This window comes from Acomys minous (genome assembly GCF_964271855.1).
Source record: "Acomys minous genome assembly, chromosome: 5".
NCBI classification, from domain to species: Eukaryota; Metazoa; Chordata; class Mammalia; order Rodentia; family Muridae; genus Acomys; species Acomys minous.
Window position 1 is genome coordinate 104,259,501 of NC_140494.1, and position 69,420 is coordinate 104,328,920.

General features: G+C 51.7%; 2 protein-coding genes and 1 long non-coding RNA gene across 11 annotated transcripts; 2 read left to right on the forward strand and 1 right to left on the reverse strand.

The window, feature by feature from the left end:
- The first annotated feature begins 21,752 nt into the window (after window positions 1-21,752).
- Window positions 21,753-25,081, forward strand: LOC311598333. The gene is made up of 2 exons (XR_014779534.1): window positions 21,753-22,202; window positions 24,856-25,081. It is a non-coding gene; the product is annotated as an uncharacterized lncRNA (long non-coding RNA).
- Window positions 25,082-25,770: 689 nt separating this feature from the next.
- BCL9L (BCL9 like) lies at window positions 25,771-57,871 on the forward strand. Of its 9 annotated transcripts, none has more exons than XM_084783358.1 (10): window positions 25,771-26,574; window positions 32,440-32,485; window positions 43,595-43,697; window positions 44,925-45,310; window positions 46,164-46,283; window positions 50,833-51,043; window positions 51,175-51,259; window positions 51,344-53,630; window positions 54,125-54,406; window positions 54,688-57,871. In XM_084783358.1, exons 3-10 carry the CDS (start codon window positions 43,672-43,674, stop codon window positions 55,779-55,781), a joined length of 4,491 nt encoding a protein of 1,496 aa, XP_084639484.1. In that variant the 5' UTR covers window positions 25,771-26,574; window positions 32,440-32,485; window positions 43,595-43,671; the 3' UTR covers window positions 55,782-57,871. The 9 variants fall into 9 exon arrangements, with proteins under 9 accessions (XP_084639484.1, XP_084639485.1, XP_084639489.1 ...); XM_084783359.1 differs by having other exon boundaries at window positions 25,771-26,567; XM_084783363.1 differs by lacking the exon at window positions 43,595-43,697.
- A 10,623-nt stretch (window positions 57,872-68,494) lies between these two features.
- On the reverse strand, window positions 68,495-68,815 carry LOC311597664 (NADH dehydrogenase [ubiquinone] 1 alpha subcomplex subunit 3-like). The gene has a single exon (XM_084781908.1). The coding sequence runs from the start codon at window positions 68,797-68,799 to the stop codon at window positions 68,545-68,547; it is 255 nt and encodes an 84-aa protein (XP_084638034.1). The 5' UTR covers window positions 68,800-68,815; the 3' UTR covers window positions 68,495-68,544.
- Window positions 68,816-69,420: the final 605 nt, after the last annotated feature.

Consider the following 69,420-nt stretch of genomic DNA (forward strand, 5'->3'; position numbering starts at 1 on the left):
GTGTGCCACAGGGCACATGCAGAGGTCAGAGGACAATTTGTGGGAGTTGGTTCTCTCCTTTCACAATGTGCCTTCTGGGGATCCGAACTCTTGATGTCAGGCTTGGTGGCAAGAGCCTTTACCTGTTGAGCCCGCTCAGTGTTTGCTAAAACTGCATTTCTAAGACGCTTACAGGTTACAGAGAGAGACTGACTCACACTTGGAATTAGCAGGTGCTGTGTTGGGGTATTCTCTCTCTCTCTCTCTCTCTCTCTCTCTCTCTCTCTCTCTCTGCCTCCCTCCCTTCCTCCCCCCCAACCCCCCCATGCAAAGTGGGACAGAAGTTTTTCTCAAGCTGCTAGGACCAGCTGCCTTCGGGTGGAGAACTGATTTCTGCATTTCCTGCTCCTTGCCTTTTGTCCCCTTTAGATGAGATCTTATCCTCACTCTACACACTGGAGGAAGATCTCACAAGAAGGAGAACTTGAGGTGCGGAAGAGGGCTGGCTACACGGTGAAATGTCAGGGAGGGAGGATCCTCCTGGCGCCATCTCAAACCTCGACATAGCAGGCTGTTTACATATGGGCTTGGGAGCTGTCTCTTCCCCTTTGGGCTAAGGAGGAAGCAGGAAGAGGATGGGTTTACAGCAGAGCAGATTGTATTGGTCCACTCTTAAGCCCCATTTGAAATTAGGTGTGAGACAGTGAAATAGGAAAGAGCAGATCCCTGGTCACATTTTAAAGGGATATGAGGGTCCTGTGCCTTTAAGCCTTTCCATATCCCTCTAACCGCCCCCCCTCACCTTCCCCACCCTAACCCTCCCCAGGTTTCTGGAGGAGCAGAGTTGCGTCTTCTCCCTGCCCTGCCGAGCTGCTCACTGGCTGCTCTGGAGGCTGTGCTTTGCAGTCTCCATGGAAACCATTAGTTGCTAAGCAACTGGAGCATCATCTGTGCTGAGCTCTCGCATCTAATTATCCCATCACAGTGGCTGAGAAGGGTTTGGGGAGCTGAGAGGAGGGGGGAGGCCCAGCTCAGGAGCAAGAGGATAACTCCTTCAGTGGGGCAGCTTCACTGACAGTGCTGAAAGCATTTAAAGGCACAGCACCCTGTTCCTTGGGAGGATTTTCGGATGGCCGAGTAAGGGAACCAGGGCCACAAATTTGAAGTCTTTCCCCCAAAACCCTGTCTTCCCTGCTGTCCTCTCCTTGATTCTTGAATCTAAATTGCCTCCCTCCCTACAAATACCCTCTTCGTGCCAGCAGGCATTTACTGAGCACCATATGCCCCTGGGACAAACAAGGCAGTAAAGATATAAAAGCAGGATAAGTTCTTGCCCTCAAGTAGCTCCTCACTTCAACTCTTCTGCCCAGTCAGCTCTTAAAACAGACCCCTTCCTGAGACTGTAGTTCTTTCGTCCCCTTCTTAAGCTACAGTCGTTCTGCAGACTGAAGAATTAGCCTCAGAACCCAGCTCTGCCTGACAGCCCCACAGTCCCACCTCAATAGGGCCACTCCTCTACCTCCCAGCCAACTAGAAAAACATGTCCACCTGTCTCCCGGGGCATGCCGGACACTGGTGGTTAGGGTTGCCTTATAACTTGAAAACCGGAAGGAGCTAGGGGCGGCACACGCCTTTAATCCCAGCGCTTTAGAGGCAGAGGCAGGTGGATCTCTGTGGGTTCGAGGCCAATCTGGTCTACATAGTGATTCCAGGACAGGTAAGCTACACAGAGAAACCCTGTCTCAAAACAAACAAACAAACAAAATGGGAAGGCTTTTTCCTCGTGAACCCAGATCTAGCAAGATACAACAAGTGCAAAAACGATGATGGCGCAGAGCCATCGTGTTCCACAATGTAGGGGCACAGTGGACACCCTGAGGGCCTGGGGCTGGGGGTCAGAAGTGGTGCCCACCAAGTACTGGGTTCTTGGAAAATTAGACATGATTCCCTGGAGATTAAAGGCTGGAAGATGCTGCTGTGGCCAAAAGGAAAACTCCATCATTCAGGCTTGGAAAAGACTTCCGGTAATTTCTCTGTCTCCGTCCGTCTCTCTCTGTCTCTCGGGCTGACACAACCATTTACCCCAAACTTTTTAGCTTTGTGACATTGGCTAAGTTACCTACCTTATTGCTTCAAGTTGTAGCTTCCACTTCAGGGGGATTTATTTATTTATTTTGTTTTTTTTTTACTAGACAGGGTTTCTCTGTGTAGCCTTGCCTGTCCTGAACTCACTTTGTAGACCAGGCTGGCCTGGACCACAGGCCTGTCTCTGCCTCCAGAGTGCTGGGATTACAGGCCTGCACCACCACACCCAGCCACAGGATTTTTTTTTTTCAGTTTATTTATGAGCAGTTTTGACTGCATGTATGTCTGTGCACCCCATTTTCTGCAGGTGTCCTGAGAGGTCAGAAGAGGGCATCTGATCCCTGGAAACTGGGGTTATGGATGGTTGTCAGCTGCCATGTGGGTGTTGGGATCGGAACCTGGAGCCTCTGTAGGAGCAACAAGTGCCCTTAACTGCTGAGCTGTCTCTCCTGCCACTGTGCTTTTGACTTCTGTAAGAAAGAAATAAAAGAGCTGGGCGGTGGTGGCGCAAGCCTTTAATCCCAGCACTTGGGAGGCAGAGCAGGCGGATCGCTGTGAGTTCGAGGCCAGCCTGGTCTACAAAGTGAGTCCAGGACAGCCAAGGCTACACAGAGAAACCCTGTCTCGAAAAACCATAGTTCAATACATACTGATTTAAGTAATCCAACTTGTTCTCTCCTGTGTATTAACCCTCAGTGCGGATGAGGGATGAGGGGGCTGAAGGGATTTCCTGATGTCCCCAACGTCACAGAGCAAACAGTGAAGGAAGTGGCCTAAAGGACTCAGCATTCTGCTCTGTCACTGATACAGAGATGTTTAGGTCTGAAAACCTAATCCAAGGGTGGCATCGGAAAAGCTTGTCTCATTCTTTCACTCATTAAACATTGGTAGAGAAGTCCCCGTGTGGTGGTGCCAGGCCAGATGTTGAGATACAGAGATGAGGAGGTTCAATCCCTGCTTTCAGCTTGTCTGCTTGGAGTAAGTAGAAGATGAGAGCCTAGGAAAAGGGGCTACATCACTGGATGCGGTGGCTCACACCTTAATCCCAATACTCATGAGGTAGAATCAGGCACATCTCTGAGGTAGCTCCAGGCCAGCCTGGTCACAGAGCAAGTTTAGAGACAGCCAGGGCTACCTAGAGAAACCTGTGTCAAAAAACAAGAAGGTCCCAGCACCCGGGAGGCAGAGGCAGGTGGATCGCTGTGAGTTCAAAGCCAGCCTGGTCTATAAAGTGAGTCTAGGACAGCCAAGGCTACACAGAGAAACCCTGTCTCGAAAAACAAACACACACACACACAAACAACAACAACAACAACAAAAAAAACAAGGATCTGTTTTCGGGAAGGAAGGCTGAGGAACATGATTTATGCTCACACCTACAAACTGTAAACAAGAACCTTCCCTAAAAAGGAGGATTCAAAGGTGGGGCCTGCTGGGAGCTATAGCTACTGGCTGGGACACCAGTGACTTTACATCCTTTGCCAAGGGTTTTAATTTTGTTTTGTTTTGTTTTTTTTTAGAAAGAGTTTCTCTGTGTAGCCTTGGCTGTCCTGGACTCGATTTGTAGACCAGGCTGGCCTCGAACTCACAGCGATCTGCCTGCCTCTGCCTCCGGAGTACTGGGATTAAAGGTGTGCGCCACCACGCCCGGCTTGAATCAGGGTCTCCTTCTTGACAGCCTCTGTTTTTGTTTGTTTGTTTGTTTTGAGGTGTTTTGTTTTGGTGAAATAAAAACTCAGTGGAGAGAAGAGCTTGGAAGCCAGAGAAAATTGAAATGGCCTTTAGGGATTTTGGGTGCAAAGCTCTCAAGACTCCTGAGAAAGACTGGTGACAACTCCACTTTTCCTAAGGTCTATTGTTTTCATTGGCACCGACCATACTAGACCCTCCAAAACTGAACTAACAGGATGGATAATCTCAATATAAATATTATATATATTTAAATTTATTATGTATACAGTGTTTACCTGCATGTACACCTGCATGCCAGAAGAAGGCACCAGATCTCATTATAGATGGTTGTGAGCCACCATTCAGTGGCTGGGAATTGAACTCAGGACCTTTGGAAGAGCCGCCAGAGCTCTTAACTTATAAGCCATCTCTCCAGGCCCTAAATATTATATTTTAAAAGGGGAGTTCTAGCTGGGCGGTGGTGGCTACACAGAGAAACCCTGTCTCAAAAAAACAAAGAAAAAAAAGGGGGGGGCTTAATCCCAGCACTTAGGAGGCAGAGGCAGGTGGATTGCTGTGAGTTTGAGGCCAGCCTGGTCTACAAAGTGAGTTCAGGATAGCCAAGGGTACACAGAGAAACCCTGTCTCGAAAAACCAAAAAAAAAGGGGGGGTGGTTAGGAGTTTTAGCTGGGCATGATGGCGCATACCTTTAATCTCAGGAAGCAGAGGCAGGCAGATTGCTATGGGTTTGAGGACAGCCTGGTCTACAGAGTGGGTCCAGGACAGCCAAGGCTACAGAGAGAAACCCTGTCTCAAAAAGCCAAAAAACAACTTTAAAATGTGGGGGAGTTCTTCTAGCCTCAGGCTTTAGGGGGGCCCGGGCTGTAGATGTGCTACACAGTATCTAGGAATGGGAAGCCACATAGCTAGGAACTGTCCTTGTTTTCATATTAAGGACACTAAGGCTGCACTGCTTTTTTTGTTTTTCGAGACAGGGTTTCTCTTGTAATCCTGGCTGTCCTGGACTCCCTTTGTAGACCAGGCCGGCCTCGAACTCACAGAGATCCACCTGCCTCTGCCTCCCAAGTGCTGGGATTAAAGGTGTGCACCACCACATCCAGTTCTTGGCTGCACTTCTTTGAAGGAATTTTGCCAAGTAGGAGTTTTGCTTTAACCAAATATAATTTGCAAAGAGGATTTTTTTTTTAAGACAGTCTCCCTGTGTTAGCCTTGGCTGTTCTGGACTTGCTTTGTAGACTAGGCTGGCCTCGAACTCACAGAGATCCACCTGCCTCTGCCTCCGGAGTGCTGGGATTAAAGGTGTCAGCTCTTTAATGCCTGGCCCAAGGAAGAAATTTAAATGAACTGGGGTGTGGGTGTCTAGAAGGACTTTCTGGAGGAAAACAGGGAAGAAGCAGAGTGCTGAAGGTGTAGGAATTAGCAGGGTGATGTTGCGGGGAGGAGTGAAGAAAGCTTGTTGTAGGCTGAGAAAAGGGCAAAGATTCAAAGTCCGAGAATGGAATCTGGGCAAATCCCTGAAGAAGCAGCTGAGCCTGGATGGGTTTTTATTTTATTTTATTTTTAAATTTTAAAAATATATTTATTTATTTATTTATTATGTATACAGTGCTCTGTCTGCATGTCCACCTGCATGCCAGAAGAGGGCACTAGATCACATTATATATGGTTGTGAGCCACTATGTGGTTGCTGGGAATTGAACTCAGGGCTTCTGGAAGAGCAGTCGGTGCTCTTAACTGCTGAACCATTTCTCCAGGCCCCGGATGGTTTTTTTTTTTTCCTTTTTAAATATTTTTTTTTTACCTTTATTTTATGTGCATTAGTGTTTTGCTTGCAAGTATGTCTATGTGAGTGCGTCAGATCTTGGAGTTACAGACAGTTCTGAGCTGCTATGTGGGTGCTGGCATTTGAACTTGGGTCCACTGGAAGAGCAGTCAGTGCCCTTAACCACTGAGCCATCTCTCCAGGCCCCCCTGCTTTTTGCTTTTTTTCTTTTCTTTCTTTTTTTCTTTTTCTTTTCTCCCCCCCCCCCCCCCCCCAGAGCTGAGGACTAAGCCCAGGGCCTTATGCTTGCTAGACAAGCACTCTACCACTGAGCTAAATCCCCCAACCCCCTGGATGGGTTTTTAAAGACTGTCCAAGAATAGTTGTTGTTCTCTTTCTCTTCCTCTTCCTCTTCCTCTTCCTCTTCCTCTCCCACCTTCTCCTTCCCCTTCTCCTCTGTCTACTCCTCCCTCCCCCATCTCCAGATCTGGGCATTGAACCTGGGGGCTTCTCCACACATGTTGAGCAAGCACCCTACTGCTAGGGACACTCCAGCCCATGAGTGTTCATTTCTACCCCGAGGATAAAGGGACAACCCTCTGAAGATTTTTTAAATGGAGAGTGTGTTGATCAGAGCTGTGCTTTACAAAGATGACTCTCGGTAGTACAGCACTTAAGTTGGATGAGCAGCTAGGAGACATTTTAGAAGCTGCTGAGATCACATTCTAGATAGAAGACGGTAGAAAAAGGGTTTGGGTGGGGGGAGGGGGCAAATGACAGGGCCTGGAGTCAGGAGGCTTAGCACAGCTATGGAAGATGAACAGGCTTAGGGGTGTCTTCCAGTCCTGGCTCTGGCAACTGCACCAAATCCAGACAAGCAGAGGCGAATGTTCTGTTTTAAACTTGTTAACTGAACGCCTGGCAGTGGTGGCGCATGCCTTTCATCCGAGCACTTGGGAGGCAGAGGCAGGCGGATTGCTGTGAGTTTGAGGCCAGCCTGGTCTTCTACAAAGCAAGCCCAGGACAGCCAAGGCTACACAGAGAAACCCTGTCTCAATAAAACAAAACAAAACAAAACAAAAATTGCTAATTGAGGGTCTTGAAGATACCGAGGCATGTGGCAGGTGAGCGGATGTGTGGGCTACGGTGAAGGCAGCGGGGTGGTCAGTCACAGGGGTGGCCAGAGGAAGCCTGGAAGGAGGGTGGGTGCCAGTAAGAGGAGCCCCTGGAACCTTGACATCTGTGGACAAAGGAAGAGTGAGGCTTGCAAAGGAGGTTGAGAAGCTTGCTTAGGAGAAAAAAGAGCAGGAGGGATTGCTCTCCACAGTGCTCAAAGAAGACAGCCTGCAGAGAAAACTAGCAGCCGCCACAACAGCAGGACAAGCAGAGAGGGCGGAAATCTGCTCCTCGCTTTGGCAAGGAGAAGCCACTGGGGATCTCTTCAGACTGTTGATGCTAGGGCTGAGGATGTGGCTCAATCATAAGGCATTTACCTAACATGCACGTTGTCCCAGGTTCGATCCCTGGTAGTGCAAGACAGCAACAGCTCGCACTGGGAGACACGTGAATGAAAAGGACTAGCATAGGCAAGAGGATGCTGAAGATGAAGCGTCTGTATGCAGATGGGCCTAGGGCTCCCTAAGAGGCCAAGAGGCCAGACAGCTTGAGAAGAACAGGATCAGAGGAAGGTCGGAGAAGCGTTTTCCCTCCTAAGCCTTGTCATAGAGAGTCTAAAACCTTCTCGGCTCCATCTGAGGCTCTGCGGTGATTTAAAAATGAGAATGATCCCCAAACACACACATATTCAAATGCTTGGTCCTTGGTTGGTGAAATTGTTTGGGAACTATTAGGAGGTGTGGCCTTACTGGAGAGGGCGTGGCCTTGCTGGAAGAGGTGTGTCCCTGGGAATGGGCTTTTAAGTTTCAAAGCCAGACCCAGTCTCTCTCTCTCTCTCTCTCTCTCTCTCTCTCTCTCTGCTCTTTCCCTCCCTCCCTCCCTCCCTCCCTCCCTCCCTCCCTCTCTCTCTCTCTCTCTCTTCTCCTGCCTATGGATCAGATGTAATTTAAAAAATTTTTTTTTCATTGACAGGATTTCTCTGTTAACAGCCCTTCTGGACTCCCTTTTTGTAGACCAGGCTGGCCTCGAACACACAGAGATCCGTCTGCCTCTGTTTCCCTAGTACTGGAATTAAAGGCCCGTGCCACCACGCCTGGCCCACAAAGCCCTAATTTAATGCTTGCTTTTATTACTCGCATTGGTCATGGTGTTTCTTCACAGCAATAGAAAAGTAACCAAATCAGCCCCATATGGTCCATATGCAGGCATCTCTGATGGGCACAGGGCAGGAGATTCAGGAGCCTTCCTGGGATGCGGGTGGAGTATGGAGAAGGCCTGCATGTGACAGTAGAAGAAAACAGATCCGAAGCCGGGCGTGGTGGCGCATGCGATTAATCCCAGCACTCGGGAGGCAGAGGCAGACGGATCACTGTGAGTTCGAGGCCAGCGTGGTCTACAAAGTGAATCCAGAATAGCCAAGGCTACACAGACCTTGTCTCGAAAAACCAAAAAAGAAAGAAAAAAGGAAGAAAGAAAGCAGATCTGAGAGATCACAGCCAGAGAAGTATAGGACTCCAACTCTATCTAGCCAAGTAGCAAGGGACCCAAGAACTGCCTTTTATTTATTTAGGTTTATTTTTTGGTTTTTCGAGACAGGGTTTCTCTGCGTAACAGCTTTGGCTGTCCTGGAACTCGCTGTGTAGACCAGGCTGGACTCGAACTCACAGAGATCCAAGGAACTGCCTTTTTAAACAATGTTTTGAATCTTTTCGGATCCTCCTGAAGCGGGTTACCCTGAAGCAGGTTTTGGCACGGTTGCCCAGGCCACAAACCCAACGCTGGCCTCCCACCTCCCAGGCCCTGCTTGATATGCACATCAGATACTGGTGCCCTTTGCAAAGCTGTTATTTATCCAGAAGCCCAAGGGATGGGACAGAAGGGAAGCCATCCTCTCCTCTTCTTGCATTCCTGCCACTGTTCCTACTTGCAGGGATCTGCAGGCACACACCACACCCCAGTCACCCTGACTGCTGTCTGGACGGGCACACTGGAGATGCTGCTTCCCCCAGTTGCCCAGTTCAGGCTCTGAGTTCTCACGACTGCTAGAAACAGCCTGGCCTCTGAGCTTCCCACTACCCTCTTCCTGCTCCAGGAGTTTCTCAACTCAAGCCCTTCCCCTCCACCTCCCCAGGCCGGCTGTCAGAGCACCGCTCAGCCTCACTGTCTAAGTCACACAAGAATGGAGACAGACCGTGCAAACTAGTGTGCCCTCGGATCAGCTTCCGAGTGTGTGGCCTGCCTTAAAGGTACAGGAAATGCTGGGGGGGGGGGGCGGGGGGGACGGGAGCAGATTCCCAAGGCACACAGGAGGGCTGGGAAGAGAACAAATGAGCCCAGAGCAGAGGGTCCAGCCCTACCTTCCAGCTGTGACCTTGAACTCAGGTGACTTCCTATGAATGGTGGCTGTCATCTCTAGTTCACAGATTCCCCAACATGGTGTTTGGCAAATGGTAGGAGGAGCGGGAAAACAAGTTTGTCTCCTGTCTCCTCTTTGGGGCTCTGAAGGAAGGAGGGAGTGGTTCAAGAGGCAAGAGGCCAGGGATGGCTAGAGGTAAGACTGCAGGTGCTGTCTGTCACCCCCGCCATGCCAGAGCTCAGGGCCTCTCCACAGCTGCTGCTTGTCTGGCCTGGGAATGACTCCTGGGAAAGGCAGTCCTCGTGGGCTGAAGGAAGTCTAGTAGAGAGGCCCTGATAAGGTGCGGGGGGGGGGGGGGGGGAGAGGGTTGTCTCTGGGGTTTCAGCCCCCACCCCAGCTCTTACGAGATCCCCTAAAATTCATAATCCGATTTATATTCCTATTCCCTCCTCTGGACCTGTCACCATGGCAACAGTTTTCTCAGTTGCACTTCATCAGCTTCTCAGCAAATCTTTTTTTCTGCGCCCCCCCCCCCCCCCCGCTGCCGCCAATCCAATCTCTCTCCTCTTATCCTCTATTGGTCGGCTCTTTTTAAGGGTACAGGCTACTCCCCTGTTCCCCTGTCTCTCCTCTCTGCATCTCCTGGCTCTTCTTCTGCAGATCTCTTTCTAGGGTCTCTCTCCCAACCTCTCCCTTCTCAAGGATGAAACTATAGCAGCCAGCTGGGGTCTTTGGTTAGACAAGAACTCATGTCCCTTCTGGGGTCAGGACAGAGAAGAGAGTCTCAGAGGGACAGGTTTGGATCCCACTGGGTTCTGGGCAGAGGCCTGCTGCAGTGGCGTGTGGGTGGACCGCTGTCCCCTTAAGCTGATCTGCACTCTGACCAGAAGGAATGGAATGTGGTCAGGGCAGCAGCACTGGACAGTTTCTGCTACTGCGCTGGGTTAAGCCAAGTTTTTTGTTTTGTTTTATTTGTTTTTCCTGAGACAGGGTTTCTCTGTGTAGCCTTGGCTGCCCTGGACTCACTTTGTAGACCAGGCTGGTCTTGAACTCACAGAGATCTGCCTGCCTCCTCTCCTAAGTGCTGGGATTAAAGGCGTGTGCCACCAGTCCCAGCTCAAACCAACTTCTTTTGAGGGTGTCCTGCAGGATATTCTTCCTGGTTCACCCTTGGAGACATTCAGAAGTGCCCTTCAGCTAACACAGAAAAGTTCAATTAAGTTTCTTTATTCCTTCACTGGTTATTTTTAGGGGGTGGGGGCATCCTATTACCTTTTTTGGGGGGGGGTTGGGTTTGTTTGTTGTTTTTTTTTTTTTGAGACAGGGTTTCTCTGTGTAGCCTTGGCTGGCCTGGACTTGCTTGGTAGACCAGGCTGGCTCCAAATTCACAGAAATCTACCTGCCTCTGCCTCCTGAGTGCTGGGATTACAGGCGTGCGCCACCACCCCCTGGCGTTAGTAACGATTTTTGAACAGGCATGATGGTGCACACTTATAATCCTGGCATCTGGAGGTGGAGATAGGAGGACAAGAATTTTTATTTTTTTATTTTTTATTTTTTGAGGACAAGAATTTAAAGTCATTCTCCAAACATAACTTTGAGGACAGCTTGGGCTATGTGAGACCGTGGCTCAGGAGAGATACAGAATTTCATTTCTCAGCTGGGCGGTGGTAAAAAAAAAAACCAAAACAAAAAACAAAAAAAAACAAAAAACAAAACCACAGCCTGGAGCAGTGGTGCACACCTGTAATTCCAGCACTAAGGAAGGCAGAGGCAGAGGCAGGAGGATCTCTGTGAGTTTGAGGTTAGCCTGCTCTACAAGGGAGTCCAAGGGAGCCAAGGCTACACAAAGAAACCCTATCTTGAAAAACCAAACCAAACCAAAACCAAAAAAACCCAAACCCCACAACTGAGTAGGTGACAGACAGTCTCTAATCCCAGGACTAAAATGTCAGGGCAGTATGACTAGAGTTTACAGTCGGGTCACAGAAGTGGCTCACCATCAGTCAGTGAAGCACACGGCTCTCACATCCAATGAACTGAATCCAATTCCTGGAAGCCAAGGAAAGGTGGAAGGAGAGAAGAAAGTCTACAGAGTAGTCCTCTGACTCTCACACATCATACACAGAGCAATGAAAAATACTTTTAAGAGCCGGGCGTGGTGGCGCACGCCTTTAATCCCAGCACTAGGGAGGCAGAGGCAGGCGGATAGCTGTGAGTTCGAGGCCAGCCTAGTCTACAAAGTGAAAAAAAAATACTTTTAAGTTCAAGGTCTTGGGTAGAAGCCAGGCGGCAGTGGTGGCCAGTGCTGGTGGCACAAGCCTTTAATCCCCAGCATTCTGGAGGCAGATGCTGGTGAATCTCTGAGTTCAAGGCCAGCCTTGTCTACAGGGCAAGCTCCAGGACAGCTAGGGCTACACATAGAAACCCTGTCTGGAAAAACCTAAACAACAACAACAACAACAACAACGTAGGTACAGTCTTTAATCCCAGCATTCGGGAGGCAGAGGCAGGTGGATCTCTGTGAATCTGAGGCCAGCCTGGTTTACAACGTTAGTCCACGCCAGTCAAGGGTACACAGAGAAACCTTGTCTCGAAAACCAAAACAAAACAAAATAAATAAATAAATAAATAAATAAAACAAAACAAAACAGCTAGGCCTGGTAGTGCACAACGTTAATCCCAGCACTCTGGGAGGCAGAGGCAGGCAGATCTCTGTGAGTTCGAGGTCAGCCTGGTCTACAGAGTGAGTCCAGGACAGCCAAGATAACACAGAGAAACCCTGTCTCAAAAAACTAAAACAAAACAAAAACAGGGCCTGGAGAGATAGCTCAGAGGTTAATAGCACTGTCTGCTCTTCCAGAGGTCCTGAGTTCAATCCCCAGTAACCACATGGTGGCTCACAACCATCTATAATGTGACCTGATGCCCTCTTCTGTCATGCAGGTGTACACGCAAATAGAGGATTCTTTAAACAAACAAACAAACAAACAAAAACAGAAAATGGGTCTTGGGTACAAACTGTTTTAAGCCAGTCTTCGCTCACCTTTGCAGGCGGGTGGTGGTGGTGGTGGTGGTGGTAGTGGAAGCTCAGGAGTTCCAAAGCCAGCAGTGATGCTGCAGTTTTTACAGCCCTGCAGTTTGCAGTTAGCCTGTGCTAACTGCAAATGGTGTGGGCAAAACGTGCCTGGTCAGTTCCACAACCAGAAGGAAGATCAAGCAATTGCTCCTGAGTGGCTCCCATCGGCGGTGGCAGTCCAGAGAGCTTCAGTGGCAACCGGAGGCACCTATGACTGCCTGGCCTCAGGCCAAACCCAGGGGTCCAGCTTCAAATCCTTCAGGGAGGAGGGGAGCCCTTCCTTCCCCAGAATAAATGAGGAGTCTCAGATGACCTTTGGCGAAATAAATGGCAGCGGCCTCCCTTTATAAACCTTGGGCAAGCCAGATGCACTGGCACACGCCTATAATCCCAGCACTCAGGGAGGCAGAGGCAGGCGGATCTGGTGAGTTTGAGGCCAGCCAGGACTACAGAGTGAGTTCCAGGACAGCCAAGGCTACACAGAGAAACCCTGTCTTGGAAAAAATAAATATAATTTAATAATAATAATAATAATAATAATAATAATAATAATAATCAACCTTACGTTGCTATTGGTGGTGTACAACTGTAATCTCAGCACTTGGGGAGGCAGGGGCAAGCAGATCTCTGTGAGCTGAAGACCAGGATAGCCAAGGCTACACAGAGAAACCCTGTTTTGAAACAAAACGAAATGAACCTTGGGGAGTTGGGGGCGGGGTTTAGAGGGGATTTCAGAGTTATTGTGTTTGATTTGCTGGGGCTGGGAGTGCTGTTTATATTTGATTTACATGCAGCAGCACAGTCCTATCATAAGAAAGGGACCCAGGGGCTGGAGAGATGGTTTAGAGGTTAAGAGCACTGGCTGTTGGTCCAGAGGACTGGGGCTCAATTCCTAGCACCCACATGGCAGGACACACTGTCTCTCCAGTTCTAGGGAATATGACACCCTCATATAGACGTACATACAGGCAAACACCAATGTACATAAAATAAAATAAATTATTACTATTATTTTTTTTTAACTTGGTTTTTTGAGACAGGGTTTCTCTGTGTAGCCTTAACTATCCTGGACTCACTTTGTAGACCAAGCTGGTCTCAAACTCACAGCAATCTGTTTGTCTCTGCCTCCCAAGTGCTGGGGTTAAAGGCGTGCGCCACCACCACCTGGCAAAATATATTATTTTTTAAAAAAAGAAGAAGGAAGCCGGGCGTGGTGGCGCAAGCCTTTAATCCCAGCACTCGGGAGGCAGAGGCAGGCGGATCGCTGTGAGTTCGAGGCCAGCTTGGTCTACAAAGTGAGTCCAGGACGGCCAAGGCTACACAGAGAGACCCTGTCTCGAAAAACAAACAAACAAACAAAAAAAAAAAAAAAAAAAAAAGAAGAAGGGAAGGGACTGGAAAGATGGCTCAGCAGTTAAAGGCACTGACTGCTCTCCCAAAGGACCAGGTTCAAATTCCAGCACTGGCTTGGGGGTGGCTGCGCACGCCTTTAATCCCAGCACTCTGGAGGCAGAGGCAGGCGGATCACTGTAAGTTCGAGGCCAGCCTGGTCTACAAAGTGAGTCTAAGACAGCCAAGGCTACACGGAGAAACCTGTCTTGGAAAAACAAAGCAAAAGAAAACAAAAATTCCAGCACTCAACATGGCAGCTCACAACTGTGTGTAACTTCAAGATCTGACACTCTCACATAGACCTACATGCAGGCAAAACCCCAATGCACATAAAATAAAGGTAAATTTAAAAGGGGGTGGGGGTGAGGAAATGAAGTACTTAGTTATCTTATGGAGAGCGGGGAGGAGGGGCCTGTAGACGGGAGAAGGTCATTGGTTGAAAGCTAAGGTACCCAGACATCTCATTAGCATGGGGGAGGGTATTCCAGGAATCCCCAGGTGCACACTGAACCGGTTTCTTAGGTTTCTTATCGGGAAAGGGTTGGGACTGTAATCTCCCTAAGGGCTATGTGACTCTCCTTAGAGAATCTGGGATTTCGAGAGGAGGCAACCCAGTTGAGGAAGGCACAGGGGCTATCTGGTAATGCCAGACTTCAACCTTAACAGCAGGGTCCAACATCTGTCCTGGACTTGCTTTGTAGACCAGGCTGGCCTCAAAGTCACAGTAACCTGCCTGCCTCTACCTCTTTGAGTGCTGGGATTAAAAATGTGTGCCACCATGCCAGGCTTCAAAGTAGATTTAAAAAAAATTTTTTTTTAATAGTATAGGACTCTAAAGACTCTTTAATAAGGCTGGGCATGGTGGCGCATGTCTTTAATCCCAGCATTCAGGAGGCAGAGGCAAGTGGATCTCTTGAGTTTGAGGCCAGTCTGTTCTGCAGAGTGAGTCCAGGACAGCCAAGGCTACAGAGAGAGAGGGGGTGGGGGGTAGGGGGTGGGGGGGGGGAGGGAGGGGGCCTCTTTTATAAGCATGAATATCAGATCTGGATCTCCAGAACTCATCTTTTAAAAAACATGCTTTGAGGGGCTAGAGAGATGGCTCAGCGGTTAAGAGCACTGTCTGTTTTTCCAGAGGTCCTGAGTTCAATTCTCAGCAACCACATGGTAGCTCACAACCATCTATAGTGAGATCTGGTGTCCTCTTCTGGCATGCAGATGTACATGCAAATAGAGTACTCATATGTAAAATAAATACTTTTTTTAAAAAAAGCATGCTGTGAGCTGAACATGGTGGCAGATGGATCGCTGTGAGTTCAAGGCCAGCCTGGTCTACAAAGTGAGCCCAGGACAGCCAAGGCTACACAGAGAAACCATGTCTCAAAAAATATATATATTAAAATTATTTAAAAAAAAAAAACAACTTTTACTCTTGTAGAGGACCTGGGTTTTGTCCCCAGCACTCACACAGTGCCTCACAACCACTTGTAAGTCAAGTTCAAGGGGATCTAACACCCTTTTCTGACCTCTCTGGACATTTTGATTACAGGTGGTGCACATACATGCATGTAGGCAAACATTCCTATGCATCAAAGAAAAATAAATCTAAAAATCTTTGTATAGAAAGTTCCAGGCAGCCAGGCGTGGTGGTGCACACCTTTAATCCCAGCACTCGGGAGGCAGAGGCAGGCGGATCGCTGTGAGTTCGAGGCCAGCCTGGTCTACAAAGTGAGTCCAGGATGGCTAAGGCTACACAGAGAAACCCTGTCTCGAAAAACAAAAACAAAAAAACAAAAAACAAAAAACAAAAAACAAAAAAAAAAAAAAAGAAAGTTCCAGGCAAGCCAGGGCTACATAGAGAGATCCTATCTGGGAAAAAAAACAAACAAAAAAAGCCCATTTGGGCTGGTATGGGCTTTTAGTGCCAGGGCTGGAAACAGCCAGCTGTTGGTCTCACTGGCCATCCAGCCCGGCCAATGAGAGGTTCTTTCTCCAAAAACAAGGCAAGGGGTTGGGGAGATGGTTCAGTGGGTAAGAGCTCTTGTTGCTCTTGCACAGGACCAGGGTTCAGTTTTCAGTATACACATGGTGGCTCACAACTGTCTAACTCAAGTCTCATGGGATCTGATGCCTCTTTTGGTCTCTGAGGGCTCTAGGCACACATGGACACATAGGCAAACACTCATGCATTTAAATAACTTTTCTCTTTTTTTGTTTTTGTTTTTTGTTTTGTTTTGTTTTGTTTTGTTTTTTTGAGACAGGGTCTCTCTGTGTTAGCCTTGGCTGTCCTGGACTCACTTTGTAGACCAGGTTGGCCTTGAACTCACAGTGATCCGCCTTCCTCTGCCTCCCTGAGTTCTGGGAATAAAGGTGTAAGTTACCATGCCTGGCTAAAAAAGCATTTTTCCTTTTTTAAAAATTTATTATTTTGTTTGTTTGTTTTATATTTTCCAAGACAAGTTTTCTCAAAAAAACCTTTAAAAAAAGAAAAAGAAAAAAGATTTCAGCCAGGCATGGTGGCACATGCCTTTAATCCCAGCACTCAGGGGAGGCAGAGGCAGATGGACCGATGTGAGTTCAAGGCCAGCCTGGTCTACAAAGTGAGTCTAGGACAGCCAAGGCTACAAAGAAAAACCCTGTCTCAAAAAACAAAAACAAAACTACAGCAACCAAAGGCAGGTGTGATGGCACAAGACTCTCAGCACTCCAGAAGCAGGTGGATCTCTGAATTTGAGGCCCCTCTGGTCTTTGCTGAGTGACCCAGGACACAGAGGGACTCTGTCTCAAATACCAAAAAAAAAAAAAAAAAAAAAAAAAAAAACGTTGCTAGTCTCTGATGCTCCCAGCCTGCCTGCTTCTCTCCCTACCAAGATAATTTTATCCCCCATCTGTTGGAGGAACTCCTGTCTTGGCTTGCTCTTCAGGTCTCTTGTAATACAGAAATGAGAGGGCAGGAGGTAAGAGTTTGGACGAGGTAGGCAGAGGAAAATAACTTTGTCTTGGAATATGGGGGAAGAAAAAACTAAAAAAGCAAAGTAGAAAACTGAGGGGCACCCCCAGTCCACATAGTAAGGAGTTGTGGGTGGCTTACCGTTTGCCGTGTGCTGGTAATGGCTCCAAGGCGGAAGAGAGAAAATGGACTTGTGTAAGTGGGGCTGTGAGTTGTGAAGAGATGGCCACGCAGTCATTCATAGCAAGTGGAATTCTCTTTCAATTTTTTTTTTTTGTTTATTTTGTCCATATGGGTATTTTGCCTGCATGTACGTATGAGTACCACTTTATGTGCAGTGCCCCAACACACCAGGAGAGGGCGTCAGATCCCCAGGACTGCAGTTATAGGCGATTGTGCGGGGGGGGGGGGGGGGGGGGGCAGGGGGGCCCATCTGATTGCTGAGAATCTAACCAGGGTCCTCTGGAACAGGCAGCACTCATAATCACTCAGTCTTCTCTCCCGCCCCTGAAACTGGAATTCTTTTCTGCAATGATCAATATTAGAGTTATGGGGACCCCACATATATTCAGCTCATGTCTCATAATTCTCACAGGACCAAGCACTGGGGCCAAAGTGTAGGTGCCTCAGTAAATAGTGCCCTAACCCCGAAGATACTATAGGTATTGCACATATGGTCCTGAGGGTACAGGGTGCTGAAGAAATACAGAAACGTCATCCCTTTGCCTCGTGCTATATATTTTTGATGTTGTTGTTATAGACATGGTGTCATGCCAGGAACTAGTGGGGCCATGCCTTTAATCCCAGCACTCTGGAGGCAGAGGTAGGAGGATCTCTTTGAGTTCGAGGCCAGCCTGGTCCAAAGAGAGAGCCTTGGCTCCAGGACAGTCAAGGCTACATAGAGAAACCTTGTCTCAAAAAACAAAACCACATGGTGTTACATAACCCAGGCTGGCCTTGATTGGGGTTGAGGTTGGCCTTGAACTCCTGATCCTGAGTGCTGGGATTACAGGCCTTTTAGAACTGTAGGTTACAATGCCCCAGGAGTTACACCAGTTAGCACCAGTCTTGACAGATCTTCAGGAGGCCTGGGGAGATGTGTTTGTGTGAAGCCACATAGCTGTTTAGGAATGGCTGGCACTCAAGTCTCTGACTGGCCCAGCTAGGGCTTTCTCTATAATCCAGTGATGTCTTAAAATGAACTAGAGAGCTACAGGAATATAAATAGGGACATGACAGCAGGGAGCTGGGAGCCCTGAGCACCCCATACTCTGGGAAAGATCCAGATAAAGAGGTCAAGGCTGCCATTCCAACTCTGAAGGCCCCATGAGGAAAGGAAGCAGGCACAGGAAGCCATCCAATGGAAAGTTGGAAGCAAGTGCCACCATGGTGTCGCGGAAAGACTCTGGACCAGAAGCTAGAAGGCCTGGGTCACCTCCCAGCTGTCACTTGCCAGCCACGTGATTTTGCGTAAGTCTGTCGGCACCCCTGTGCACCCTCTCTCTTCAAAATGACAGTTCTACAGTGCAAGGCAGAAAAGCAAATTAAGCAGTAAGCAAGCATATTCTTCGAGGGCTCCGGGCTCCCAACACAACCTTAGGAAGGCTCTCCAGCCTTTAACACAAGGATTAAATAGCAGGGGTTATGTATCTAAGACAGAGTGCTGGCAGAAGAGTTGGGCAGCAGGCCAGGAGAGGAGCAAAGTGGCTACAGTTTTTTTTTTCTGGGGCTCTGTTCTGCCAGCCTCTCCTAGGTTTATCTGTTTATTTTATTCATTTAGCTATGCTGGAGACTGAACTCAAAACCCTGACTATGCTACTCTTGCATAGCCATTCCCTTGGGTTTAAGAATGTCCTAGGGCGCCGGGCGGTGGTGGCACACGCCTTTAATCCCAGCACTCGGGAGGCAGAGGCAGGTGGATCGCTGTGAGTTCGAAGCCAGCCTGGTCTACAAAGTGACTCCGGGACAGCCAAAGCTATCACAGAGAAACCCTGTCTCGAAAAACCAAAAAAAAAAAAAAGAAGAATGTCCTAGGGCGTGGTGGCCTACGCCTTTAATCCCAGCACTCGGGAGGTAGAGGCAGGTGGATCACTGTGAGTTCGAGGCCAGCCTGGTCTACAAAGCTACACAGAGAAACCCTGTCTGGAAAAACCAAAAGAAAGGAAAGAAAGAAGAAAGAGGCAGTGCTGGGAGTGATGGTGGCACATGCCTTTAATCCTAGTATTTGGGAGGCAGAGGCAGGGGGATCTCTGCGTTTGAGGCCAGGCTCATCTACAGAGTGAGTTCTAGGACAGCCAGGGCTACACAGAGGAACCCTGTCTGGGGGTGGGGGTGTCCTGGTAGCCTGTTGGGAGGCTGAGTAGGGAAACTGCTTGATTCCCGAGAGTTTGATATTAGCCTGAATAACACAATAAGACCCTCTCTCAAAACAGCCAGATGTGATGGGGCACAGCTGCAGCACTTTGGAGGCTGAGGCTGAGGCATAGTAGAAAGCTCAAGGCCAGCCTGGGCTATGTAGTGAGCACCAGCTCAGTCAGGCCTGCATAACAAGGCCTCTTCTTTCCAAAACAGCAGATGAAACCAACCAACCAAGAGACAAGTCAACCCAAGCCTGCTACTGAGTTGCTTTCCTCAGGGTGATGAAGCACCTAAGGGCCTGGACGGGAGGCTGAGTACTTAAAATGACTGGCTGCTTCCCAGCACTCGGGAGGCAGAGGCAGGCAGATCGCTGTGAGTTCAAAGCCAGCCTGGTCAACAAAGAGTGTCTAGGACAGCCAAGGCTACACAGAGAAACCTTGTCTCAAAAACAACAACAACAACAACAAACAATCGAAAAAGCAAAAAATGACTGGCTGCTCTTCCAGAGGACCTGGGTTCAATTCCTAGCACTTACATGGAAAGTTACACTGTCTGGAACTCCAGTACCAGGAGATCTGACAACCTCTTATGGTGTCTATGGCACTGCTCACTAAGTGGTGCACAGACACACATGTAGGCAAAACACACATAGAAATATAAGAACAGCCGGGCGTGGTGGCGCACGCCTTTAATCCCAGCACTCGGGAGGTAGAGGTAGGCGGATCGCTGTGAGTTTGAGGCCAGCCTGGTCTACAAAGTGAGTCCAGAGCAGCCAAGGCTACACAGAGAGACCCTGTCTCAAAAAACCAAAAAAAAAAAAAAAAAAAAAAAAAAAAAAAAAAAAAAAAAAGAAATATAAGAACAAATACAAAGCCAGGCATGGTGGCATATGCCTTTAAGCCCAACACTCAAGGAGGAAGAGGCAGGTGGATGGCTGTGAGTTTAAGGCCAGCCTGGTCTATAAAAAGACAGTTCAGGACATCCAAGGCTACACAGAGAAACCCTGTCTTGAAAAACAAAACAAAACCAGCCAAACAAAAAATACAAGCTCAAAATATATATAAACAATAATAAAGAGATACACTTGCTTTCCCCCGCCCCCAGACAGGGTTTCTCTGTGTAATCTTGACTGTCCTGGACTCACTTTGTAGACCAGGTTAGCCTCGAACTCACAACAATCCGCCTACCTCTGCCTCCCAAGTGTTGGGATCAAAGGCGTGCACCAACACCACCCGGCACGAGATACACTTGCAATTAAATTCATCCCCTTTTTTTGGTTTTTGTTTTCCTTTGAGACTGGGTTTCTCTGTGTAGCCTTGGCTGTCCTAGACTTTGCAGACTAGGCTGACCTCGACCTCGACCTCAGAGCGATCCACTTGCCTCTGCCTCCCTGCTGGGATTAAAGCCTTGCACCACCATGCCCGGCCCTGCCAGCCGGTCGAAATCATTAGCTTTGCGGACCCGGGAGCCTTCCGCTTAGAGAGTCTCAACCTTGCCCAGGTAGCGGGTAGTGACTGTGAGCTGCTACAATCCTTCAAAGTGCAGAGGTCCAGGAGACAGAGGACTTGGCTAGAGGGGAGAAAAGGTGAAGGGAAGTTGAGGAGCCTTGCGCTAAATTTGCATTTGAATGTTAAGCCTGGGATGTCTAGGAAGGCTCTGGGGCACAAACCAGGAAGCAGCAAAGAGTTTTCCTACTGACCACCTCTATTGGGTGGAGAACTTGGGAAGAGAGGCCTCCGGCTTCTGCTCCGTAGCGCTACAATTGAGTATTACTAGGCGAATCCTACCACGCAGATCTGGAGGCGGCAGAAACCGCAGGCTGAGTCGGGGAGGGCAGGGCAAAGATCGTGGTGACTCTGTCCACACCTTAGAGGCGCTCTCTAGCCCAGACTACAACATCCCCTGTGAGGATACGGTTTGCCAGTGGATGTTAAGCCAGATTTAACCACTAGGGGGCAGATAAAAGCAACCTTTAAGGTCACCATCCCTCCAGCTCCCTACCAGCTCTCACCTGAAGCCAAGATGGGTGGTGCCTCACCTGGCTCTCACTTCGCGCTCCGTTAACCCCTTCCAGCCTAGTCTGAAGCACCTCCCACCCCCCACCTCCCTAACCTCCGACAGAGTAATTCTTAGTGAAACTGGGGCCAATTCTGATCGGAGGTAGGGTGTCCAGCCCCGAAGTGGAGATGAAGTCGGGGTTTCCAGCAACTCAGACCATTGTTCTTGTCCTAGCTGGAGCCTGGAGTTCTCTGCTTCAGATGGGTTGGTGACCTCTCAGAACTCACAAGGCCTGCAGGTAGCAAGAAGGAGCAAAAGGGGGTGGTCACCTGCGCTGGAGCCCTTGGGGACAGGGTTTAGTAGAGACTGCTCAAGTAGCTAAAGAATCCAGACTTCCGCCTCTCTGCAGCCGTCTATCAGTCTAAGGACTTCAGCTAGAGGGAGGGAGGGAGGGAGGGAGGGAGAGGATGGCCCACGAGTGAAGGAAAGACAACAGAGGATAGGGGGGTGGCGGGGGCTAGGCAGTTAAGACGGGGTTCGAGAGCGGATGGCATTCCGCAACTCTTAGGGCACGTGCTGACTTTGCGTGTAGTTCCTCCTGTTACTAGCACCCTTTCTGGGCTCAGATCAGCCGAAGTTCCGGGATTGGGATCCGGGCCTTAACGTGTTAAACTGTGGGAGTGGGGTCGGGAGTCCCTCCCTACCTCCTTCGCGAATCAAGTGTCACCACCTCCAAGTCCACCGGGCTGGCACGCTAAGAGTTAAGTCTGCCCGCAATCTGCAAGATTGGAGCCGGAGAGGGGGAGGCGGGAGGGGGGAAACAAGAGGGGGGGGGGAACCGAGCAAGGAGATGGGGGGGGGGGAAGCAGACTGCCTGGAACCCCCTCCCCAGGGACCTGGCCCCTGGGCCCCCAGCCCCAAAAGGGGCCCTGCCCTCCCCGGGGTCGCGCTCTCTTCCCCCGCCCTGCCCCCGCCCTTCAGCTTTGTGTCCCCAGGAGGGTGGGCTGTAGGATTTCCAGCCAAGCCTTGGCTGCCTGCTCAGTTTTTCCAAACCCTCCTGTCGGAGAAGGCGGGAGCGCTGTCAGGATAAGAGTCCCTCCCCCTGCCCCTGCCGGCCCCCTCGCCCAGCCAGGAGTTTCCGGCCCTCGCAGCTTTTCCAAACTCCTTTCCCTTTCCGACCCTGGACCTCAGCGTCCCTAGTTCTATTGGTTCCCAAGTTCCAAGTTCAGGTTGAGGGGTCCAGGTGGACTCCACAATCTTAGAGAGGAGTTGGTAAAGCCAGGCTCTACAGGCCGACCCAGAGATCTGCGGGGTGCCGGCCTGAGCCAGGGTCCGCCCCATCCAAGGACTCGGCCTCTGACAGCCAGAGAAGGTGGCTCTTGGGGGTCTCCCGCTCCCGGAAGGAGACGGTGCTGGGGACCTCGGCACAGCTGGGCGGTAAGGTCGGTGCGGCTGATGCCAGGCCCTGAGGCATGCTTCGAGGAGGGGCAGCGTTCCCAGCGCTGGCAAGGCTCTGTCCAGAAAGTCTATTATATAATAATCACCATCTATCAGGAAGCCAGGCGGCTGGAGGGAGTTGGGGAAGCCAGGATGCCCGGATCCGCGCCTCATCCAGGGCCCAGAAAGGTGTCTCTACCAAGATAGGCACAGTGTGGGCACGGCTCAGCGGTCAGATGATGGGGTGTGGGGGGTAATTCCAGGGGCTAGTGAGGGGCGCTGGGCAATCTGACTGCAGCCTCGAAAACCCCACCCTCAGAACTTTGACGGGCAGTGCCCCGAGCCAATGATTGAAGTCACTGTGGGACTTGAAGTTAACCCTTTCTTAGGTCTTTAGTTGCTTCAGGGTAGAGTCCCTCCCACAGAACTTCTCCTGACTGGCGCCCACCTACTCAGGCTAGTGCAAACTGGAGAGGCGAGCCAGCATTATTTGTGCATTCTGATCACTCCAGAAACAGGAAGATGATTAATCTCAGAAAACCAGTAGTCCAGGGCGCTCCCTCCCTACCATCCAAAAGTAAATTTTTTTACAGCAAGATGCTGTTGTGGGTACAGTTTCCAGAAACAGTTTCGAGCGGCGCTGGCGCAGAGATATCGAGTCAGGAACGGGCACCTTCATACACTTATGCCCAAGCCGCACTTTTACTGGCAAAAGCCGACATGAACATCGCTGGCACACCTGTGACATCCCTTGTCATGCGGTGACGCACCGAAGCTCGGTAGCTCCCTAATTGGCCAGTAGAGGGAGCCGCTGGATTCCAGCAAAGGGCCACCAGCTCTCTGCTTCCCTGCTCTCTGGCTCCAGGGTTCCACCCAATAACTTGTGGCTGCCCAAAGCTCTGCTCTGAGTCCAGACCTGGAACCTACATTAGGGGAATGAGTCACAGCCACACCCAGGGGAGCGCTCCACAAGGCTGCTTCTCGGGACATACTAAACACTCTTAGATTTTATTATGTACTACATTAGCGACCCCTGCAACCTATACACCACTACAAATACTGATTTCTGGACCTACTGTGAACAGGACTTATGCCAAAAGGAATCGTTAAGAAGGGACTGGAGTCAGCGGTGCATGCCTGGGAGGCAAAGGCAGGTGAACCTGTGAGTTCGAGCCTAACCTGCTCTACATAGAGAGTCCTGGGCTAGCCAGTGCTATATAGTGAGACCCTGTCACAAACAAACAAGCCCCAAGTGTCTTGTCATTTATGTGGTGGGAGGCTGATCCCCATAAGTAACTGCAAGGGTCCATTCGGTGAGCTGGTCCTCTGCCTGTGGTCAGTAGTATATCCTAGGGACCCTAGAGAGAGGAGATTAGACCCAACTTCATGGATCTGCAGGGATCACAGAGGTCAGCTTCTCTGAGCTTCAGTTTCTTTTCCTTTAAATGAAGTTAGGACCTACGTCATAGAACTGCGGTGCTGGACCCCTTAACCTAGCACAGTGCTTGGCACAGTGCTTGGCAATCCTGTGTTGATTGGATTAAAAGGAGGTGTTGGGGAAATGGCTCCGTAGTTAGGAGCATTTGCTGCTCTTGCAGAGGACCCAGGTTCAGTTCTAGAACCCACATGGTGGCTCACAACTGTGCCGAATTCCTGGTCCAAGACTTTTAATTTCTCAGCTGGGTCGTGATGGTGGGGGCAGCAGCAGACACTCATGCCTTTAATCCCAGCACTCAGGAGGGAGCAGAGGCAGGTGGATCTCTGGGTTCAAGGCCAGCCTGGTCTACAGAGTGAGTTCCAGAACAGCCGAGGCTACACAGAAAAAAATCCTGCCAAAAAAAGAGGAGAATAATAATAATTATTTAATAATTTAATTTCTGGAGCTGTAGAGATCACTCAGTGGTTAAGAGCACTGTCTGCTCTTCCAGAGGTCCCGAGTTCAATTCTCATCAACCACATGGTGGCTCACAACCATCTGTACTTGGAACTGATCCTCTCTTTTGGCATGTAGGTGTACATGAAGACAGAACACTCATGCATAAAACAAATAAATCTTTAAAAATGCTTTCAAATTTCTCTTCTGGACTCTGGATACAAGGCACTCATGTAGATGCATACATAAATGCATAAAGGCACACATATATTTAAAATAAAAACAGTATTTCTATTTAAAAAAAAAACCCACATAGTCTCTGGGTATAATGGTCCATTTTTTTCATCCCAGCATTCAGGAGGCAGAGGCAGGCAGATCTCTGCATTCAAGGCCATTCTGAGGTCAGGCGTAGTGGCACACGGCTTTAATCCCAGCACTCAGGAGGCAGAGGCGGGTGGATGTGAGTTTGGGCCAGCCTGGTCTACAAAGGGAGTCCAGCCACCAGCTCCAGCCAATATTCACTGAAGCCCTACTGTGAGCCTGGCCGACACCTGAGTCATCTGAGCGAGGAACAGAGACTAGAAGTTATGATCTGGGTCCTCCTCGGGAGTCTTGTGCCAGCCAGATGTACAGACAGGAGAAACAAGACAAAATCTGGGAGTCGGTCCTCTGGCAGGTGGCGTTGATGGGACAGGTGAGAGGGGAACAGAAGAAACAGTTTGCTAGTGTCATTTCTTCCTGAAGCAGTCAGTGCTTGTCACTGGTTGATATTCATTCTAGGTGGAGGGACATCATGACAGAAGGAAAGTGTCCTGGCATAGGACTTGATTGAGGGGCTGGAGAGATGGCTCAGTGGTTAAGAGCACCGCCTGCTCATCCAAAGGTCCTGAGTTCAATTCCCAGCAACCACACGGTGGTTCACAACCATCTATAATGTAACCTGGTGCCCTCTTCTGGCCTGCAGGTAAACAAGCAGACAACACTGTATACATAATAATAAAATAAATCTTAAAAAAAAAAAAAAAAAGACTTGATTGAATTCTAGTCTGAGGTTCAGTACTCTCTAGTTGTAAGCCCTTAAGTCAAACACATCTCAGTTTCCTCCTTTGTGTAAAGGGGCCATCACACCTACCTGGTAGGTTTGTGGTGACCATTGAGATAACATATGAAATGCTTTTGAAAAACTGCTTAGAATTTTTTTTCTTCCTTGGGCCTACTGTCCCATAGGATGGTGTTTATGTGTGCTGTGAATGTCTGTGCGAAGTTTTCGGAGGTAAAGGAGAGTTTGAGAAGACAAAGGTTTCACTTCCTCAAACATTTTCTTAGCATCCAATTTGCACTGCTTGAAGGCTTAGCTGAAAAAATTCAGTCGATGTCCTCAGAGGGAGGGGGGGATGCTCTTAGTGCATAATGGATGTGGGTGGGTACAATAAAGAGGGGTTCTAGGGGTGTGTGTGTGTGTGTGTGTGTGTGTGTGTGTGTGTCCAGGCAACTCCCACTCTTTCCAATCCGTGCAGATAGGAGGGTGGGTTTGTCAGAACTCTAACTAGCCTTGGATGCTGTGGGTCCTCCCTAGTCCTCAGGAACGGGGTGGGGGTGGGGAGACAGGAGTGGTGGCTTGAAGGCCCCTTCTCAGTCTAGGGCCAACTGCCTCCTGCTAGCCGGTCGGGCGCCTTACCGAGTCAGACCACTGGGAGGCTGGGGGAGCCGGGTTGGGCGAGGAGTCGAGAGAGAGATGGGGGAGCTCTTATTTTGACAGGGGCCTCTCCCGGCTCTGGTATGAAGGCAGAAGGAGGCAGCCAGAGAGCCCCGATGCTTATTCAGGCTGGGGAGAGGAGCCGAGTGGAGGGGCGAGCGAGGCTCCGGCAGCGCAGGGGAGCCCGGGGAGGCGGCGGCGCGCGGCGGAGCCAGTGGCTGGACATGCCCCGGATCCGGGGCCGCTGCAGCACTGCCGCCGCCCGGAGCCAGCCGGCCGGACGCCCGCACGCCTGGGTCCCCTGGCGCCGCGCCGCCCGGGGACTGCGACCTGGACCCTCGGCATCCGACCAACAATAAGCGCCTAGACAGCCCCCTCCCCGCTCCGCGCCCGCCGTCCCCGCCGGCCTCGGGGAAAGTGAAAGGAGGAGGCGAAGGAAGGAAGGAAGGAAGGGAGGGAGGAGGAGGAGCAGGAGCGGCAGCAGCCAGAGCGGTGAGGTTTGGGCCGAGACCCCAGCCCGGAGCCCCGGCCCGGCGGTGCGCTAGCTCTCCCGCCGCTGCCGGCGCCCAGAACCATGCACCCCGGTTAGGAGGCAGGAACCCAGGCAACCAGCGCCTCCGGGCTACCTGCTCGCCGGCCGGGCTGGTATTGAGATCAAGGCGTCCAGGATCAAAAAGATCACCGCCTGCCCGCCTTCTCCGCGTCTCCACTGTCCTGCTGGAGGATCCCAGTCCACCCAACGACCCTGACCTGGTTATGGCGACCAGCTCCGGCCTGGCGTGAGGACCCCCGACTGGTGCGAGGTGAGGGCTGGTTGGGTTGGGGCAGAGGGCTAAAGTCATGCCAGGCCAGCAGGAGCGCGCCAAGAGAGATCCAGTTTAAATTGGGGAGGGGAAGCGCAGTCTGAATGTCTCTCACGTTCTAGCACGCACCCTAGGCTATTTAGGAAGCGGGGGACTCCTTTAGGGTCATTAGAGGATATTCTTAGGTCTTCAACCAAGCTGGCACTCCCGGAACACCGGGGGAAGGGCTTAGGGGCAACCAGGGGACCCTACCACCTTAGCGCAGAGAACAAGGCCGGCCTTGGGCCAGCTGGAGCAGGGAAATCTGCCCTGGGGGCTTCTGGGAGATGTAGTCCCCCTTCCAGGCTCACTAACTCTGTGGGTCCCAGCACCCCTGTACTCGTCCCCTGGCTCGTGGGAGCCTCCTGAAGGAGAAGGGTTGGGGCACGAGTGAGAGTTTGGGTCTTCTGCCCCCAGGCACTGCCTCTGAGCCATAGGAGCCTGGGAGAGCCTTCTCTGCCAAAGATTCTGTGTGGTGTGTGCTTGGCTGGGGGTGGGGCAGTCACACAGTTCCTTGGAGGTTTCCCTGCACTGCCAAGGGAAGGTGGCTCCTGCCTTGATCCAAAGGAAGCTCCGTGGGGTAGATATGAGGAGGAGAAGTAAGACTTGGGCCTCCTGCATAGCTGGAGTAAGGTCCTACTCCGAGGGCCGCTGGAATTTGGTTTGAGAAGATACGGAGGTCAGGCCTCCGTTTTTTCCCTCTTGGAGGGAGAGAAATAGAACATTTCTCAAAGCCTGGGAGTCTAGAGTGTGTCTCTCTGGAGCAATGAAGCAAAGATTAGCTTCTGTCTGTCTGTCTGTCTGTCCAGCTTCCTTCCTTCCGGGTTTTTCTGATGACAACCCCCTCCCTCCCTCCCTCTCTCCGTCCCTCCCTCCCTCCCTCTCATTCTGTCTGCTGCTTGGGGTGTGTATGTTCGTGTCTTGTCTGGAGGACCTCTGCTTTAGGAGAAAAAGTGTTGTTTCTGAGAAAGGGGTGCTTGGTGTGTGTCTGAGCCCTGGAAAAGGCGGGTGGGGGGGGTGTCGGGGGAGGGCTCTGCGGCCCCTTGATCTTTTGCTCCACCTCTCTCCCTCCCACTGAATTGCTTGGTGTTCTGTTGTCTGTATCATAGCTGCTACACCACTACCTATGCAGAGACCTACACACTGCCACCCCCTCACCCCCCACCCCAGCCTCTCCAGGGGTCAGTCTCCTCCCTAGGGCAGAAGTTCCTATGCTGCTCCCCAGCATGGGCTTGGCTGCCGTCTTGGGTCAAGGCCATGACTTCATGGCCCCAAGGGAAGAAAAGTCAGCTGGGGAGGGGGCGTGGTGACAGGGGAGTGAGGGGGGGCGCCATTGGAAGCCTCAGGATAGGGTGAGCATGGCAGGAGGAGGTGGGAAACAGGGAGGGATGCCGGACTCTGCTACCAGGAAGGGAAACACTTTCTCTCAAGTGATCTGCCTACCCGGCCTTGAAGGATCAGAGTTCTGGCTACATCCCTGTAGGGATTTCTTTGACGGGCCCTGTTGCTCATACTTGGGGGGTGGGGTGGAGGGTTCCTGAAGGGTGGAATGAAGACTAGAGAAGGCCTGGTAGTTCCCAGAAATCTGGGGTTAAAGCATCAGTGCTAATTGGAGCTTAGTGATCTTGCTTGTTCAAAGTACACAGAGCACTCATGACTCTGGTTAGCAAGTTCCTGGTACCTGGATTCAGCAGAAGCCTTAGGCAGGCTGGTGTGTGTGTGTGTGTGTGTGTGTGTGTGTGTGTGTGTGTGTGTTCGGCTTCAACAACCATGCAGGCCAGTAGCCTGCTGGGCAGAGACCTAGTGGGTGGCAGAGTGGCCTTGTCAGCAAGGGCCAGAATGCCTGGCACCTGTTTTAGATGAAAAGAAACGTGCTACAAAGAAAGGAGGAGGAGGAGGAGGTGGTGGTGGTGGTGGTGGTGGTGGTGGTTCCCTTTAGCAGGAGCTGGTGAGTCCTGGAGTGAAGTGGGGGGTGGGGGGGTGAGAGCCCCAGCACTGCAGGCAGCAAGAGCTCTGGCATAAGTGGAGGGAGCCAACAGTCGTCCTGCAGCCTCTCCTCCAGAGAAGCTTAGATGAGTTGCTGAGGGCACCCTCACCCTGCCTCTGGCGCTGCCTCGGGCTGAGGTTCTGTCCGAGCGCCCTGGGGGCAGCTCTAGGGAGCCAGAGTGTCTGTGTCCAGCCTTCCAGGGATCAAAGGGAGCCTGGTAGGGGGTGGGGGTGGGGAGGGGACTGATGTGGCCCTGATGCTCTGTTTGCTTTCCCTGAGCTTCTCCACTGCTGATAGTGAAGTACCTCAAGAGCCCGGGCACCCGAGGATGACAGGAAAATAGCATCCCTTGCTTCCTTGTACCAAGGCCCTGGGCACTGCCCAGGTGCTGACCTGATGGTGGGGGAGGGGACAGAGGAGGGGGGGGATGGCACCGTGGGAAAGTGGGCAGCCGTGGGAGCAAAGCGGTACAGGCTGGGTGCCCCAGGCAGGGAGCCTCTGCCAGGCCCGCTCTCTCTGGGGTGGGGTTGGCTATTCCAGGGACTGGCCCAACCTGTTGAACGCCTGGCTGCCATAGCTTGGCATCTGTGCCCCTGCTTGCCAGACCCAACAGCTGCCCACCCGTAGCCACACTGTACACACCACCTCCAGGGATGTGAGGAAAGAGGCTCAGATTAGTTCAAGGAGCTTGGTAGGGGCTCCTTCCAGGACTGGGGAGTAGTTTTCCAAGACTGGGTGGGCCTCTCTCTGGGTTGCAGCCCTGAGGCTGGAGGGCTGGGTGGCCAGGACCAGGAGCTGAGGAGGGAATGACAGGTGAAGAAGGCTACAGTCCTGAAGCTTCAGAGCTGCTTGCAGCATTGTCACTTGGATGGGTGGCCCTGAAGGCAGCCTGGAGTTACAGCCTGGAATTTCCTGCCGGGTGCCAGGGCCAGGCCTCCAAAGCCCCACCCCCAGCCTTGCCTGACCTCCCTCCCTCCCTCCCCCCTCCCTCCCTCTGTCTACTTTCCCTGGAGGTTGGGGGAGGGGCAGTGAGGACTTTCTGGCTACCAAGGAAAGGTGACTTCCTGGGTGTGGGGGTACTCATGGGAAACTGAGGCAGTTTCTCATGAAGACTACTAGGGAGTTGTTCCCTTAGCCTTCCCTGAGTGTGGGGAAGCTGAGCCAAGGCACTCTTCTGCAAGGAAGGGATGGTCACCCCCCTTCTGTGGGTAGGATAGGGGTGTGGTGGCTTCTTACTTTCAGTCTGTCTCCAAGGGGTGTGAAGGCTCCCTTTGCCTCCTCATTTTTCCTGTCAGTGTCAAAAGCCGCTGGAGACCTTTCCTTTGCCCTCTGTCTAGCAGGCAGAGCCCTCCCCTCTTGGGAGCTGCTAACTTGGTAGCCCCTTCTGGGTCCCCTGCCCTACTGGCTGAGCCACCTCTGGCCCCCGCACTTTCCTCCTTGGTCTGGCAGATCCAAGTTGGCCTGTGTTCCCCTCCCCCCACCCAACTTCAGGAATGGCCCTGAATCCTGCATTTCCAGCATTTCGAAACCAGGACTGTTTTGAAATCCTGAGTGCTTCTCTGCCGCCCCTCCCCACTGGCAGACCAAACTGTCTTCTGGTCTGACTCTAGGCTGCGTCTCACTGAGGTCCTCCGCTGGAGTTTGTGTCTTGGCACATGGACACAAACCGTACTGCTTTGTACGGCAGCAGCGGCTCTGCCTGGGCCCTGGAGTAGGTGTGTCTGTCAGTAGTTCTGTGTGACTGGCTCTTTCCTGTGGGCGCTCTCTCAGGTTGTCTCTGCATTTGCCAGTCTCACAGGGTCTCAAGGAAAGTTTGGGCTACTTCAGGAGGCGCCTTGAAAGTGCGTCTGCTTGTCTCTCACTTGTGTGGACCTAGGGGTTCTTTCTGAGGAGTGTGCTGGAGGCGTGTCTCCTCTGATGTGTGCTCAGGCTTTGTGTCTGTTCCCTCCTCCTCCTCCTCCTCCTCCTCCTCCTTCACCCTGGGGACATGTCTGGGGGGGGGGTGTAGTCACAGGTCTCCTGCACTCCTGCAGCTCCCTGGGACGTGGAGTCCTCTGCCCTTTGATAGGGAGGTTTCCTGGAGTGAGGCCCAAGCTCCTGGCAGCTCCGAGGCCTTGGAGAGAGAGAGTGGTGGAGTTTGGGGAGACTCCGGAATAAGCTCTTGCCAGGGGCTGGTCCCTCTTTCTCTGGCCTTGTATACTCAGTGGCACCAGCAAACTCTGTGTCCTGAGGGTGTAGGGATTTCTGGCAGAGGGGGCTTAGGGACGAAAGGGACATGCACCTTTACAGTCACCTCCTTCATTGGAGACCAGGAACAATTAGTCGCGATTTACCTGGGAGTTTGGTGGTGAATTTCAGGTTCAGGAAAATTGACTTCTCCGCTGCTTGCCGGTGCTTACCAAAGCGAGTGTGGGATTGCAGCCTTTGTCCAGGGAAGTTCTTACTGACATCTTGCCTCTTTCTCTTCTTACTATGGGGGGTGGGGTAGGGCTGCAAATGTTCTGAGCTTTGTTTCTTCTGGTCAATGCTCACTAGGACTGTTTCCTACCTTAGGGTCTCAGGCTGTCACAGAATGCAAAGGCCAGTGACGAGGAAGGCAGGCAAGCAGGGGTTGTTTGTCTGAATGTAGGGCCTGTGGAGACAGCATGGGGAGGTGGGCATAGGTTAGGCTTCCCCTTTTAACTCTAGCGGCCTCTGGTCCCTAGTGCAGTGGAAGCTCCTGTTGGTCCAGGGCTCAGTGACCCAGCAAGGGGAGGGGCCTTGGCAAGGACTTTTCAGTTTGTTTCTCAATCTCTGTCTCTGAGACATGCACATGGGCACGTCACTGCAGACACCTTTGGGAACTGCGTCTAGAAAATTCACCTAGATGGTGGTAGGGCAGGGTGGTGCAGATGCAAGCATATGGAGACAGCCTCTTTCTGGCAGCACCTTGTGCTGCCTGTTCCCCCTCCTAGAAGCTGGGTGCAGTCAGGGTTCCCCTCTTACCAGCCCCATCTGGGGCCAAGGAGCAACACAGGCTGCAGAGGGTTAAGTCTGGTTGGCAGGGACACCCCCCCCCCCCCCATCCCAGTGCAGCAAGAGAGAGGGAGGGGGGGGTGGTTAGCAGCTTGCTCTAGTTGGCGTCTCTCCCAGAATTCTTCGGAAAAGAACTCCCCTTTGACCCCCAGTACAAACTGAGCCCAGCCACCAGCCTCCCTCCCTGCTGCTGTGGGAGCTTCACCCAGTGCCTCCTACTAAACTGCTAAACCTAACTCACCCCCGGCCCTGGTACCTAGACCAGGTGCCTGGGACTTTTTGTCTTTAGGGGACCAGGGTTGTAGCGAAGGAGACCATATAGGTACATAGGAACTTAAGTCTTTTCCCCTGCCACAAGTTAACGTGTGTGTGTGTGTGTGTGTGTGTGTGTGTGTGTGTGTGTGTGTGTGTGTCTGGTTCGAGAAGCTGGGCTCCTTGGGCCTCAGCCACCCCTCCCCCCAGGTCTTCAGGCCAGGTCGTGGGAGTCCTCCACCCCTCCCTCTCTCTGTGGGGCCAAGCTCTCAGGGAACTAACTCTGAGGTCTTCCCGCTTCCAGGGCAGGGAGGGGGAGTGGTGTGGTAGGGCCGCTGGGTCAGGCCTGGCTCCTGGCCAGTCCACAGAAGTCCAGGGCTGGGGGTGGGGGTGTCTGAGCAACATTGAGACTTCCTGGAGCTGTAGGTTGTCTGTAAACTGTACATGTTTATTGTGTTTGTGGCTGGGGCGTTGGAGGGGGGACAGGGGAGGCTGGGGTTGGGGTTCTGGGAGGTTCAGGGGACTTTTAGGTTGCTGAGCAGGGACTTTTAGCTGTGACCATCTCTCCACAGGGAGCCCCCATCCCAGACCACATCCCTGAGCCTGAACCTGACACAGGTGAGCAGGGGGCCATGTGCTTTTGTGCTTCTTTTCTGGTCTTCCCACCCTGTCTGCAGTAGCTGCATCATCCTGGCTTAGCCTCCTGCTTGGCTTTTTCTTTTGAGCTCTTTCCTCCTGGCTTCTCTGCCCCTACTTTTTGCATTCCCCTCTGGGTATGTAATAGTACTTGGGGGGGGGTAATGTATGCGTCCTGGACAGGGAAGGGTTAAAGCTGGGTGCCACTGAAAGTTCTAGGCCTTTTCTAAGACTCTTTCCCTGTTTGGGGTGGGGTGGGGTGGGAGACACTGAACTCTGTCTACCTGGGGGCAAGGCAGATTTTCTGGTTGGTCCAATTACTTGTTCCCGTTTTTTTGGCTTTGGCATCTACTGATTGAGTCAAATCCAGGGTGCCCACTGGCCACCAGCCACCTCCTTAGTTTGGTTTCTGCTGCCCTGGCTCCACAGGCGTGCACACTCACAGAACGAACACACACACACACACATACACACACACACACACACACACACACACACACACACACACACACCTTCCCTCCTCCCTCGCTCACTTAGCAACAACTCTGAATTCACAACAAACAGTCCTGTGGGCTCCTGTCTGACGAGGGAAGGCCTGGGGTAGGGAAGCTGGGACAGGGAGGCGGGGCTACTTTTTCCTGGACCGCCCCCTGGAGGGAGACTGTCTCACTCCTTCACCTAATGCCTCAACCTCCAACTTTCCCTGCTGGAGGCCGCTGTCCTCCGGGAGGAAGTGCCACTGCCTCCAATCCAGGCAGTGAAAAAAGTGGGAAGCAATGTGACAGGTGGGTCGGAGCGGGGCTTGTTCTCCAGCTTTCTCTGGAAAGTCCCACTGGACCTTTGGCGTCCCACTGGACCTTTGGCGTCCTCCTGGTGGCTAGGGGGACGCAGCAGGACTTCTCATAGCCTTGGGCATCTCAGCAGGCTCCTGTGCTAAAGCATTAGAAATTTGCCTTGAGACCTAGCTCATTCCTTAGGGACCTGGATAGATGAGGAGGTAACGGATTGGGGCGTGGGTGGAGTTGGGGAGCCCAAGAACTTTGTTCTCTGAGAGCTGGGCCTAGCTCAGCAGGGCACCTGTGCAGAGGCCACAGGGTTCAGGGCTTTCTTTGATCTCTCTCTCTCTCTCCTTCCTTTTTTTTTTTTTTAGACTGGGTTTCTCTGTGTAACAGCCCTGGCTGTCCTGGACTCACTTTGTAGACCAGGCTGGTCTCGAACTCACAACAATCCGCCTGCCTCAGGGATTTAAGGCATGCACCACCACTCCCAACTTCTCTTTGATCTCTTCCCCAGGCAGGAACTGTGTGGCCTTTAGTGCAGGACCCTGTACCTATCAGGCCTAAAGGGAGGGTGGCAGGGTGCATGGGATGAAGACCAGGCTGGAGGAGTTGGCGCCATAGGGGTCATAGATGAGTAAGAACCCAATTGCTCAAGTGTTAAGCTTCCAACCCTTGTTTTTATTTTTTATTTTTTATTTTATTTTATTTTTGTTGTTGTTCTTTGCTTTTGTTTTGTTTTGGTTTGTTTTTTTTTCCTGGTTTTTCTAGACAGGGTTTCTCTGTGTAGCCTTGACTGTCCTAGACTTGCTTTGTAGACCAGGCTGGCCTTGAACTCACATTGATCCACCTGCCTCTGCCTCACAAGTGCTGGGATTAAAGGTGTGCGCCACCACCACCTGGCTCCAATCCTTGTCTTGTAATGGTGGGCTATGTGTCTTGGGCAGGTTACTTAACTCTTCCCACTTGTAAAGAGGGACCAATAACAGGGCCTTTTAAGCCAGGCCTGGGAGTTCTAGGAACCTAGCTGCAGAGGCAGAGGGATCACTTCAAGTTTGAAGCTGTTACAGAGTAGCACCCAGTCTCAAATAGACAAACAGCAGCAAACCGCAAACACCCTCAAAATACAAAAATAAAAAGTTTTTTTCCAAGGCTGGCTATGGTGGTAGAAGCCTGCCAGTAGTTCCAACTATTTAGTGGCTGAGGGAGGACCCCCTGTCCTCAGGAGTTCAAGGCCAGCCTAAGTTACATAGCAAGACCTACCTTATCTCAAAAAATAATAAGAGCCGGGTGGGTGGTGGCGCACGCCTTTAATCCCAGCACTCGGGAGGCAGAGGCGGGTAGATCGCTGTGAGTTCAAGGCCAGCCTGGTCTACAAAGCGAGTCCAGGACAGCCAAGGCTACACAGAGAAACCCTATCTGGAAAAACCAAAAGAGGGGGGGGAGGGGGAGAGAAGACTAGTTGACAGAATGCACAAAGCTCCAGGTTCAAGCCTAGGACAACATGAACAGGGCGTACGCAGGCATGGAGGCACATGCCTTTAACCCCGGCACTCTGAAGGCAGTAGCAGGAAGATCCTAAGTTCAAGGCCGTTCTTAGCTGCGTAATAAACTGGAAGGCTAGCCTGGGATAGAGGAGACCCTGAAGAAAGCTGAGCGTGTCAGTGCCTACCTATACTCCTAGGCGGAGGCAGGCAGGCAGATTGCTGCACATTTGAGGCCAGCATGGTATTCATAGTGAAAGCCTGTCTTAATAACAAACATTTTTAGATGGTGATGTAGTTTGTCTAGCAAACTCAAGGCCCTGGGTTTCAGCCCCAGAACTGGGGGATGGGAGGGTGGCAGAATAGAGTTATTCTGAAGATAGAATTAGGGAAAACACATAATGAATTTGTGCAAATGTCTGATAAAAATTAGAGATGCTGGGCCGGCCGGGTGTGGTGGCGCACGGCTTTAATCCCAGCGCTCAGGAGGGAGAGGCAGGTCGCTGTAAGTTTGAGGCTAGCCTGGTCTGCAAAGTGAGTCTAGGACAGCCAAGGCTATACAAAGAAACCTTGTCTAGAAACAAACAAACAAATAAGCAAACAAACAAACCCCCAAAAAAAGAAAAGAAAGAAAGAAAAAAAAAAAAGAAATTAGAGATACCCTACTTTATTATTCCTTTGAGTTCCTCGAAGGAGCCTTAGCCTGGGGCTTTAGAGGGGCAGTGGTTAGGGCAGGAGGAGATCCCGTCCAGTACTTGGGACTCCATCGCTAATGTCCTTCCAGAACCACAGTTTGGTTTTTATATTTTGAGGCAGGATCTCACTATGGAAACCAGGCTGGCCTTGAACCCACAAGAGCTCTGCTTGGCCCCGCTTTGTTCTGGGTTTAAGGTCTGGAGCTCCCACACCTGACAAGGGTCACCTTGTTGCCTCAGCTTCCCCACTGTTGATGCTGGCTGATACTGTGATGGCAAGTTTTACAGTTGCCCCTGGACCTGCAGAAGGTCTTCAGTTTCCAGAGACCCTCCTCCTTATGGCCTTGCCCTTGCATTTCTGGGCCCAGCCCTACTCCCTCCCCAAGGCTGTTTGCTTGCTTTTAGTTCTGGAGCCCCTCCTACCATCCGTTCCTGCTGCTCTGTTCTTTCTTTCTTTCTTTCTTTCTTTCTTTCTTTCTTTCTTTCTTTCTTTTTTTGGCTTTTCGAGACAGGGTCTCTATGTTAGCCTTGGCTGTCCTGGACTCACTTTGTAGACCAGGCTGGCCTCGAACTCACAGTGAACTGCCTGCCTTGCCTCCCAAGTGTTGGGATTAAAGGCGTGCGCCACCACGCCCGGCTGTGTTTACCAGACTAGAGGAGACACTCTCTTCTTAAATGACTTCAATGACCTCCTTCTTTCCTTCTTGCTCTGCCTAGGAGTTGAGGTGAGCACGCCAGCATAGGGTTAGCCTCAAGTTCAGGAGAAGAGTAGAGGCATGGCGGCACCCCTGATATGGGGGGATTACCCCTGGAATCCTTAACCAAATAGTGGAGAAGTCCCTCTGGGTCTCTGGGAGAATGTGAGTGCCACTGGCTCCCCAGGACTCTCAAAGGTCCTGAGCTAGGGCTGGGATGCTAGGGGTGGAGCTTGGGAACTTCTGGGTGAGGAGCTGTGGAGTAGATGGTAGGGCTGGGGTGCCCGCAGCAGAAGAAAGAGTCTATGCAGACAGGAGGTTAGGATCTTCTGGGGACTAAGGAATGGGGGCCTTGGAATAACAGCTCCTGGCTCTGAGGCCTGGGCTTGCTACCAGGTACTCTCTATGGTCTTGGAGTAGGAGGGATGGACCGGGGAGCCCCACGCTCTACTGCTCGCCTCCTCCTGGGACAGAGAGGACCCCCCCTTCTCCAAGGGTTCTGGGAGGTGAGGGCTCATGGCCTGCGCCATCTTGCTTAACTGTTGAGCTGGCCCGTGCCTCCTGTGGCCAGCCTCCTGGGCCTGTTCCTTGGGCAGGCTGGGGCTATTTTTGGGATCGGGCTGGGGCTCTGGGGCTGGTTTCAGATGTTCCAACGTGAACAGGAGAAAATGGGAACAGATGGCTGGAGGGTTCTGATCAGCGGGTCCTGCTGGGAACAGGGTTATTTTTAGGGCCTTGTTAACCCTTTTGGGACTTGTGGGGCCACCCTGCGAAGCATTGCCCTTGGGCATCTAGAGTTGCTTATCAGCCTCCCTTTCTCTCTTAGACCCTCTGTACTCTTTAAGGAGAACCGTGGCTTCTGCGTGTGTATTGCCAAAGGACGGAGTGGGGGTGCAAATCACTTGAAGGGGACTCCCCCTTCACTTACCTCCAGGGTAAGACCTGAGGCCAAGGGGGCTACTGATAGCTGCTCGGGGAACCAAGGGGGACGTGTTAGAGCAGAGAAAGCCGTGCCTCTGTGTACCATTAGAATGATGCCCATGGGCCCTGCTTTCCTAAATACTCAAGGCAACTATCTATCTAGATTGTGTTTTTCATTACAAATGCACCTTCGCGACATGATGCGTTCTTGGGTACTCTTGTTAGGAAAGAGACAGCCCCAGGTGAACTTTGTTGAGGGCTGATGTGTCATAGACATTTTTAGGTAGTTTCTGTTAATTAACCTCATTTTGTAGTTTTGTCAGTGAGGGACGAAGAGCTGGACAAGGCTATGCAGTTTAGAAGTGACATGTTGGGACTGGGCTGCCCGAGTATAGAGCCGATCTTCGTCCTGGTGTAGCTCCTTGGGTGCCAGGACTCCAGCCCCTGGTCAAGGGGGTCAATGCTTCAGTAGGCACCATACCTTCTCAGGGTGAAGGGCTATGGGATGGGTGTGGAAAAGGAGGCCTCGGGCCAGGGGACCTGCCTGTCACTGCTGTCACAATCCTGTAAGCCCTTCTTGCCTGAGGGTGCCAGGACTGACACTAGAAACCCAGCTTGGCCTTCCTGTCTGCCCTGCAGGAGGATCACAGGCATACATCCTGTCTCATTACCCCACCCCCACTAGCCCTGGCCCACAAGCCACTGCTTCCTGGAGGGTCATGGCTGTCAGCATGTCAACGTCGTTGTCGTCGTCGACAGAGCTAGATGCCTACCAAGGTGCTCCTGGTGCCAAGAGCTTGGGCCAGGCAGGCAAGGCCAGGGAGAGAGGATGTGGCTGCCCCTAGCAATACCTGGGGGAGAGAGCAGAGAGCGGCAGGCAGGCTTTGGGCGAGGTCCCGCCCGTGGTGTGCTGGCTGTGCCAGCAGCCTGCCCGCACCCCACTCCTCCCACAATGGCCCCATTGTTCCCAGTAGCCAGGCAGTTTGGAGGAGGTTCCTCGGCCACCCATTCCCCCCTAAATAGGGGCCAGATTAACCCCTTGGGAGACTCGGACCAGGTGAAGGCCCCCAGGAAGCTGCCCGACTCATTTTTCTGCCCTGTTTTAGGAATGCTGGTTTGAGAAGTCACTCCCTACCCATGTGCATACGGCAACAGGCCACTTCCTGAAATAGGGGGTCTCCCAGCAGGGAGAGGTAGCACCTAGACCCTTCTCCACCCCCACTCTGGTGCAGGTGCCAGGGGCCAGGAAGTGCCAGTCGGGTGGCAGTGGAGTCCAGATATATTTGGGCAGTGGGGCTAATTCCAGCGACTACTGTCTGCTCTACTGGCTCCTGCACTCCTTTCCTTCCTGTGAAACCAGAGCTGGGTTGGGCCTAGCTCAGGATTTCGGTGGATTTAAAGAGGCAGCCCATCTCTCTCTCTCTCTGCCAGCCTGGCTTCCTCTCCCCCTCCCCAGGTAGAGTCTGAGGCTGAGAGAGGCCTGCAGGCCTTTGAGTACCTCCTTTGCCCTGGGCTAACCCCTGGCCCTGGCCTCAGGCAGGGTACCAGGCATTTGGCACTCATCTCTCCCAGAGCCTTGGGCGGGTGGGGTGGGCGGGGGTGGGCTGTGGTTTCCTGTGTTGGCTGTTTGTGCCTGGCCCAGAGTGCCCGCTGCCTGCTTGGGCTTCCTGCCCTGTCTTGTTTCCTAGTACCCCCCCCCCCACACCTCCCCACCCCTCTCCCTAGGGGGAGGGAGTAGCTAGGGATATGGGCATCAGTCTTTTGGGGGCACCCTACTGCCTGGGCATAGTTGCTTCCTGAGGTCTGAACTCACTGGTAATGCCTGAAAGAGCCAAAAGAAGTGAGGTGAACTTAGGTCTGTCCTGCCTGTGCCATTTGTCCCCACAGGCTCTGGAGGGACAGTAGTCCAGAAAGAGTAGACTAACTTCCCGCAGGCGCTCTGTTCAAAGATCCTGGCTGCACAGGTCTGGGATCAGCTGACTTCATGGTCCTACAGGGTTAAGATTGTACGACCTTACCCTGGGGCTATAGGTGGGGCGGGCTGGAAACTCCCAGGTGAAGCCTCCCAAGCAAAACTGGTTTATTTGCATGCACTCTTGGGAGGGGAGTTGTTGCTAGGAACCAAGGCCAGGGGACCCCCAACCTCCAAGCCCGGAAGTCCCCACCTAGAGGGTCCCCAACTAGAACAACAACTTGGGTTCTTGAGCAAATCTCTCTGAGCTAGGTTCTGAATCTCGGGCTTCCTGCCTCCGTGGGAGAAGCTTCTAAGGACCAGGGGAGTCCTGACACCAGGAGAAAGGGGAATTGGGACATTATCTTGGAAGCTGAACCCACCTCAGCCAGAGGCCAAGGACCATGCCCCCATGTATCACATTTCTTCTTCCTCCTCTTCTTCCTCTTCTTCTTCTTCTTCTTCTTCTTCTTCTTCTTCTTCTTCTTCTTCTTCTTCTTCTTCTTCTTCTTCTTTTTCTTCTTCTTTTTATTGAGACAGGTTTTCTGTGTGGCCTTGGCTGTCCTGGAATCAGGCTGGCCTCAAACTCACAGAGATCCACCTGCCTCTGCTTCCCAAGTTCTGGGATTAAAGGCATGTATTGCTACACTCAGCTTCACAGATCTTCTTTTCTTTTTCTTTTTTCTTTCTTTTATTTTTTTGGTTTTTCTTTTTTCTTTTAGGGTTTTTTTTTTTGTTTTTTTTTTTTTGAGCCAGGGTTTCTCTGTGTAGCCTTGGCTGTCCTGGACTCACTTTGTAGACCAGGCTGGCCTCAAACTCACAGCAATCTGCCTGCCTCTGTTTCCCAAGTGCTGGGATTAAAGGTGTGTACCACCACCACTTGGCTTTCTTTCTTTCTTTTTTTGTTTGTTTGTTTTGTTTTTTCAAGACAGGGTTTCTCTGTGTAGCCTTGGCTGTCCTGGACTCACTTTTGTAGACCAGGCTGGCCTTGAACTCACAGCAATCTGCCTGCCTCTGCCTCCCGGGTGCTGGGATTAAAGGCGTGGACCTCTATGCCCGGCCCATATCTTCTTTTATGAAAGGTTTGGTGCACTGCATGTGGGGAACGTGCCTCTCCCCACCCCTGCCCCCACACCCTCCCACCCGCAGGGGCTTCTCAGGCACCTTTGTTTTGTTTGTTTTTTACTTCTTTGGTCTTGCTGCGATTGTCCATAAGTCCTCTGATAAATGTTCTCTACTGGTGATATCACTGGCCTTGAAGTAAAACGTATTCTGGTTGTTGTTGTATATGTAGTATCTACATATCCCTAGATGGCCTGGAATCTGGTATGCCACCTGCCTGAGACAGTCTTGAAATCACAGAAAGCCAGTTTATACCCCTCCCTTCCCCCCATGAATTGAAGGCATAAGCCACCCTACCCAGGATAGATGCATACTTTATAGCCAGAGCCTCACTCTGGAGCTGATTGTGTGGCTTGTGCTTATCTGACTCCACAGAAATCTTCCTGCCTCAGCTTCCTGAAAGCCGAGACCTTAGGCCTGAGCAACAAAGCCTGGCTTCTCTCGAGATGGTTGTAAGCAGGACTAGTGGGGTGGCTGTGCGGGTCAAGTAGACTCCCAGATGAAAATAGGCAGATTGCCTGGGTATGTGAGTGCCTTCCTAAGGGTTGGGGGTGAGGGAGGGGTCCCTACAGTTGTGTTGAACAGGACTGGTACAAAACACCTGCAGGCTCTGACCGTGGAGGCCTCCTTGTCTCCCTCCTTCCGCTGGGATTTGTCTCACCAAGCCTTACTCTGTGGCCCACCCTTATTTTATAATGGAGGCAAGTGATCCCCCACTTCAGGCTTTTTATCTGAGAAGCTCAGTAACTATCCTAAAGCTGGCCTGGGTCCTCCTGCCTCAGCCCCTCAAGTGCTCAGATCACAGACTTGTGCCCACTACCACTGGCTTCTTTGTCTTAGCTACTTTGCCCCAGGCACATTCTCCTGGGTTTGTGCCTGGCCTTTCGCTCAGGTGACTTGCACCTGCTCCCTGTTTGTGAGCACATGTCACCTTGCCCAAGTCTAAGAGCGTGGTGTTCCCAAAGCCCCAGGCTTTCCTGACGTGCCACATCTCTAGGGACCTAGTGCTTAAGCATTGCCCAGATAGCCACGGACCCCAACTCCCCCCCAAACCTCCATTTCAGGTGTTAGGCTTGAGTTTAGAGGAAGAAGGTCTTTGAGAGCTGAGGCCAACTCCTGAAGGGCAGACAGGGAGATGTTAAGATGTGAAAGCCCTGACTCATCCGTGCTTGACTCAGCTCGCCTCACAGCTGGGTGGGAGCAGGGCACGAGGTGGAATCCTGGGGGTCACTTTTCACATTCACTGGGGCCACTAAAGAGGGCTAATTTCCTAACAGCCCCTCCTAGGATAATTATGGATGTGGGGTTTGGTTTTGTTTTGTTTTCCTTCCTCTGTGTGACAGCTTTTTGGGGGAAGGTTTTGAGACAAAATCTTGCTAGATAGTTTAGGCTGTTCCGGAACTCACTATGTAGCACAGGCTGGCCTTGAACTTGTGATCCTCCTGTCTTAGTCCTCCCCCACCCCCCCACCTCCGGGCTAAGATTACAGCTGTGTGTCACTATGCCAAGGCCAGGCCTCCAGTTTTTGAGACCCTTAACAAAGTGGTAGATGATAGCCCTTTGCCCTGCCCATCCTGTTAACAAGTGATGGCTCTGGGGGCTCAAAAGCCCACCAATTTCATTCAGACTGTGATGAACCCTGACGTTTCAGGGTGACACTGTAGTCTCTGGAATGGGAGTCCTGGGGTCGTCCATACTGTCACATGACACGCCCCCCCCCAAAAAGAGCACATAGCTTTCTTTTCTCAGACCTCAGTTCCTCATTGTGAAATTGGGTAGATACTTTTGAGACTCAACCAGAGATGAAAGTAAGAGCATAAGCAACATGTCCTCCATTGACCAGGCCATTTTCCTCCAGGAGTCCCCAGGGACTCCTGCCTCTGCTCTTCCCCGGTTGTGTTGTAGGAGGGGCGGGGGTGGCTGCTGCAAGCTAGGCCCTGGACTTTGGAACCTTCTTTTCAAGAGACAAGAGTTGGCGTGGGGAAGGCCAGTGTTATACAGGGGTTAAGGTTAGACGCTCACAGTGTACCTGGTATCCCCCCCCCCCCCCCCCGCCCCTTACTTGGCAGTCCCAGCCCAGCTTCCTGCAGCTGAGCCGGGAGCAGGAGTGTGCACGGGTGTGTCTAGCTGGACCTGTCACGGGAAGAAGCTCTAGAGCCGAAGACTCCTCCCTGTCCCTCCCCCACCTTTTACCGGGATCGCTGCTGGGGGCGGGGAAAGGGGACAGAGCAGGGGGCGGTTGGGTGAGGCGTCGGTGTTTGTGTAAGTCAGCTTGTTGCTGTATCTATGGCCCTCTGTGTATTCTTTGTGACTGTTGGGCTCAACTTTCTATGGCTCCCTTGTGTCTGGGTCTCAGTCTTCGTATCTGCTCAATGAGTCCTCCGGCTCTCCCTCAGCTGGGCAGCCCCGGGGTATCCGTGAGCCCCAGGCTGCCCGGCTGCTGCCGCTGGCTCGGGCTGCCCAGTCCCTTGGGCACACCTCCGCTGGCTGGCCGCGAGCGTCTCTAGTTTCCTGGGCTCCGTGCGTGTCTTTGTCTCCCTGTCCACGTGTGAGCTGTAAGTGTGCGTGTGAGTCAGAGTTCGGGTGCTTGTGGGTCTCTTTAAGTCCTAGCTCCGCGCGCCCCAGTCTGCCTTGCTGCCTATTGCCCAGTCAGTCCCTGGAGGACTTGTCCATGTGTCTGTCTGCGCGCCCTCCAGTGGGCCCAGGAGATCCACGCTGCAGTCCTGTCCGCCTCCCTCACCCTCGCTCGCTGCCTCGCTGGCTCCCTCGCTCCTCGCTGGCTCTGTCTCTACACTATGCTCTGCTGAAGGGGGCGGGGTGGGGGGGGATGTAAGGGAGGGGGGAGGGGAGGCTCCTGCATTCTTGCGGTCGGGGAGGAATCTGAGCCAGCGTTACTGGTCTCCAGAAGAGCCCAGCTGCAGCCCCGGGGCCCCGCCAGGCCTCTTGCTGCCCGCCCGGGCCTGCCGGGATGGGCACGGGCTAGGCCTGGAGCTGGGGGCGGGGCAGGGCTGTGCCCCCACCCCGGCCCCTGGGAGGCTGCAGCGCCCGGGGACAGGGCGCAGTGCTGGGGCGGGGCATGAGGGATTCCCGAATCCTGGGTGAGGGGCGTGTCTAGGAGTGGGAGTCCCCCAGTGGGCTAGAGCAGACCTCGCAGCCACCCCAAGCGTCACTTTTGCTACCTAGCCTATTAGTGAATTCTGACTCTGCAGCCCTTGGGGGGAGTCTAGGGTGGGTGGGGGGCTTGCTAGATAGTACAAGCTCCCTGAGGACAAGGTTGCGGGAGGGATGGGGGCTAGACTGGTCTTTAGGATCGAGAAGTCTTCTCTTTCCAATCCTCCCCTACCCTATCCAGTTCCTTAGTCCCGGGGCTTTGGGTTCTCCCCTGCCTCCCCTTCACACACCCCCTCCCTAAGTCACAAGTTTTCTCTTTGGGGCTTGTTGCTGCAGTCCCTGCTCCAGTACCGAGTACCTGGCTGGGCCCTGGGCACGCACAGGGGCCGTAGCCCCCACTGTGTGTGGGAGCCATGAGGATCCTGGCTAACAAGACAAGGTGTGTGGGTGTCACGGAGGGGTGGGATGTGTGTGTCTGGAGAGTGGGGAAGGGAAGGGCCCATGGTGAGGAGACCAAGCTATGGAGCTGTGCCGGTTTGGAGAGACACCCCCTAGGGCACCTGGCTTCCTGGCCACCAGTGGGCTGAAGGGAGGTAGAGTGGGGGAACGGTTGGCCCGGAGCAGGAACTGGCAGCTAGCCTTACCGCCTGGGCCCAGGGGGCAGAGGAGGCTGGAAGCTAGCTTTGCAGGCTGCTTCTGGTCCCTTCTACTTCTTCTTTCCTAAAACCGTTAGAACAGACCCTCACCCACTAGTGTTGGGGTATGACGGCCCCCCCCCCTCCAGCCTTAGTCTAGGTGGGGGTAGGAGCTGGAGTGGGGGTGGCGCCTGCCTCCTTCCTCCCCAGGAGAAGCGGGCAGACAGGGCCAGGCGGCAGCAGCAGGACAGCAGGGCTGAAATAAATCTGAGCTGGTGTGGAATGAGGGGGGATAAATATCCTCTCCCGTGATGTGATCTTTCCAGCGGCTATTAATAGGTCTCCGGGGAGGGGGAGGCGGTGGGGGCAGCGGGCTAGAGCTTAAAGGGCCCGCACAGCCTAGGCTGCAGAAATCCTTGGCTTCAAGCTGCACTCTTGTCTGCTTGACATACCAGTCCCCTCCCCCCCCCCTTCTGCCCCTGCCTGCTGTCAGGGCCTACCGGCCCACCCTCTTCAGGCCTTCCCCCTTAGGCTCTGGGGAGTCTTCTGGACCAGTAAGGTACCACTCTCAACTGTGCTTGTCCCCCTACTCCCCTAGGGAATAGGGCTAGGGCTTGCGCAGTGACTCACAGATCCTGTGGCCCCTCTCTGCTAGTCGTTAGGGCCCAGCATAGTTGAGGTTTAGGGCCTTGGAAGGAGTCTTAAACCGTAGAAGGTGCTAAGAATTCATCAAACGCTGGGGAAGCTAGTGGATATTGAGGTTGAAGGTAGAGTCGGCCAGCTCAAAGCTCTAGTTTCCATTTGAATCGGGCCTAGCCGATAAGGGACATTGCTCCATCACCACGCCCCTAGGCGGACAGATCTCTGCTCTTATCTGAGGAACCGAGGTAGGGAATAGCAGGTGGTCTCAAGATAGCTCTTAGCCACCCCCTACACCATTTTAGGTGAGGCAAGAGAGCTAAAGTCCAGGCATGCCTAACTCCTTGCAGGATTAACTTTTTTTTTTCCCCGTCTCTCCTCCCTTTTCGCAGGTTACCCCACCCCAGGAGGAGAGAAGCCCCGGGGAGTCCGCCGCTGTCCCCTCGCGGCCACTGCCCCCCTGCCCCAGCCAAGCCAATGCACCCAGAAAATAAACTGACCAATCATGGCAAGACAGGGAATGGAGGGGCCCAATCCCAGCACCAGAATGTGAGCCAAGGACCCACCTGCAACCTGGGCGCCAAGGGCGTGGGGGCGGGGAGCCATGGGGCCAAGGCCAGCCAGATCTCACCTAGCAACTCAAGTCTGAAGAACCCCCAGGCAGGAGTGCCTCCTTTCAGCTCACTCAAGGGCAAGGTGAAGAGGGAGCGGAGCGTGTCAGTGGAGTCTGGAGAGCAGCGGGAGGCTGGGACGCCATCCCTCGATTCAGAGGCCAAAGGTACCGCCCGACTCCGACTGTATCCATCCCTTCACCTCTAGGTGTTGACTCACTCTGACCAGTGTGGCCCACACACTGGTCAGAGCCTATGTATCCCCTACTTGCTTTTCGTCCTGTGTTGCCACTGGTCAGAGCCTATGTATCCCCTACTTGCTTTTCGTCCTGTGTTGCCATCCAAGGTGTATCGGTTTCTAGCACCTCTCTCTTATCTCCGGCTCATCCGTCAACTGGTTCACTCCATAGTGGGGCTGGCTGGCCAGGATGCCACTCATGGGAGGGTCCAACCACAGAGTGATAGGGCCTCTAGTTCCATTGTCCTGTGCATGCCTACCACAGCCCGCACACTCAGAGAGAGAGAGAGAGAGAGAGAGAGAGAGAGAGAGAGAGAGAGAGAGAGAGAGAGAGAGAGAGAGGAGAGAGAGGTGTCCTGGGTAAAGAGCAATTCCCTACTTCCTTCGTCCCCTCCCAAATCCCTGAAGCTTCCTGATGTCCTGGCTGGTGGGAACAGGCACTGGGGCCTGAAAGAGTCACAGTGGCTCCTCCCTGTCGTCCCCCCCCCCAGCCCCCCAGCCCTAATTAGAACCAGTTGTGGTTGGGATTATGCTGTACTTGGGGGGAGGGAGGGAGGGGAGGGGAGGGGATACAGGCAGCCAGGGTTGGAGAAAGAAATCAGAAACAAATGGTGGTGTGGTAGGGGCCAAGGACTGGCAAAGTGCCCACCATGGTCTGGGCAGTGCCCTTTAGGGTGGGGCACCCTGGAGAATGGTCTGGGAGGGCCTCAGCATGTAGGAGGAGGACCAGGCCATCTTGGCACTCACTGTTACTTCTTCCTGCCTATATCCTACCCCGGCAGAGGTGGCACCCCGGAGTAAACGGAGGTGTGTGCTAGAGCGGAAGCAGCCCTACAGTGGGGACGAATGGTGTTCTGGACCGGACAGCGAGGAGGATGACAAGCCCATTGGGGCCGCCCACAGTGAGTACCCATTGATTCTGTGCCTCATGGTGCCCCTGGGGTGTGTGTGGCTTTCCTAAGGGAGCCTCTTAGAGTTTAGGGGATTGTTTGAGAGTGGCAAGCACCTCACAGGAGCGCAGGCCTTACTTTTGACTTTTTTCCTACCTGCAGCCTTCTCTCCCTCTCTTCTCCTTGCCCCTCCTAGTATGGTCTCTCAGGTAGTCCTTTTTCTGGATGACTCACCTATGTTACTAACAGATTTCATGGCCTGTGCTGCCACCTACTGGTCAGTAGAGGATGGGCAAGAAAGGTCCCGCTTCTTGGGGGAAATCTGTTAGCTTGGCTTTGCAAAGCGCTGCTAAGCCTAGGTGTGAACTGGATGCTTAATGGTGTCTCTGCTTCCTGTCTCCAGTCTCCAAATGACTCTCAGGAAGTGCTCAGGGTGCATTTTCAGGATGATGCCCGTTCCTCATTCCTTAGTCCATCCTTACGTATCTGAGCCCTGAGACAGCCTTGGTGCTTTCAGCTGAATGCATAAGAAATTAGCCAGAGAAGAGTAAATTGTGGGCTGCTGTTGTCATCGGAGACAGTATCTCACTGTGTAGCCCTGGCTAGCCTGGGACTCACAGAGATCCATCTGTCCTCACAGCGGCCTATGACGAAGGTGTGGGGAATGAGCAGACCCTACTGGCGAGTGGCCACTGAGACGTCTCCACAGCCGGCTGGGTCTACCGAGGCCCCGGTGACTAACTAGTGCTGTATGAACTACGTTCAGTCTCTTTATGGCCGCTTGAGCAGTAGAATCCTTCACTGATTCCTGAGACAGGGACCCTCCTGACACCCTGAATTCATTTGTCACATTAGGCTGTATTGTTGTCGAAACTTTGGAAGGTACAGCGAGATAAGAAGAAGAAATTGCTAAGATTCCATGCCCAGCCTCTTTTAGAGGGACTGCCTTTTAGTGGAGACCAGGTTTCAAGGTTTGCAGACTAGGCTCAAGTTTGCTACATAGATGAGGCTGGCCTTGAACTCTTGATCCTCTTGCCTAAACCTCCCGAGTGCTGGGATTATAGTCTCGTGACCTTGCCAGTCATCAGCATTCAGTCATGCAATCGACTTCTTTGCAGCAAGGCAGAACGGTATAGCTGTAAATAAAATAGGCTTACAGACCAGGCTCCCTCACTTACATCCCAGGGGCGCACTTGCTATTACTTTGTTTTATTTTATTTATTTATTTATTTATTTTTTTTTGAGACAAGGTTTCTCTGTGTAGCCTTAGTTGTCCTGGGCCAGGCTGGCTTCCCCTTGCTATTTGTATAAACTTGAGAGAGGACTTCTGATTTCTCACCTATAAAAATGATCTTTACGGAGCTGGGCATGGTGGTCCATGGCTTTAATCCCATCACTCTGGGAGGCAGAGGCAGGGGGATCTCTGAGTTCAACGCCAGCCTGGTGTACAGAGCGAGTGCAGGACAGCCAAGGCTACAGAGAAACCCTGTCTCAAAAAAACAAAAACAAAACCAAAAAGCTATATTTGGCCCAAGGAGAAAGTGAGGTCAAGCATATGGCATACTTTGACCAGCGTTAGCTTGTATCACTAGCATGGCATTAGGAAGTTCCTTCTTGTTGTAAGCTCTGCTTCCCTCTCCATAGTCGGCTGTATGTTCCGGCTTACACTGTCCTTTTCTGAAGCACTGCTCACATTCATCAGGCTCAGATCACAGTTGCTATGAGGCTGATAGCTCACAGTGGCAATCCGAAATGGGGTGAACCCATCAGAAGTTCCCAGGAGGGCTGACTCTGGGCTATGGTAGCTGCTGGTGCTTGGTGTCTGGAGTCTGGAGGCTTTGACTTGTTTTTCTCACTATAAGAATGGATCCACCCCTCACCTAAACCCACTGGTGACCAGTCCTGGATCTCATCTCTGTGAGAATGGAGAGTCAGGCTTGTGACTGTGGAGCAAAATTTGCCTCGGTGCTGAGGGTGGTTACTCTGGGAATGTTCTCTGTACGTCCGCCGTGGGATCATGAAATATATGTTTGGTCTTGTCTTGTTTCCTGGCATACTACTATAAAATCCTGGGCCTCCAAAGGGATACATGCGGTTTTTGTCTGGTTGTTTTCTGTTTTTACTTTTTGTTGGTTGGTTTGCTTTGCTTTTCAATGCTGCCTTGACTGGTGTGGCTGGCAACCCCGAGGGAGCCAGATGACTGGGAAGATCAAAGCAGGATTAGAGGTTTGGGGCTTTCGGTCCCACACCCCAAACTGTGGGCAAGGCAGTGGGGCCCAATGTTGACTTGGTCACCTGTGGCCAGTGGCTTAATTAAATATGAGTAATGATTAGTCTGTAAAAATCCAAATAGAGGGCTGGGTAGATGGTTCCATTGGGCAAAGCTTGCCCTGACAGAATGAGAACCTGAGGTCAGATTGCCAGGCCCTGCATGGAGCACTGGATGCAGTGGCACCTGCCCGTGAGTCCAGTGATGGCAGCAGAGGACACGGAGGCAGGTGCTTCCTCGGGAAGCTGGTTGGTTGGCTAGTCTGGTGCTCAGGATAAAGTTTCAGGCTAGTGAGAGGGCCTGTTCAAGGTTCAAGGCTTCTGAGAGCCAACGTTCAGTGTTTTCTGTTGACTTCTGTATGTGTGTGCCCTGTGTACTTAAAATGTGTGTGTGCAAACCTGCCTCTCTCTCTCTCATACTCTCTCTCTCATTCTCTCTCTCTCTCTCTCTCTCTCTCTCTCTCTCTCACACACACACACACACACACACACACACACACACACACTCATGCCTGCAATATCCAAAAAGACTAGTTTCATGCCCAGAGAGGGTACAGAAGCAAATACCCTTTATCACATGCCTTGCAAACTCATCTTACCTGTCTTTATTTGTAGCATTGGTTTTGTTTTTTGTTTTTTTCAAGATAAGGTTTTTCTGTGTAGCCCTGGCTGTCCTGGAGCTTGTTCTGTAGACCAGGCTGGCCTCAAAGTCACAGAGATCCACCTGCCCTACCTCCTGAGTGCTGGGGTTAAAAGTGTACTCCACTGCTGCCCAGCTAAAAGGAAGGCAAAAAGTCTATTTTAAAGATTTATTTTATTTATTTATTTATTTATTTATTTATTTAATGTATATGAGTGCGCTAGCTGCATATATACCTGTGTGCCAGAAGAGGGCATCAGATCCCATTATAAATGATTGTGAGCCACCTTGTGGTGGCTGGGAGTTGAACTCAGGACCTCTGGAAGAGCAGCCAGTGCCCTTAACTGCTGATCCATCTCTCCAGCTGTAGCATCATTTTAAGTGTGTGTGTGTGTGTACACTACATGATACATGGGTGAGGTGGTCAAAAAAAAAACCTGTGGGTGTCAGTTTCCTTCTTCTGCCATGTGGGTCATAGGTCCTTGGGGTCTGTCAGGTTTGGCAGTGGATGACTTTGTCTACTGAGCCATCTCAGGCTCCTGTAGTGTCTTTTTGATAAACAGAAGTAAAGCGTTTCTTCCAGCTGCTCTAGCATCTAATGAAACCTGAGGAGTGACTCCAGGAAGCCCTAGTTTACAGGTCTTCACAGGCAGCTGGAGCTGGGAGCTTGCCATTGGCTGTGGGGAGGGAGGCAGTCTTGTGGGCCTGAGCCCCTCAGCCTATGGAAAAAGCAAATGTCAGAACTGACTGAATTAGAGGCCGCCCTGCTGGGCCTGCTGGCTGGTTGTTGATGGGGACACCGCCTCCATGTGATTCTTGATGACCAGAGGGGACAGAATGTTGTGTTGGTCATTTGCGAAAGCAGAGCGGGAGCATCTGTTCTATACCACCTTTCTGACTCTTTCCTTGAAATTGATGGCTTGTTTTGTGGTGTGGTAACATCTTTCACCTGTCTCCAGGCAGGGCACATTCGAGCTGAGTAGTAGTTCCATTTTGCTGTTGTTTGTTGGTTGGTTTGGTTTTTCAAGACAGGGTTTCTCTGTGTATAACCTTGGCTGTCCTGGACTCACTTTGTAGACCAGGCTGGCTTTGAACTCACAGAGATCTGCCTGCCTCTGCCTCCCAGAGTGCTGGGACTACAGGTGTGCGCCACCACGCCCTGCTAGTATTTCCATTTTGTAGGTGAAGAAACTGAGACTTAGACAAATGCTGTATCTTATAAAATCACAGTCAGTAAATTGTGGGTTGGGATGAAAAGCTGTATGCTGTTTGGATCATTAGTTACAATACACACACATACACACACCAACACGTGCACACATACTGACATGTGCACAATGCATACAACATACCGACACCTGTGTACACATACAGACAGGTGTGCACACACACAGACACATGTGTACACATACACACCCCTGCAGTGGGAGTGCTCTAGAGAAGAGCTGAGCAGAGCTTTGGGGGCATCAGCCATGTTTTCTCTCTCCTCTCTACATGGTCAGCATGGAGCGTCAGACTGGCAAACCCAGGGATTATGGGGACACATGTCGCTCTGGGCATGACCCGGGAGGCAGTGAGCACCCCAGGTAGAGTACCAGCCGGTTCTTGCCACATCCAGGGGGCTCACCTGCTTTCCTCTTTCTCCTCTTGCAGATTGTAATGTAGCAGACCCAGCCATGGCGGCCCCACAGCTGGGTCCTGGCCAAACTGCCCAACTGCCCCTCAGTGAGAGCAGTGTACCAGGACCCCCACATGGCCCCCCACCCGGCCTTCGGCCTGATGTCCCTGGGGGTGGGGGTGGCGGTGTCCCAGGAAAGCCACCATCACAGTTTGTGTATGTCTTCACCACCCACCTGGCCAACACGTGAGTCTTTGGGAGAGATGGGGGTGAGGGGATTGTGTCTGCCTGAGCACCAGGAGGGGGCAAGGTGGGGGGCTGAGAGTGGGTCCCATTCTGTCGGTCTCTGAGCTGCCTGTCACTGCTCCCCTACACAGGGCTGCCGAAGCAGTGCTGCAGGGCCGGGCAGAGTCCATCCTTGCCTATCACCAGCAGAACGTGCCCCGGGCCAAACTGGATCAGGTGAGTGTGGTGGCCTGCCTGGCTCTAAGATAGGCTGGGATTGTCCCCTCATCTGTCTTACTCTTTACTTTTGTCCTCCTGCAGGCCCCTAAAGTGCCACCCACCCCGGAACCACTCCCCCTGAACGCGCCATCAGCAGGTACACCGCAGTCTCAGCCACCTCCGTTGCCACCGCCACCCTCAGCCCCTGGCAGTGCCCCTCCTGCTCTGCCGACGGATGGGCCTCCCGAAGACACGAGCCAGGACCTGGCCCCCAACTCAGTGGGAGCTGCCAGCACAGGTGGCGGGACCGGGGGCACCCACCCTAACACCCCAACGGCTGCCACTGCTAGCAACCCCCTGCCACCCGGAGGAGACCCCGGCAGTGCCCCTGGCTCAGCCCTCCTGGGGGAGGCCACCCCCACAGGAAACGGGCAGAGGAACCTGGTGGGCTCCGAGGGCCTGTCCAAAGAACAGCTGGAGCACCGCGAACGCTCCCTCCAGACGCTGCGAGACATCGAGAGGCTGCTGCTCCGCAGCGGGGAGACGGAGCCCTTCCTCAAGGGGCCCCCCGGAGGAGCTGGTGAGGGAGGCCCACCAGCACAAGCTCCCCCTGCCACTCAGCAGCCTCCCTCGGCCCCTCCCAGTGGGCTCAAGAAGTACGAGGAGCCCCTGCAGTCAATGATTTCACAGACGCAGAGCCTAGGAGGCCCCCCACTGGAGCATGAGGTGCCGGGGCACCCCCAGGCTGGGGATATGGGAGCGCAGATGAATATGATGATGCAGAGGCTGGGCCAGGACAGCCTGACACCTGAGCAGGTGGCCTGGCGCAAGCTGCAGGAAGAGTACTATGAAGAGAAGCGGCGGAAAGAGGAGCAGATCGGATTGCACGGGGGCCGCCCTCTGCAGGACGTGGTGGGCATGGGGGGCATGATGGGCAGGGGGCCCCCACCTCCTTACCACAGCAAGCCTGGGGATCAGTGGCCGCCCGGAATGGGTACACAACTCCGAGGGCCTATGGATGTCCAAGATCCCATGCAGCTCCGAGCTGGACCTCCCTTCCCTGGTCCCCGTTTCCCAGGCAACCAGATGCAAAGGGTGCCCGGATTTGGAGGTATGCAGAGCATGCCCATGGAGGTGCCTATGAATGCCATGCAGAGACCTGTAAGGCCAGGCATGGGCTGGACTGAAGACTTGCCCCCGATTGGGGGACCCAGCAATTTTGCCCAGAATGCTGTGCCCTATCCAGGTGGGCAGGGTGAGGCAGAGCGATTCATGACCCCTCGTGTCCGGGAGGAGCTGCTGAGGCAACAGTTGCTGGAGAAACGGTCCATGGGCATGCAGCGTCCCCTGGGCATGGCAGGTAGTGGCATGGGACAGAGCATGGAGATGGAGCGGATGATACAGGCACATCGGCAGATGGATCCTACCATGTTCCCGGGGCAGATGACTGGTGGAGATGGCCTGGCCGGCACTCCCATGGGCATAGAGTTTGGTGGAGGCCGGGGCCTCTTGAGCCCTCCCATGGGACAGTCTGGCCTGAGGGAGGTAGAGCCACCCATGGGGCCTGGCAACCTCAACATGAACATGAACGTGAACATGAACATGAACATGAACCTGAATGTGCAGATGACGCCACAGCAGCAGATGCTGATGTCCCAGAAGATGCGAGGCCCTGGAGACATGATGGGGCCTCAGGGCCTCAGTCCTGAGGAGATGGCGCGGGTTCGCGCCCAGAACAGCAGTGGCATGATGGGTGGCCCACAGAAGATGCTCATGCCTTCGCAGTTTCCCAACCAGGGCCAGCAGAGCTTCTCTGGGGGCCAAGGACCCTACCAGGCTATGCCCCAGGACATGGGCAACACTCCAGACATGTTTAGTCCTGACCAGAGTTCAATGCCCATGGGCACTGTGGGCACCGCCCGGCTCAGCCATATGCCTCTGCCCCCCGCATCCAATCCTCCTGGGTCTGTGCACTCAGCCCCCAACAGGGGGCTGGGCAGGCGGCCTTCAGATCTCACCATTAGTATTAATCAGATGGGCTCACCAGGCATGGGGCATCTGAAGTCACCTACCCTTAGCCAGGTGCACTCCCCTCTGGTCACCTCACCCTCCGCCAACCTCAAGTCACCCCAGACTCCCTCACAGATGGTGCCGTTGCCTTCTGCCAACCCGCCAGGACCTCTCAAGTCACCTCAGGTCCTCAGTTCTTCCCTCAGTGTTCGCTCACCCACTGGCTCACCCAGCAGGCTCAAGTCTCCCTCCATGACGGTGCCTTCTCCGGGCTGGGTCGCCTCTCCCAAGACAGCTATGCCTAGTCCTGGAGTCTCCCAGAATAAGCAGCCGCCTCTCAACATAAACTCTTCCTCTACCCTGGGCAATATGGAACAGGGTGAGTCATCTGGGTGAGCCTGGGTTGGAGCCTTGGTGGTGGGTTGGCTCCTGCAAAGGGCAGTGGTGACAGCTGTGTTGGAGCCTCTTACACAGACAGAGCTCCAAGTACATCTAGGCATCTTGAAGGATCCCACTTGGGGCTTAGGATCTCTCCACTGCCGCAACTGCTTAAAGATTTGTGGGCTAGGCCGGGCGTGGTGGTGCGCATCTTTAATCCCAGCACTTGGGAGGCAGAGGCAGGTGGGTCACTGTGAGTTCGAGGCCAGCCTGGTCTACAAAGCGAGTCCAGGACAGCCAAGGCTACACAGAGAAACCCTGTCTCGAAAAACCAAAAAGATTTGTGGGCTATAGGGATCACAGGCAGTCTGTGACCCAGGAGTAGGGGTGGGGGGAAGGTTGACCTTTCCTTTAAAGCTTCTGAGTGTGAACAGCCAAGTTCAGCCTTCTGTCACCGGTGACCCCTGCTCTCTTTCTGTCTCTCCACCTCTGTAGGTGCCCTCCCACCTGGCGGCCCCCGAAATAGTTCCTCAGCTCCTCCTGCCAACCCTCCCAGTGGCCTCGTGAACCCCAGCCTGCCATTCACATCTTCCCCAGACCCCGCGCCTTCCCAGAACCCTCTGTCACTGATGATGTCTCAGATGTCCAAGTATGCCATGCCCAGCTCTACCCCGCTATACCACAACGCCATCAAGACCATCGCCACCTCAGACGACGAGCTGCTGCCTGACCGGCCCCTGCTACCCCCACCCCCACCACCGCAAGGCTCTGGGCCAGGTGCGAGCGAGGGAGGAGGAGGCAAAGCTCTCTGGAAGTGGCCATAGTGGGCTTGCTGAGGAATCGCCCCTGTGGCCATGCTGGCTTCTGCATGCTTCCATAGGCTCTGGTCAAGAGGGTGGGGTAAACTCTGGGCTCTGGTCAAGAGGGTGGGGTAAACTCTGGGGTCCTGTTCCAGTTCAAGTAGTGAGACCCAGGGGAGAACAGGGTAGGAGGAGTGGGGGGGGCACCTCTCTGAGTCAGCTGGGCATAGCCTCTAATGCCCTTTTCTCTCCCCACAGGCATCAGCACTAACCAGCCCAACCCAATGCACCTGAACTCCGCCGCTGCCCAGAGCCCCATGGGCCTGAACTTGCCAGGCCAGCAGCCCCTGTCCCATGAGCCCCCACCTACGATGTTGCCCTCCCCCACCCCTCTGGGGTCCAACATTCCACTGCACCCCAACGCACAGGGGACAGGGGGCCCTTCTCAAAACTCAATGATGATGGCCCCAGGAGGCCCAGACTCCCTAAATACCCCTTGTGGCCCCGTGCCCAGCTCCTCCCAAATGATGCCGTTTCCTCCTCGGCTGCAGCAACCCCACGGTGCCATGGCCCCCGCTGGGGGTGGGGGTGGGGGGCCTGGCCTGCAGCAGCACTACCCTTCAGGCATGCCCCTGCCCCCCGAGGACCTGCCCAGCCAGCCACCTGGTCCCATACCTCCCCAGCAGCATCTGATGGGCAAAGGCATGGCTGGCCGAATGGGCGAAGCGTACCCACCTGGGGTGCTCCCTGGGGTGGCATCAGTACTGAATGACCCAGAGCTGAGTGAGGTCATCCGGCCCACCCCTACCGGCATTCCTGAGTTCGACTTATCCAGGATCATCCCCTCTGAGAAACCAAGCAGCACCCTCCAGTACTTCCCCAAGAGCGAGAACCAGCCCCCCAAGGCTCAGCCCCCCAATCTGCATCTCATGAACCTGCAGAACATGATGGCGGAGCAGACCCCCTCTCGGCCTCCCAACCTCCCAGGCCAACAGGGGGTCCAGCGGGGGCTCAGCATGTCCATGTGCCACCCTGGACAGATGTCCTTGCTGGGCAGGACAGGTGTGCCCCCACAGCAGGGCATGGTGCCCCACGGCCTGCACCAGGGGGTCATGTCCCCACCACAAGGCCTCATGACCCAGCAGAATTTTATGCTGATGAGGCAGCGGGGTGTGGGGGGTGAGGTCTACACCCAGCCTCCTCACGTGCTCTCGCCACAGGGCTCCCTCATGGGGCCCCCTCCCCAGCAGAACCTCATGGTGTCCCACCCGCTGCGGCAGCGCAGTGTGTCTCTGGACAGCCAGATGGGCTACCTCCCCACGCCGGGCAGCATGGCCAATCTACCCTTCTAGCAGGCCCCTCGGGGAGTCTGGAGCTGGGGTTACTGAGAATATGTTAACTTTAAAAAGGTTTTGTTTTGTTTTGTTTTTTTGTTTTCCCTCCAGTGTTGGGATGGATGGCCTGGGTCCAGGGCTAGGGCGGAGGGGTGGGGAGTGGCATTTGTGGAAACTGAGGTGCTGGCAGCTGAGGGGGAAGCGGTGGGAGGTTGGGACTGGATTTTGCTCCATTTCGGCCGCCAGGACTGCCCCTCCCCCGCAACCTTTCCTATTCCTCCGGAGCTTCTGTTTCCCTTTGTCTGCGCACCGCTCCCCTCCTTCACCTGTGTTTTGGGGCCCTTGGGGAGAGAGGAAGAGCAGGAATGGTCTTCCATCTTCTGTCCCTTTGTGGAACTGTCACCTCGTCGGTGCTCCACACCCATTTTTTTCCTCCTGGTTTCACTGCTTCTATCCCATTTCCCCCTCTTGTCTTCCCTTCCTCATCCCTTCTACCTGCTGACGTGGCTGATCTCCTCTCCCACGCCCCCTGCAGGCAGCTGGCCAGGTGGACAGGTGCCAGCGAAGCTGTAAATAGAGCTGCGCTTTTGTGCCGGATTGTGCGCGTGCCGTATTTCTGTGTTTTGATAGAAGTCAGACACACACACACACACACACACACACACACACACACACACACACACACACACACACACACAAAACCCCGCCCCAAATGATCGCACCCTCCATTCCCCCGGATCCAGAGACATAAAGTCCTATGCATCCGCCATATGCCCCACCTACAAACTGAGGTCAGACCATCTAGGCTTAAATGTGATGAGCCCAGGCGGTCAGAGACCTGCCCCTTCTCCCTACTGTGGCCTCCTGTCTGCTGCTGAGTGATTTCCAGAGAGCAGGTGAGCACGTGTACATAGGGCCCCCGGCCTGGGTGCCTCTGCTGCTGCATCTTAGCCAGAACTTGAAGCCCCTGTGGCCCCTTACAATGGAGCTATGGAGGGGTTAGCATGATGGGCCTTGAGCCAGCTAACTCCTCAGGGCACAGACTCTTCAAGAAACCACCACTTGCTTCTCACCAAAGAAGGAAGGAACAGAGCTGGCCCTCCAGCCTCCAACCCTAGCACAGAGTGAGGGAAGGCAGTCGCCGGTGGGGGAGAAATCCTGCTGCCTCCCCCTGCCTGCCTTACTCTCTGGCAAGGTCCTTCTGTCCAGGGCTCAGGGCCATTTACCAGATCTGTCTATGCCCACCCAGGCACAGCCACTGCCTCCCCTGATACTTCCCAGGAGAGCCCCTCACCCACCACTAGTCAGACTGGAGCCACACAGGAATGGGTGTTCCCTCTCCCGTGGCTCCAGGAGTAAATGACTTCTTTTCTCACGTCCTTTCCTGCCTTGTAAGGTGGCGGGCAGCTCCCTGGCTAAGGCCTTTCTTGTCCAGCCTCCGGGGCCAAGGGCCATTCTAGACAGGGTGTCTTTTACCAGGGCCCTGTCCCCAGCCTTCCTGACCTGCAGGTCCTGGTTTTGCCTTGGCAGCTGTAATACAAAGGGAAATTTGTGCCCATTTCTCCCAGTCTGGTGCTGTCCAATCGTCAGCCAGGTCAGGCACCGTGCCCCCTCCCCCCTCAGAGCTGGCTGCAGGCCCCTGGCTTCCCCTGCCCCTCCCTGGGACCATAGCCAAGGTCTCTTGTGTTGAGAGGTGGGTGGAAGCCTGTCCTTCCTGCCAGACACTGCTCTCTCTGCTTCCATCTGGGCCCTGGGCCCCAGCCTTCCCAAACTGTCTAACCTGCCCTGCCCTAAGGAGAGGGCTCAGGCCACAGAGGGCCCGATGCCCCCTTCTGGTGGCCCACCTCTACCACTAGCTTCCCAAGGTGATCTCCGCAGGCCAGCCTTCTCCTCCATCCATGGCCATACCCCAGCCATTTTGTACCATTATATAAATATATATATATATATAAATATAAATATATAAATACAATATGTGAAGACATCTTCTTGGTTTTTATTTTGAAACACTTTTTAGGCTTGTTCCGGGGGGTCTCTGTGCTGCCTGTACTGTATTGACCTGTTTTATAGGTGCCTTTTTATTAAAAAGAGAAAATTCAAAAATGTCATTTCTTGCCCTTTTGTTTGTGTGTCTGGTTTCTGCACCGTTGGGTGCTGGGAACAGAAAAGGGGATCTCCAGGTGTCTCCACCATTCTGCAGTGAGGGTACAGACCTCTAACGCTGTAGCACTGATTTCCCTAGTGGGGTCCCCCAGGGGCAACCCCACTTCCCGCAACACCTCTATCCCCTCTTAGATCAGTGTCTGAGAGGAAGAGGAGCGGCTCAGAGTTGCCCGCTAGCTTCCCCTAAGCAGGTGTGGAGCAGCTTCCTCTGGTCTCATCTGAGTAGTATCCTCCTGGGGCCAAGGACCAATTTGCTATCTTACTTTCCACAGGCCTTGAGGATTGCAGGAGAGGGGGGCTGATCTCCTTCTACATCAGTACCCAGAATCTACTGGGGCCCTGGATCTCATCTCCCTGCCAGTCTGGATGCTTTGGTCCCTTGGTAGAGAAGACAGCTGGGTTTGATTTTTACTTACCCCACTTTGGGGCCTGGAGGTGTCTTCATTTCTCCACTGGGCTGCTTTGCTGCTGGCTTTACCACCACCACCCCTTTTAATTTTTATTTATTTATTTTGGTTTTTCGAGACAAGGTCTTTCTGTGTTACCCTTGACTGTCCTGGAGTAACTTTGTATACCAGGCTGGCCTCGAACTCACAGTGATCCACCTGCCTCTGCCTCCTTGAGTGCTAGGATTAAAGACGCGCACCACCACCCTTTTTTTTTTTTTTTAAGAGCACTGTGGTCCCTGAAACTGAAGTTATAGACAGTTGTGAGCTGCCATGTGGGTGCTGGGAATTGGACCTGGGTCCTCTTCTGGAAGAGCAGCCAGAGGGCTCTTAACCCCTGAGCTATTTCTCCAGCCCCTGGCCTGCTCTTTCTTAGGATATTGGCTAGCTTCCAGGGCCTTCTGGAACTTGTCCTCAGTCTGTAATCCAAGATCCAGGAACACGGGGCTGACCCAATGCTGGTTTGGTTGGAGCCAGACAGCTACCTAAAGCAGATTAGTTTTGGCTTCTTGCTTGGTTAAGAAAACAGCATGGTTGAAGGTCTGGCTTGGAGTCTGTATTTGGGAGCCAGGCAATGCTAAGGCTATACTGTAGGCACTACTTTTTACTTTGGCTTATTTATGCCTCTACCTCCCTTCCAACACCCCATCCTTTAGTAGGAGAGAAAGAAGGTTAGAGGGGAGAGGGGGTAGAGGTCTCTTTAGATTTAGTTCCAGCTGGTTAGGGTTGTTGGGTTCTTTGGGGAAACACCAGTCTCAGTCCTCAGGATGTCCTGCAGTCCAGCAACAGCAAATAGCAAACACCGCAGGATGACAAGCAGCCTTCCTCCTCCTCCTCCGTCTGTCTCCTTGAAGCCCCTTTCTCTCTCTGGATCTAGTATTTATACTCTCCTAGAGTCCTCAGAGTTCCACTAACTCCAGCTGCCATAAACCACACCCCACACGAGGCTGTTATTAGGTGTGGGTAAACTAAGGCAGTCCGATATCCCACACTTGAGATTTAAAGCAAAAAAAAAAAAGTTTACATAACATAACTGAGTTTTTAAGGAAATCAAAACTTCTGTCTCAAGAAACAAAAACAAAACAAAACAAATTACATTTACAATGTTCAGTTCTTTTGTGTTTGGCAATCTTGGAAAAGTATTCCACTATCTATCTATCCTGGAGAGTCCAAAGTCTTGTACCTAAATCACTTTCTTTTTTTAAAAAAATTATTTATTTGTATTTTATGTGCATTGCTGTCTTGCCTACATGTATGTCTGTGTGGAGGTGTCAGATCTTAGAGTACAGACAGTTGTGAGCTGCTATGTGGGTGCTCTTAACCTCGAGCCATTTCTCCAGCCCCAAAATCACTCTCCTTTAGCTTGAATTTATCAAACTAGAGACATCTTTCCTAAAATATTATTTTAGTTCCTAAACAACTAAAGCTTTTACATTTTTCTTTTTTTCCACAAGAGGGTTTCTCTGTGTAATAGCCCTGGCTGTCCTGGAACTCTCTTTGTAGACCAGGCTGGCCTCAAACTCACAGCGACCTGCCTGCCTCTGCCTTCCGAGTGCCGGGATTAAAGGCATGTGTCACCACTGCCTGGCTGGCATTCTCCATCTTAATTTGTGCAGGTAGCCCCATAATTGCTATTATTTCCAATAAATGTGTGATTACACAATCAGCCTTTCAGAACTGTTGCCCATTGAAACCCTGAGTATGTACCAATGGTTTGATGTACGTACCTTTGCTTTCCAAAATCTGGAAAATGAAATACATCCATCTGCTAGATTTCATTTCTTTCTCTCTTCCCTGAGACAGGGTTTCTCTGTGTAGCATGGCTGTCCTGGACTCGCTTTGTGGACCAGGCTGGCTGGAACTCATAGTGATCCACCTGCCTCTGCCTCCTGAGTGCTGAGATTAAAGGTGTGCGCCACCACGCCCAGCCAGGTTTCGTTTCTTTTGGTATTCCTAGGGTACTTCTAGCAGGTAAAGGAGTTTGGTTATACAAAGAACATGTAGGAGACATTTTAAAAGTTATTTCCTTGGCTTGTTGCCAAGTGTTAGAAAAAAATTATTTTATTTATTTATTTATTTATTTTTTCCAAGACAGGGTTTCTCTGCATAGCCTTGGCTGTCCTGGACTCACTTTGTAGACCAGGCTGGCCTCGAACTCACAGCAATCCACCAGCCTCTGCCTCCCAAGTGCTGGGATTAAAGGCATGCGCCACCATGCCCGGCCTAGAAAAAAATTCTTTAACATGGTGCTTTTCATGGAATTTTGAGGCTTCTAACACATTAGTATTAGTAATCGGTCAATTTCCTCATTTCCTTGTGCCAATGGACCTGGCAAACCTGTATGAGACCGAATATGAGTAATATACAATGGGTAGTTTCAACTTCTGATGGCCTGTTGCGATTGCATAAATAACAAAGTTAATTCTGAGTTATCAGGAATAAAATCTGCAGTTTCTGGGCTGGAGAGATGGTTCAGCGGTTAAAAGCACTGTCTGCTCTTCCAGAGGTCCTGAGTTCAGTTCCCGGCAACCACATGGTGGCTCACAACCATCTATAATGTGATATAATCCCCCTTTCTGGCATACAGGTGTATATGCAGGCAAAGCACTCATATATGATAAATAATTAAATAAAATCTTTTTTAAAATTCTGCAGTTTCTATATGTATGACAACTCTTTCTGCATATTAAGAGTCAGTAATTATATTAAGAGATTCAGGAAAATCTAATAATACCATAAGGATTGCATATAATTCTGATTTTTGAACTGAGGTATATGGGCTTTGGGCTACCTTGTTTGTTTTGTCTGACTTACAACCTGCCAGTCTCATCTTGTTTGCATCAGTATAGAATATAACTGCCTCAGGATTTGGTGTTCCCTTTACAATACGTAGAAGGATTAAATTAGTTCTTTTTGTAAACTGTGTTTGCTTTTAGGATATCTGTTATTAATTTCTCCCAAGTAGTCACTACAAGCTCTTTGCCAATCTTCACTAATTATCCGCAATAACATAATCTCAGCATTAAGTAAGAGGCACTACAATTTTGGCTGGGTCTGTTCTTGACAGTTGACATAATCTTATTCTACCTTTTATAATTAATTCAGGAAACTTGTCCGTGTACATCCATTCCATAACACCATCTTCTCTTTGCCTAATGATCCCAGTAGGAGAATGAGTTGAAGGCAAAATAACCAGTAATACAATCAAATTTAAGATCAATTTGATCCACATAGGCATCTTGCAGTCTTTGTACTACCTGAGTTAATTCTTTTTCTTTTTCAGCTGTTAAACATCTTGGGCTGTTTAAATCTGAATATCCTTGTAATGTTTGAAACAAATTACTTAACTCACAAGTAGTTAATCCAATTGTAGGCCTCAGCCAGTTAATATCTACCATTAAAATTTGAAAACCATCAAGAGTTTGCAACCGATCTCTACGAATCTGTACCTTTAGTATTCGAATATTTTGTTGACTTTATAACCCAGATAGTTAATAGAATCTCCTCTCTATACTTTTTCTGGAGCATTCTGTAACCCCAAGCATGGCAGAATTCTTTGTGTTTCCTTAAACATTTTCTCTAAAGTATCTTCATCAGAATCAGCCAACAAAATTTCATCCATGAAATGATAAATAAGCCGGGCGTGGTGGCGCATGCCTTTAATCCCAGCACTTGGGAGGCAGAGGCAGGTGGATCGCTGTGAGTTCGAGGACAGAGCCTGGTCTACAAAGCGAGTCTAGGACAGCCAAAGCTACACAGAGAAACCTTGTCTCAAAAAACCAAAAAAAAAAAAAAAAAAAAAAAAAAGATAATAGATTGAGGAAATTGTCTATGAATTATGTCTAGTGGCTGTTGTACAAAATATTGACATAACATTGGATTATTTAACATTCCCTGTGGTAAAACTTTCCAATGATATATCTTGGGTTTTTTTTGTTTGTTTTGTTTTTTGAGACAGGGTCTCTCTGTGTAGCCTTGGCTGTCCTGGACTCCCTTTGTAGCTTAGGCTGTCCAATGGTATATCTTTATTGGACCACTGTTGTTCAGAACAGGTATTGAAAAAGAAAACCTTAGCTGGGCAATCCCAGCACTTGGTAGGCAGAGGCAGGTGGATTGCTGTGAGTTCGAGGCCAGCCTGGTCTATAAAAGGAGTCCAGGACAGCAAAGGCTACACAGAGAAACCCTGTCTTGAAAAAAAAAAACCCAAAAAACCAAAACAAAAAACAACCCCCCCAAAAACCCCAAAATCCAAAAAAAACCCCCCAAACCAAACCAAACCAAAAACCCCTAAAAGCCCCAAACTACAAAATAAAATAAAATAAAATAAAAAAACCCAAAAACAAACCCAAAAAAACCTCAAAATACAAAAAACAAACAAACAAACAAACAAACAAACCCAAAACCAAACCAACCAACCAACCAACCAACCAAAAAACAAAAAGCAAATCTTTCCCTATCCCGCTCATGGAAGAGAACTGTGAAAAATCAATCACTATTATAGGCCATGACCTAGGTAACAAAGAAGGTAAAGGAATCCCAGGTAAATGACTCTATTCACGGCTTTTAAATCATTATCATCCTCCATTTTCTTGATTTCTTTCTTTCTTTCTTTTTTTCTTTACAACGAACAGGGGGGTTCAGTGGGCTGGCAGACTCTTTTATATGCTGAGCCTCCAGCTGCTCTTGTACCAGTTGTGCAAGTGCCTGCAGTTTTTCCTTTGTTCTGGGCACTGCTCCGGCCCCCAGGTCTGTGTGATACCCATTTTAGGGGTAGGGGTGTTGGCATTTCAGCAGCGGCCCCCTTATAAATTTGGAAACTCAATCCCTGTGATGTCCTGTGTTTGGACAGTGGGCGCAGCTCATGATCGCTCTTGATTACACACATCAATACCTTCCCCAGGAGCATCTACCATTTCACCCCTAGTTTTATCATTGTCTGTCTCTGGGATTGCAGGAATACTAATTTGAGTGCCCCATTGCTGTAAAAGATCCCTTTCCCATAAATGTATGAGTATGTCAGCCACATAGGGTCTCAACTTCCCTGTTCGCTCTTCTGGTCCCGTACATTTAATCCACCATACATTTTGCCTTATTTGAGATAACCTACCAATTCCTATAAACTGTGTATAAACCTTCCGAAGTGGCCATTTTGGATTCCAAGACATTTGGGAAAGAATACAGACATCAGCTCCTGTGTCTGTCAAAACCCTCTATTTCTTTTTTCTTTCTTTTTTTTTTTTTTCAAGACAGGGTTTCTCTGTGTAGCCTGGGCTATCCTAGACTCACTTTATAGACCAGGCTGGCCTTGAACTCACAGAGATCCGACTGCTTCTGCCTCCCGAGTGCTGGGATTAAAGGCGTGTGCCACGACGCCCGGCTCAAACTTTCTATTTCTTTTTCTTTCTTTTTAAAAAAGATTTATTTATTCACTATGCATGTATACAATGTTGTGCTTGCATATACACCTGCAGGCCAGAAGAGGGCACCAGACCTCACTACAGATGGTTGTGAGCCACCATGTGGTTGCTGGGAACTGAACTCAGGACCTCTGGAACAGCAGCCTTTGCTCTCAATCTCTGAGCCATCTCTCCAGCCTCAAACCTTCTATTTCAACACCATTCATTTGTACCATTAATTTGGGTCTCTGATGAGTAACCGTTGTTTGCCAGAACACATATTTTTCAGTACTCCCAAATGTCCCTGTTCTCCGCAGCATTGCCCTTGATGTAGGGAAACAGTAACAGCTGAGCAAGTTTACCTCCTGCATTCGTTTGCATCTCATTTTTTACATATGCCATGATTTTAATTTTTTCTTTCTTTCTTGTTTCGTTTTGTTTTTCTGCGACACGGTTTCTCTGTGTAGCCTTGGCTTTCCTGGACTCCCTTTGTAGACCAGGCTGGCCTCAAACTCACTGCAATCCGCCTTCCTCTGTCTCTGCTGGGATTAAAGGCGTGCACCACCACGTCCGGCGATTTTAATTTCTCTCTTGCAATCACCATCTACGATACCTGGATGCACAATAAATCCTTGAGAAGTTAGTTCACATTTTCTCAAGATCATCCCTACCATCCCTGAAGGCAAAGGACCATAAACACCCGTGGTTATTTGGTAACCTTCAATTTTGGGGGGATAGAGTTAGAGCTTATTTTGTGGCCTGATCCAGAGTGGCGCTGCCTTCAGTACACGCATGATTCGGTCCTGGCTGACAAAAGGAAAACAGTTCCTCTTTTTTGCTGTGGAGCCTCCAGCTGATAGGCCCCTCAGTTCATCTCCTGATGGCAAGAGGTTACCTTGTCTATCCTTGGACCTGGAGCCCCTAGGCACAGCATCTACCACAGCCTCTACAAACCCCAGAAAACCTGGACATTCCATTGTGGCTAGAAACTGCTTCTTTGCACCTATGAGTGAATGTACCATATTTCTGAGAGTTGATGCACCTGGCATTTTGAGCTCTGAAGGCTTTAACCTTACAATTTCTTCGTAAATGACCAGATTCACCGCAATTAAAGAACCAGGTATTTTGCTATCTGAAGCCTCTAGCTATGGCTTGTCCTATGTTATTGGCACAATATTTGTGAGAGCCAGGATCAGTTGTATCTCCTATTTGTTCATCTACTGGTGCTACTTGTGCCTTTAATGACCTAATTACTCTTTTGGTTTGTTCCCTCGCCCCCTCCCCCCCCAGACAAAGTTTTTCTGTGTAGCCCTGGCTGTCCTAGACTTGCTTTGTAGACCAGGCTGGCCTCTGCCTCCCAAGTGCTGGGATTAAAGGCACGTGTCACCACCACCCGGCTGATCTAATTATTCTTACATTCAGTATTTGCATTCTCAAACACCAAGGTCTCTATCGGGCTTTGCTACATTTTAGTTTACAGCTGAAGCCAATCTCTGTCAGAAGTCTGTGAAGGCTTTTCCAGAACCTTGCATCATCCTGTAAATGAGGTGGATCTTTTCCCTGGCTCCTCCACCATATTCCAAGCTCTTCAAGCTGTGGTGTGACATTGTTCAGTAACTACGTCATCAGATCACACTTGTTCCTGTGGGTCAGCACAAAGCCCTTCACCAAGCAATTGGTCTTTACCAACATTTATCCCCCCTGCTGTATTTTGTTGGCTCTGTTTTCGTGGCTTCGTCCCTCCCCTCCACTGCTGTGGGATTCTGCAGGTAAGTTGAAGTCTGACGTTTCCAGACAGCCTCTGAGCTCAGTCTATAACAGCCCACTCCCTTTCTCAGTGGGGCCCCCCCTTCCCCTGGTCTGGAACCCCGCCAGATCCCCTGAGGAGCGGCACACAGCCCTCAGGGAAGATTACAGGCCAGACCCTTTCCTTATAGAGCCTGTTCAGCATGTGCTTGGGGATTCCTGGAAACACCCCACCTTCTGTTAAGGAGATCCTAGCCTTCAGCAAACGATCTTCAATTGTACCTGGAGATCTTCCCTCACTCATAGTATAATTAAGTACTATGTTCATGCTATTGCTTGTAAATGAGGCACTGTACCACTGCGTGTAAGTCAAATATCCTGGCACCCCTGGCCCGACGAATTAGACACATTCACCCTCCAACCCCTCCCCACTGTCCAAGGTTCATAAATCCCTGATTCATGAAAATAAAGGTTGGCTGGCTTGCTCTCTCCTGCTTGCACCCTTCCTCCACCAGGGCTGCCTGAGACTCCATTTATTCTGGGGAAGAATCACCACTGGACGCCCAGGCTTGACTGCTGGTCGAGGCAGTCCTGGCAGCGATGGTTAGCAGCCACCAAAGCCTGTTCCATCACAGCCAAGTCAGTGCTGAGCACTGGTGGAGCACTGCCGGGCCTGCGGCTCTCTCACCACACCTGCCCCTGCTGCCTGGCTTTGACCATCCACCTGCTTCCTCTGCCGTGCTTAGCACAGCAGCTTGACAAAGGGCTGTACCACTTTTGGTATCATCATGGGCTTGTGGAGCTCCCTAGTCTTCACTGCCCTCTGACACCAGCAATTTCCTTCTAAAATAACTAAACTGTAACACCTGTTGGAAAATCATTTCTACCTCCCCAGGTGAGATTAGGGCCCTTTCCTATCCCATGGGCCTCGCTCTATAAAGTGCTCCAGCCATTCCTGAGAGAAATGCTGTTAGGATTCTGCTTCAGTCTGCCTACTTATGACATCATTGCCTACCTATGATGTCATTGCTTACCTGTGATGTCATTGCCTATGATGTCATTGCTTACTTGTGATGTCATTGCCTACCTGCCATGGGGCATGGCCCTACCCAGGGCTATATAAAAGGACAAACCCACTTACTGCTTTCTCTTTTACCTCTCTTCTTCCTACCCCTCTCTCTCTTACCTACCTCCCCCCTCTCTTATTCTCTTCCTCTGTCTCTCTGGGTTACACCTCTCACCCCCTTGCTCTCCCATGCTCATTTAATAAACTTCTCTATATAATATCTGTTGCCTGGCATCTTATTTTTAAATCATTAAAAAGTGATCCTTGAGGGCTAGAGAGATAGCTCAGAGCACTGCCTGCTTTTCCAGAGGTCCTGAGTTCAATTCCCAGGAACCACATGGTGGCTCACAACCATTTACAATGAGATCTGGTGCCCTCTTCTGGTGTGCAGGTGTACGTGCAAACAACATTCTATACATAATAATAAGTACATAAATCTTTTTTTTTTAAAGTGACCTTTGATCTTGAGCAAGCAGCACCTGGACTGACCCTCCGGATGTGGAACCCAGGCTTCCCACTTGGATGGTGAACACGACACCAAGGTAACCATTGTAATTGCTGACCAGCTGCTAGCACAGTTGACACCAATCGCTTCCAACCTTGGGGAATAATTCTATTTGGGGTAGCTCCGTTACTTAATATTTGTTCCAGGCCAGCCTGGTCTACAAAGTGAGTCCAGGACAGTCAAGGTTACACAGAGAAACCCTGTCTCAAAAAAGACAAAACAAAACAAACAAAAAAATATTTGTTTAGCAAATGAGGAACGCACTCCATAGGACACAAGACTCTTTAAAAATGGTTTGAATCTAAACTTTCTATTTGGTGCCATGTTCTCTCACCATATTCATGACCAACATCGTCACGGGCTGCACAATTACTGGGAAAACTGATGGTGACTTTGTAGTCCCAGGCAACGCCTCTGGTGGTGCGCTTGGCTTAAGATTTAACCCTTTTGCTCCGTACAGCCTCCTGATCATCCAGGCCCCTTGCCTCAGACAAGGGTTCTGGGCACCTGGCAGCAAAAGTGTGTGGAGCAGGGCAGGGTGGTAAAAGCAGGAAACTATGGCTCTCAGTTACCAGGTGTAAGCCCCTTGTTTGTCCCTTATCAGCAGCGCTATTCACGTCTCTATCTACAAACTCTCTTGTTGCACAGCCAACTCTGCAATCCTTTCCAAGATGAGAGAACGGAGTGACACTTGCGGTTTTCCTATTTTATCCACTTTGTTTCTCAGAGATCTCCATATCTACTCGCAACTTTTCCAATTGTTTAGTTATTCCCCAACCTTTTAAAAGGTGAAATTCACGGTTGGAGAGATGGCTCAGTGGTTAAGAGTACCGTCTGCTCTTCCAGAGGTCCTGAGTTCAATTCCCAGCACCCACATGGTGGCTCACAACCATCTATGATGGGATCTGGTGCCCTCTTCTGGCCTGCAGGTGTACATGCAGATAGAGCACTCACATAAATAAATATACAAATATTTTTAAATGGAATGCAGGAAGACAACAAAGCAAAACTGGAAAATCCTCTCTGGGAGTAAAGTGGGAGGGGACACGACGTCAGCAGCACCATTTTGCTGACCTCTTGAAACAGCATTTCTTTCTTTTTTTTTTTCCTTTTTTCTTTTCTGTTTTTTTGAGACGTTTTTCTGTGTAGTATTGACTGCCCTGGACGCACTTTGTAGAGCAGCCTGGCCTCGAACTCATAGAGATCCACCTGCCTCTGCCTCCCAGAGTGCTGGGATTTCAAATGGGTACCACCACGCCTGGCCCCTGAAACAGTATTTTTTATCTCTTCATAACTTGCCATCTCCTCTATGGCATTAGAAACCAAATTTCCTATTATGCTTAACCATGTCTGGGTACCACTTATAGGCACTGGTTGTTGTTGTTGTTGTTGTTGTTGTTTTTTCCACGTTTTTATTGGAGGGCAGCAGGGAAGGGGCCTCTTCCATCAGCAAGAGTATTCACAGGTTCTTCAGCCATTCCAAGCTTGGGCCCTGAGGGTCCTGGGGGTGGCTGGGGATATCGGGCATGTTCCCATCATCTCGCACAGGCACTGGGTAGTTGTAGGGTGTGGCCTGGTTGATCATTTCTGCATAGTTGGTGTAGGGGCTGATCATGGGCATAATTATAGCGAGGCCCCAGACAGAGAAGGACATCACCAGCACAGGCTCCTTCGCCCAGGCATTCTTGAGGAAGGCGGAGATTCTCCCGGCCATCTTGGTGTTGGAAGCGACAAGGCGGGGTGGGGTGGGGTGGGGGTGAGGGGGTGGAAGCTCTCTGGGAGGTGTGGTCCCTTTCCTTGCACGAGGCTCCGCCCCTTGTAGGCACTATTTTTCAACTTTTTGTTTTGTTTTGTTTTGAACGCCTCTACCTCCCTTCCAAGCCTGACCCTTGGTAGGAGAGAAAGGTTAGAGGGGAGTGGGGTGGTGTTCTCTTTAGACTTATTCTGGCTGGTTAGGGTGTTGGGTTCTTTGGGAAAACACCAGTCTCAGTCATCAGGATATCCAGCGGTCTAGCAACAGCAAAGGGCAAACACAGCAGGACGAAGAGGGCAGCCTTCTCCCTCCATCGGCTCCTTAAAGCCCTTCCCCTCTCTAGCTCTGGTATTTATACTCTCCCAGAGTCCTCGGCATTCCACTAACTCCAGCTGCCATAAACCACACTGTTTTGTTTTTGTTGTTGTTGTTTTGGTTTGGTTTTTCGAGACAGGGTTTCTCTGTGTAGCCTTGGCTGTCCTGGACTCGCTTTGTAGACCAGGCTGGCCACGAACTCACAGCAATCCACCTGCCTCTGCCTCAGGAGTGCTGGGATTAAAGGTGTGGGTCACCAGGCTCAGC

What these genes read in the sequence shown, in the direction of transcription:
- BCL9L (XM_084783357.1), top strand. Translation starts at nt 33,185, where the DNA reads ATGCCTCAACCTCCAACTTTCCCTGCTGGAGGCCGCTGTCCTCCGGGA. An exon ending in ACCACCCACCTGGCCAACAC is followed by an intron (nt 51,044 to 51,174) that starts GTGAGTCTTTGG and finishes TCCCCTACACAG; the next exon opens with GGCTGCCGAAGCAGTGCTGC. An exon ending in CCCGGGCCAAACTGGATCAG is followed by an intron (nt 51,260 to 51,343) that starts GTGAGTGTGGTG and finishes GTCCTCCTGCAG; the next exon opens with GCCCCTAAAGTGCCACCCAC.
- LOC311597664 (XM_084781908.1), bottom strand. Translation starts at nt 68,799, where the DNA reads ATGGCCGGGAGAATCTCCGCCTTCCTCAAGAATGCCTGGGCGAAGGAG.